The following is a 72,089-nucleotide window of genomic DNA, read 5'->3' on the forward strand; positions in this document are numbered from 1 at the left end:
ATCGCATACCCATTCCAGAGAAACATAGCTCCATATTTTCATTAGCCACTCTTGTTCTGTGGGGGGAACAGATTGTTTCTATTTTTGGGCTATCGGGGCTACTGCCGCCATTGATAGTATCATATATGCTTTCTTTTGTTTCTTTTCGGTTAACACCTTCAGAACATCGTCCAAACCCAACATCGCTTCCCCTATTCCCCTAGATACTTGGGAACCGAATATTTGTCTCATTGCTTCATTTCCCTTTCCCTAGAAGCCCTTGATTTTTGGACATTGCCCCCAAATATGAACCCATGTTCCGTTTGCTGACATCCCCACCAACATTTATCGGACCCTGATTTATAGTACTTAAGGAGTTTCTCTGGTGTTAGGTGCCTTTGTACTAATACCTTTACCCACATTTTCTGTATTTGAATTGCCCGCATCAGTTTAGGGATTCTCTCCTACACCATCAACCACTGAGTCTCATTCATATAGGCACCCATATAGATCACCCCATAATTTCACATAGTTCCATTTTATCTGGATCAAGCTCTCGTTAATTAACTTGTATATATTCCCTTCAATATGTTTGTCTCTTGGTTTGATGATATATATTTCTCAAAAGTGGTTAGGTCCCTCAATATATGATGCTTGTTGATCATTCATCAGTGGTGTAATTGCACATATCTTAATATTTCCTTTTCATTGTTTTTAAATAGTTGTTTGCATTGTTGGAATGATCTGATCTCTTGGCATTCAAACACATAACCCATCTTCAGACATCCCGCTGCGTCCCAGTTCTTAAATGCTCTTGGTTCTAATCCCAATGTAAATTGGGGATTGTGGAATAGGGGGGGTGAAAAGAGATGGGAACATAATAATCTCTGAGCGCTTCACCACACTGTCCCATACCTGCGCCACTAGAACCGTTATTTTGGTCTTATACATATTGATAGGTCGACCCTGTTTTGGATACCATAGAATGTCCTGTAATGGCTTCGCTGCTATTGCTCTATCCATTCATGCCCAAATCTTTTCAAGGTCACCTGTAAACCATTCCTTAATGAACCTCAATTGGGCAGCCTGATAATATGATTGTATATTCAGTGTCCCCATACTGCCTTTGTTTACAGATGTCATCATGAGTTTCCATGCTACCCTAGATTTATGGCTCTACCAGATGTCTTTTTTCTGGATCTTATTTAGCGTCTTAAAGAATTTCAGGGGGACTTTTATTGGTAATGTCTGAAAGAAATACAAAACCTTTGGAAGAGTCATCATTTTTATAACATTTATTCCCCCCATCCACGATGTTGTCAAGGAATTACATGCCTTAAGCTACAGTTTGATTCTAAAAGAGGAGGATAATTTATTTGATACATTGATTCCAAGGAGTCCGATAGTTGTATCCCTAATATCAGCAATGATTTAATCAATCTCCTTACTTCCTGTTATCTCCCCCTCCATTCCCTGTCTGCTTGTTCCAATTTGTTTAACTGGCATTGATGTAGATAAGACAATTGAGTTTTAGAATCTGGATTATCCGAAGTGTGTACATTTGAATAATATTCTGTGAATGCCCCTATTATATCTTGAGAAGAGGAACCTATTTTCCCTTGAGCAGATGTTATGGTGCAGGTGGTCCTAGTTCCTTCTTTCGTTCTGACCTGACGTGCCAACGAGGAGTCAGCCTTGTTGGCATTAACATAGAATTGTTGTCTTAAATATAGCAGGGCTCTTTCTGCATGGCGTGTCTGTAGGAGATCTAATTGACCCCTTACTTGCCTCTATATTTTCCAAATTCAAGATCCCTGATTAGTTTCCATTTCCTTCATTACTACCTTTATTTTAGTCTCCAGGTACACTTGGGGTGCTATTAAAGGCATGGTCTAGTACAATTTTTTATTGTCCCTATGGGTCGGCCATGTTTTTTTAAGCCTAAGTGGCTCGATTTTAGAAAACTTTCCTATGGACCTTACCCGAGTTTTCGTCCATTAAACGCACGCGAAAACAGGCACCAGGGAGCCGCCATTTTGTAATAATCCTATCACTTGCCGCATCGCCCTGGCTGACCTGCTTCTGCGGCACTAAATCAATTCCCCCGCCCCTGAGCCTGACATTATCAAAACATTCATATTCCCCGCCTCTCTCCGTGACGTTACTGTGCTGCATAGGCAAACACGCCCAGTCGTCTTCTACGCGACTCCACACAGAACCCGGAAACCAACACAGACCATCTCACAACACAGCGCGCCACAATTCGGAATATGAAACTGTACTTTAAAATCAAACAGCAACACAGTACATTTGATAAAGTACATTTATTTGACATTAAATGTTTAGAGAATATTCAGCAATTGCCATATGAACTCCGAAAGCCATTTATTTTCTTTTATCTGTATCCGCAATGGTACACAGGGTGTAGCTTTTCGTTAAAAGAAGCACGGTGAACCGCAAGGCTGTTCCATCAACTAGGCACTAGTCCATCGTAAAGGTTGATATGTTGCTTCTAGCCACTAGTACAGTGTAAGGGTATGTGGGCCCTTGGCGATCGTCCCATAAAATTGTCAGTGTGCTCCAGTTGTTCACACAAAGCTGCAGGTGACTCACGAAGAATCCGTCTGCCGGTGTCTCAAACCGATGACAGTAGCAGAAGGGGAGCAAATACCTGTTATGAAAACAAAAAAATTATAATTAGTCTCGCCAGCCGATCTTCATTAATATTACTAATTTTATTTATTACGGCCGATCAGAAACTATTTGGTTGCAAGGATAGTTCAATGGAGTATGTTCGGCTCTAAAATCAATGCGAAAAGTAACGAAATAAATCAAGGCCAACACACAATGATAAACGACAGTTTGTCTACATGCGTGTGGAATGATATGATATATGATATGGCATTTGTAATGCGCCTATACACAAGTGTTTGAAGGCGCGACGAGGCAGGGGGGAACAAGGGCAGACAGACAACGATCCTACTAGGCCAGGTGTTTTTCAGATCGTGCATGGGGAAGGGGGGAGGGGGTTTAAAGTGATGTACATGGTTAGTCGAATACAAGATAAATAATAGGGCCAGCTGGTGGCAAGTGCAAGGTAAATGCCGGGAGAAGGGGCTGAAGGATACAGAGACAGTCCCGTAGTGCAGGGAAAAGTGGCTGGGCCAAGGACCGAGATCGGTGAGACCAGTGGACCTGCATGCCCATGTGCCCACTACGAACACATTTTCCTTGCTTTTCCTAGCTCTTCATTCATTCATTTATTCATGCATCCATTCATTAATTCTTCATTCCGGTATAAAAGCGTCTAAAGATTTACTCACATTATATTTGAAATTTCCATTGTGTCTCTTCGTAATGCAGTTTGTAAAACGGACCGTGCTCTTGACAACGATTTTTCGTATAATGAACTAAAATGAAACTCGGTCTAGTTTCTGAATTTTCTGCCTTATCGTCTCTTACATTATTGCGCACTCCCTTCAAATGTAGTTCTTTCGGCATGGTCCCTGTCTCAAGGTCAAAAAACAATAGACCCTTATACTTCCAGTGCGACTTGTGGGCCTCTTCTGGGCGCGAGCTGAAAATCAAAGCCGCTGTCCTTCGCATTCTTTATTTGCAACATCACGTAGTCAAGGCATCTGTGAGAACTTGAAGTTTAGAATCCCTCTATGTAGTGCACCTCAATGTGCAAATGCAAACTGGCTTCTCTCCCAAATGCCACGGCCTGCTTGGCGCGTTCTAAGGCCCCCAAGTTTGTCCCCGTTGTCTGCGAGCTTTGCAGCCCCAAAAAATCATAACTATGGAGACATTCAATTTTTTGCCGAAGGTCAGGGAAAGTATAAAGTACCACAGGAGTTGAGTTAAAAGTGAGATTTATTGTTTGTTTGTTTGTTTGTTTTATTATTTGCAATACGCAAGCCTCCCCTCCGTTAACAGTGCACAGCATTTACATTTACATGAGATGAGACATGAGAAAAATATATACATACACATATATGAGGTGAATAGAGAGAATTCAAAGATGACACCCAGCTTGTTCGCCACCCATGATGGTGAAGGTAGGTGTTAGGGTTACAGGTACACTGTACAATAACATTTATTTACAAAAAGACATCGTATTGCAATTATTTAAACCGGGATTTGTACTTCACTACCAGCTGTGCTTTGGGTGGACATGGCACAGTTGCAATGGATCACTGCTCTGCACAGAAACGTCCAAAATTCCATATCTTTGCTTTTCTAACACAGCAACAATAAGGCCTTTCACAAAGTCGAACTGCATTTCATCATAGACTGGTTTGATCACCCATTGCTTACTTCATTTTGAACACACCTTAGTGTAGCGAGGCATCCTTACTTTACCCCTAGTCCTAGACTGTTCACGTCCGACATTGCTGTTATGTTCCAAGACCGCTAGTAGAGTGCGATGTTTCATGCCCCGAAAGCTAAAATGCAAGCGCTTCGGCCTGTACTTTGGGCACATATTGTGGAACACCTCCAAATCTCCTGTGTGACAGAATTCTGTCAGTCCTCTCAAATCTCTTGATAGAGTTTTGTCGAAAACAATCTTCTCAATGGCTTTGTGTGTCGGTGAAGATGGAATCAACCACTTCTTCTTCCGTGCCTCCTCTGGGGACAAAGGGCCATGTTCACATTGGTGGAAATGTTGATTTTCTGTCCAGCGGTGAACGTTGGTACAGTGGTGCATCAGTGACCGCCATTTTTCAAGTAGTATTTCCACTGACCCGTCACAAGTTTTTGAGCTCCACCAAAGATGGTTGGTGATAGAATGGGACCACTGCAAAATACTTTCAAAACCTTTTTCTTGTTCCTGCAGCAGAGATGTTCTTACTGATTGATTTAGCAAGATGCCATACGTCAAATTGATGATTAATATGTGGGAACTGCTCTCTCATTGTCTTAGCAATTGAAACGTGTCTGTCCGTGGCTATGAGGTCGATGTGCATTCCCCTTGATTGTAGATATTCCACTGATTTTATTTATTTCTCCATGGCCACTGAGGATGTACATTGTGTTACCTGCACGACCACCGAACTCACAATTTTCTTACTATCCATGTCCTGAAAGTGGTAGGTGCAGTACTTGCCAGAAAATCCAGGGCTGTCGCACTGTCCATCGCCGGCTAGCCTGAAACGTTTCCCTTTGAATGTACTTACTAGAGACAATTGTTCAATTTTCCAAGCATCACTAATGGCCGGAAACAGATAATCACGTTGGTATATGTAGTACAGCGATTTAGAAATGAAATGGAGTCCCACAAACTGAAAGAAAGCCTCTAACTTTCTAAAACCGGAGCCACTAAAAAGTGATGCAGCTGCACACAGTAGATTGCCTGATGGCATTTTCCCCAGCATCGTTTGTGCAGACCATGAGAACCTATGATTTAATCTACAGGCGGCATTTATTTTGACGTTACTGCCTTTTATTTGACGAGTCACATTAATCAATGGCTTCCCACATACTTTCCCTCTAACGGAATGCACACATTTCAGCATACTTATAATTTCCATCAAACAACTGTCGAATACAATGTATTTGCTCTCTTTCATTAGACTGTCATCCTGCGTCAACGTTGTTTCGGCCTGTGACGTTGTGGAGATTTCAACACATTGGAAAGTAATATCGCTGATATCAAGTTCTGATGCGTCTATGGATGCTGCGGCTGGTTCATTGTCTGTCATTTCGACATCTATTACTTCAACATTGATGGGAGAACAAAAAAATGTCGACATGTTTTTGGGTGGCAAATTTTTGGCGGGTGTAGATTGTGTGAATTGATCTGCAACTACTTCAGAGCTATCTTCAATACATTCAATATCATCTTCTTGTGGTGGTGCGGTCGCACTGTAGCAATGGTCCAATGCAACTTTGCTGTATTCTCCAAACACAGTTAATTCATGTTCTGGCCATTGGACATGAGCATCTCGAGCCTGAACATGCCTCGCCTCAATTAATAGTTCCTCCATAGTGTACATGGTCTGGCAAGCAACATCTCTCATTCGCTTCACTGTCTTTGTATGTATAGTTCTGACACCCACGGGTAACTGGAGGAGAGATTGGAAAAGGGATGTTCAGTTTAAACACAAGATAAAGTGTAGTCCAATTGACTGGAAAAAAACATGAAATAGTCCCCAGCACAAACATTTTTTTAAAGTTATGAACTGTTTGTAACTAACCTTTTTTTGTTTTTTTTCTTTGCAACTTTTTTGATTCGACCTTCAACATCTGCACGCTGTAGCTCTGATTCGTTTCCGCATGTCCTCCCTTCCTCTTGCACTGCAGCAACTATATTTTCTGTATCCGCATAGACAGCACGGAATGAGGCTCCATCGTCTCCCTGAAACATAGTACTTTCATTACTATGTATCAAAATATTGTTAGCATAAAACACACGTGAGGACGAACACACAGGTACATCTCAATAGCCAAACACGATTTAAACATTGTGTGCAACAATCAAACAACAAGTATTCGAGCAGTGGTGATCTATTTCAATGGAGCTGTCAGTATCCATACCTCTGGCTCTGCATGGACTGCCATGAATGGTTTTATTGGAGTGGAAGCTCCGTCGTCTCCCTGAAACACAGTACTTGCATTAGTATGGTTTTCAATATTGGAAACATAACACACACTTGGGGTCGAACGCACAGGTACATATAAAGAGATAACCACAAATGATGCATTGTCTAAAAGAATCAAGGAAAATCTAAATATGATCACATTTCATCGACTTTTTTTCTCCGATTTATTTACATCTGCATCATCTAAATGGGATGTTGTGATTGTAGTGGAAGCTCCGTCGTCTCCCTGAAACACAGAACTTGCGTTAATAGGGAAGAATGTATAGCAAATGGAATCACGTTATATGATCACGCATGATGGAGCTGTAAGTATCCATACTTCGTGCTGCTGAAGAATATCTATGGATGTTGCAAATGTAATGCGCACTTCCGAAAGCTGTTGCGCCGATTTGTATACGCATGGTCCCGCTTCCACTTCCCCTGAAATTACTTGAATGTCAGGCTCTGCATCAAGTGCAGGGGTTGACGTCCATCAACTGCCTGAAACATAGTACTTGCATTAGTGAGGATTACAATAGTGAAAACATAACACACACCTGGGGTCGACAGCACAGGTACATATCAATGGCTAACCACAAATGAAACATTGTGTAGAACAATCAAACGACAAGAATTCCAGCTCTGATGATGAAGCTCGATGGAGCTGTCAGTATCCATACCTCCTGCTGGTGAAGAACATCTAGAAATGTTGTAGATGCGGCGGACGCTTCAGCATCTCCCTGAAAGACAGTACTTGCATTAGTATGGATAACACTAATTATAACTGACAACAAACACCAGCGGACGATAACTAAGGTGTATATCAATTGGAAAGCACTAACCAAACATTCGGTAAAATAATTACACGATAGAATAAAACTATTACTTGACATGCATAAAACAAGTCTGTAGCGGATTAGCCTAGTAAGATTACCTGATACGCGCTAGAAGTGGTTGATAACTGCGACCACGTCAAGGATGTAGAATGTTCTTGCTTCAGATTCAAGGGATAGTCACGAAGTTGTAAAGGTAAATTAATGATTGATAATGAAATGCCAATATTAAAAATAGCCATGTAAGGCGACAGAATACTTGAAAAATGCTCAATACAGCACAGTTCCCTGTTCCCATATATATACATTGCGTTTGTGGGTTATGAAATCGAAAAAGAATATATTGATAAATGTCATTATTCAAAAAACTTTACACTCATATCAATATCGAAATTATTACAAGGGATAGAACACCTACAATATCAATTAATCCATTCGGCTACCTACACACTACCGCAAGGCCTAAAGCTAAATCCGGACACTTGACTCACCGGTGGCGGAATGTGGACGAATAGAGTGGGAATAGCGTTTTCGAGCAATTTCCGTGTCGTTCGCCGTTTATTCTTCTTTGTTACCCAAGATGTTGTGTACATGTCCAAGGAAAAGTGCCGGCTGCAGATGCGGTATCGATCACCCCTCTTGTCCTGTAAGACTTGTTGGACTCTACTTTCCAGCTCATCCAGTGGATATCCACAATGGCTGACCCATTCTCTTATTCGATCAACAGTTTTCAGGAATACATGAATTGTAGTGCCTTCAGATTTCGCATGGGTCTTCGAAGGGCAACGCTAATCGAACAGGCAGGCATTGTTGATAAATCTGAAAAGTAAATATCGACATTATTATACAATCTTCAAGAATAAAGATTTGATACAAAAGTAAATGAATCATACAATGATCAATGCAAGGTTTGTTTTGGTCGCAGGAACTATACCAGTTCATTATGTGCGGCTTAGTATTTGCATAAATTGCAGAAATGTATAAATGATGTGACTAAAATCTGAACATGTGACTCGTCCCTTGGATGTTCTGTCTTGCACGAGAAGGACACATGCTTACATTATAGACTGGATGCAATTTGATGACAATAGACACATGAAAATAAATAGATCTATTGATAGCATAGCAATGGAAACTCAAGTCAATAGCAATGAGACCAATGAACATAGCACTATTGTGTGCTCTACTCGCAAATAGATAGAAATTTAAAAATGTGCGAAATATGACTAGGATACATGGCCTTACCTTGACCAACAAACAGTTGGATTCAGCAAGCAGAGCAGTATGTTGCAGGAGAATAGGTGGGTGGCCACAGGTAGCACACTGATGGGTTTGCTCTAAGCGGTCACAGAAGTTCACGGATAGCACGACGACAAGCAGATTAGCGTAGATCTCAGTGGTTGCCAGGTAGCACCTTCAGGAGTTGACCTGCAAAGCACAAAGATGTTCTCATGAGACATATCAAGTGGTTTATAAAGTATTAGAAACAGGGGTGTGTTTGTGAATGAATGACGTATGTATGTCGTGGTATTAGGGGGGCGGCCTGCTTCAAGGGGAGGCCTGGCTGGAGACACAGGGTCTGAGGAGACCATGTGACCGATGGCCCCCTGGCGTGGGATACCTTTTGAAGTGTACATGCAGTTTGGCACCTTGGCCTTTCGCGCCCCTGACAGCGCGCATCCCCGGGTGCGAACCGCCTTTGAGAGAGGGGGTGGGATGGATGGGCCAGGGGCGTGCAGATAAGGTACAGGAAGAATGCTGAATGGAGACACACTTATGTGGATTGCAGGGGGGCGGCCTGCTTCAAGGGGAGGCATGGCTGGAGACACGGGGTCTGAGGAGACCATGTGACCGATGGCCCCTTGGCGTGGGATACCTTTTGAAGTGTACATGCAGTTTGGCACCTTGGCCTTTCACGCCCCTGACAGCCCCCCAAATGCCACATACCGGAGATTCTTGTGAGCACAGATTCACACCTCAACCGGTGTATTATAGGGGTCAAGACCCTAAGGCCTGTACTGAAAGACTTTGAACAAGTGTTATTTAGTGCATGCATTATCGAGAATATGTTATGTTAGCTTAGATAGATAGTGTCCACCCTGCTTAACAGCGACCAGACCTTCACCCATTCGGAGCACAGATGTCTGACATCCATCCTTGAATGGAGACACACTTGATTCATTTAAAAAATCGAAACAACCTTTGTTAAAATATATGTGGTGTTTTATTTTGTATCTTATTTTCATGACACAAAAATACAAGACTTTAAAGATTATACAGGTCTGGTTGCAGCACAGCGAGCGAAAATCCCCTGTACTGACCGCTGTCACTCGGGAATGTTTCTCTTATGGCACGAACGGCACAGGCGGGTATCACTCTTTGAACGTGGTGTCCAATCCTCCCGTGGAGCCACCATGTAAAAGAACGATAGGCCACCAGCCTGTACCACCTGTGAAAAGGAATGAAACAAACTGTTTTTAAATGACCAAGATAAGTTTAATAAACGTTTGTTGTCAATGACAGTTCTTGTAACTAATGGCATTCTGCACGGAGAAATGCTATCTAGACAATGCACACTATTGAACGACTTACATGCGTTTAATTGATATGTAGATGTAATTTTGGATATAGTACAAGAACATTAAATAGGAGTGGCATGACCAGCACAGTATACTTACTCGTTACTCGGATTACGAGGACGAAGAGTTGCGCGAAGTTCGTGCATAAGCACCATCATTATTCTCAACACGGCCCGTGTGAGGCAGGCTGCTCTGAAGTCTGGCAGCTCGGTGATGCTTTGCGGTCGTGGCTCGTCTTCCGAAATGTAGACCAGGCATCCCGAGTTTTCTCGGCAGCAGCAGTTCTCCTCCTAGGTTGGCATTAGCTCGCACCGATTGCATGTGTACCAGGTGGAGACGCCGTCCATGAGACTAGACCCAGGCTCTTCATCTGTTGATTCGTCCTGCCAACTGCCGTCAGAATCCCCATCGTTTTCGCGTGCTTCCCTTTCCAGTAGTTCCTCCTCGGTATACTCGGGCTCGTACATGTAGGGCATTATTGTAGCCATTGAGTGGTAAACAGAGTAAAATAATTTACCGAGATGGTACAGGTGTTCACACGGGGGCTACAAGCGGCGAAGGTAGCTGACCAGAGCACAGAAACGAGTCACAAAATACTCTAAGTAACACAGAGAGAGGAACGGAATCGAAAATCTGCTGCTGTGTGTTGTGAAACGGTCTGTTTATACTTATTGAGGAAAGAGGCGTCCTGCCATTTCCATGGTGATACGTCATTAGCTGAAGCGCAGCGAATGTTGACACAAGACGTGCTTTGGCGTTGGGAAATGGGCGGTACGAGTCTGCTGATGACAGGCTCAGGGGCGGGGGAATTGATTTAGTGCCGCAGAAGCAGGTCAGCCAGGGCGATGCAGCAAGTGATAGGATTATCACAAAATGGCGGCTCCCTGGTGCCTGTTTTCGCGTGCGTTTAATGGATGAAAACTCAGGTAAGGTCCATAGGAAAGTTTTCTAAAATCGAGCCACTTAGGCTTAAAAAAACATGGCCGACCCGTAGGGACAATAACATTTTTTACTAGATCATGCCTTTAACACTTTTTCCCTTTTGGGCTTTTCTTTTAATTAGTTCTCCCCTTACGATTGCTGTAAACGCATCCCAAACCCATCTTTCGGAAGTATCATGAGCCCCATTGAGATCAAAATATTATATAATCTTATCTTAAATTTCTTTACCCTTCACCTGGTCCTTTTATAATTTGATCAGGAAACTTCAATCGCCATAACCTTGATCCTTCCCTGTTGGTAGATATTGCTACTTGTAATGGTGCATGATCTAACAGAGCCATTGGACCTTTTTTAATTTGATGTATATTCCCCAGTAACGATACAGAGACCCACACATAATCTATCCTTGAAGGTGTGATAGACTGACGAATAAAATGTGAAACCCTCTTCCCCCTGCTAAAGTTCTCTCCAGGCATCTATTAGTGAGATATCCGACATACTTTTTTTCTGTGTGTTCGTTGGGAGTCGTTGGTACCCCTGACTCACCCTACTCCTATCTATCTGTGGGTTCCAAGCCATATTAAAATCCCCCGTCAAAATAATTTGTCCTTCAGCAAACTTCTCTAGTTTACCTAATGTTTGTTGTAAGAATACATCCTTTCCTGAGTTCGAAGCGTAAAGTGTGGCTATGGTATACATTTTTCTTACTAGTTGTATTTTAATAAGTGCATATCTACCCTGTTTATCAAATTTGTGACCCAGGATGGGGATGGTCTGAATCAGCCACCCTTTCAAGGCTATCAGCACCCCTCCCTTTTTTCACTTGTCATTGGATTGTATGATAGGTGGATAGCCATGCATTTTCAACTGCTTCGCATCTTTTCTTGATACACGTGCCTCTTGTATAGTTACTACATCCGGCTTTTCGCGTCTCAAGTATGCCTCCACCTTGCGTTTTTTAACTGGGGAATTTAGCCTCCTAACGTTCAGGGATAGGACTAATAATGTTTGTTCTCCTTGCATCTGTTTAGATTAATTTAATCTGTATCATCAGGAGCTGACAACCTCCCTACCCCAATTCTAAAGGCCAAGACGTCTGCTCCCTTCCCTCCCACTGCACGGTCTTAAACTTCCACTTTGGTGCCCCTCTAAATACTCTACCAGTTCATCTATCACTTTTTAACTATCATTTAAAATTAATTACACACCATACCTTAGTTTTCGCAGATGTCCTCTCATCAGCTACATGTCTTCTCGACAGTCTTCAATGTCAAACTTAATCATCTGACCTTTCTGCAGGATCTTGCCTTGATTTGTGACGTGAGGGTCTTCTCCATTCCCATCTTCTGAATTTCCCTTTGTCTTGAATTGTACAGGTTCCCTTTTGATAGTTCCCTTCATCATCTTCTGTTATCTTCAGTAATTTCAAACCCTCTTTGCACAAAGTAACGCAATGTTGACCTTCCCATGTGAGGAGTCGGAATGGAAATGTCCACATATAGCGTACATGCTTTTATTTTTTTAATATATTTTTATTGTGCTCAACACGAGTATTACATAATAATTACTGCATCTTATGACATTACAGTTCTGCATGTGATCAACAAGGTGAGATTCTGATGTTTCTTGAGAACCAAAACAGTTATAAGTAAAGACCCGAAGGAGCCCTCCCAAGTCAGAAATATCCCCTCCTATCCTCCCCAGGTCCAAACTGTTCGGGTAGGCAAGTTTTTCGTCCAGAGTGGTCAGTTCGCTAAGCTTGTCCATCTGGTTTGATTAGTTGGTAACAGTCTACCCTGTGGAATGGAAAAACGAGTAGTAACAGAAACGGATGTGTGGCTTCTGTGTCAGCATATGGTTCGGCAGGCCCCCAATAGGCATGCTCTTAAAGAGCATGGTTGGGTAGTGATCAGGCATTTGGGAGATTCAGCGGCTGCTTGGGGTGTCGGGGCCTAGAGTCTGCTTCTCTAAAGAACTCAAGAAAGGGGAGCCATTGCATGTCAATGTGCGTGTGAGATTCCATGAGTAATGCTGTAAGACTCTCCATCTCGTAGATCTCCTTAGCTTTGCGCAGCTAGTCATTTTTCGTAGGGAGCGTATTTGCTTTCCATTTTATGGCTATGCATGCGCGTGCAGCCAGGAGCAGGTTCCTCTGCATTTGAGGTAGAACTCGATATTTCTCTTCCACTAGTTTGATTACGAATAGCACGAAGAGAGGGGTGTGGTCCCTTTTGTATACCCTCTATCTGGTGGATCCACCCTAGAATTTCTTTCCAATATGTCTGTATGTGGGGACAGCTCCACCGCTGATGCCAGTAGGTGCATATCTGGGGGTATCCCCTGAAGCAATAGGGGGAAATGCCTGCGTACATCTTAGCTAAGTGTTGGGGGGGGGTTCCATTGTGTTAGGATTCTGCAATTGTGCCTTTTATATTGTACTGCTATGGTGGATTTCCACAATGCTCTATATATTGGTTCCTACCCCTCGTGGTTGTCCTCCCATCCTAGGGCCTCATCCCGTTTTGCTTTCGTGCTTGGTGTGGGTAGATGACCTCTAACTAAGTGGGTCCTATACATTTTAGTTATGAGGCCTTTCATACCTTGGTTGGTGTTCAGTATGTTTTTGAAAGCAGTGAGGGGGCGCTGCAGCTGCCCTTTCCATTTTGTGTCTGTCAGGACTCCTTTCAGCTGTAGGTATGGGAGTGGCCTTATTGCCAACCCTTGCTGTGCGGTCTCTAATTCCTCTCTGGTTAGGAAAGCTCTGTCTCACCACATTTGGCCAGCTCTTGTTAGGCCTTGCTCGTATTGCGGTTGAAGAGTATGGGGTCTATGATCGCGTCCTTGATAGGGGGATCCAAATGCAACTGAGAGGGGAAGGCCAGGAGGTGATTCCGACCATGCTCAAGTTTTTGTTCGAATTCCATATGGACCACAAAGCTGCTAAAACTGGTTGTTATCATGCTTTGCACGGGATGGATTGGGGGGTGGGGGCCCACAGCCATTCTCCCAACATTACCGGGGTGAAGAGACAGTTTTCTAGATAAACCCACTGTTTGTTTGTTGACTCTGTATATGGTCTACAAGGATTTGCATTTGTGAGGCTTTGTGGTATTCATGAATGTCGGGGTATGCTAGACCTCATTTCTCTTTTGGGAGGATCAATGTGCTGTAAGCAATTCTAGGTTTTTTCCTTTCCCATAGTAAGGCCAGGAGTGCGTTCTTGGCAGTGGCCAGGAACAGGTCTGGGACTGCGACAGGAAGAGAAGCCGGGGTAGAACATTCACTTTTATGGGCGTTAGCCTCCCTGCCCACGAGAGTTTTAATTTCTCCCAGCGTTCTAAGTGTTGTTGGATCGTGGCCCAGAGCAGTTTGTGGTTGGCTTGGTATAACACATTGAGCTGCCTAGTGATCATTACCCCCAGGTATCGTATGCTGTCCTGTGCGATTTGAACTTGTTGGGTTAGTGGCCTGCTGATGGGTCCTTCCTATCAGGGGAAGGGCTCTCGTCTTGCTGCCATTCATACGGAGCCCTGACTAGTCCCTGTATTCTCCTATCCTTTCCAGAAGCGCAGGAATTGTTCTGGATGGGTGATATAAACCAGCACAGCGTCTGCAAATAAAGCTAGTTTGAACTTTCTACCGTCTCTGACCAGACCTTTGATCCTATCGTCCTTTCTGATGTTCTGGGCTAGGGGTTCCATGACTAAAAACAGAGACTAATGGCGACAGGGGGCACCCTTGTCGGGTTCCTCTAGATAATGCGAACTGGGGCGAAACTACTCTGTTGACTACAACCCTGGCAAGCGTGTTGTTGTACAGTGCCTGTGCCCACCTACACCCAGTTTGGACCGAGGCCTGCTTTCTGTAGGATCTGTGTCATAAAGTGCCATTCGACCAAGTCGAAAGCCTTTTTTGGCATCAACTGAGATCAATTTGGGTTACATGTCGTGTTCGTCCATCGAGGCCATTAAGTCCAGTGTTTTGCGGATATTATCGGCCATCTGTCTTTCTTTCAAATATCCTGCCTGGTCACTGTGAACCAAATGAGGGAGGACATGACTACATCTATTGGCTAGGATGCCATATTTTTGCATCTACATTCAGTAGAGAAATTGGCCTATAAGAGCCACAGTTCAGCTTATCTCTGCCCTCCTTTGGTATAACGATGATCCTGGCTTCCGTGAATGAGGGTGGAGCAATCCCTGTGGCTACAGTGTCGTTATACAGTAGGGTCCGAAAGGTGGCTTGGGCTCCTCTCAATCTTTTATAAAATGTTGGGGTGAACCCGTCTGAGCCCGGTGCTTATCCTGCTTTCAGGTGTGAAATGGCGTGGTCAACTTCTTCTAATGTTATGGGGGTGTTCATCTTCTCTACATCTGAGGGATGAATGTAACCCCAGCCAAGAATTCAGCAGTGGTTTCTAATGAGGGGTTGTAATCTGAGGAGTATAGCTGTTGGTAAAACTGGGCAAAGCAGTCAGTGAGGGAAATCTTTAAGATTTTAAAGGAACAGGAAACTACTCCGGTCTCGCCTGATTCTCTAGTTAAAACTGACGCAGAATGGTGTCAACAGATACAAAAAGGTTTACATAATAAACTTCATAACATCAGGGCAACCATGCTCGAAAAAAGGGAATCAACCACTGATGTTGGTGGGGCTGTAACTGAAGGTTTCACGCGTGACCCGACAGTCCCCCAGTTCAACTTTCACTCTATCACAGAAAGTGAGCTGTTAAAAATCATAGAGCATTTGTCACAATGTAGGGGTGATGCTTGCTCTTCCATGATTATAAAAACATGTCCACCGCAGCTTATTAAAGCAATCTGTAATTTTATAAATGCCTCTCTTAAAGCAAGTAGTGTACCAAATGAATTAAAAGCAACCATGGTTACCCCCATTCTAAAAAAACCGGGACTGTCAATGGATAATCCGCTAAATTTCTGACCCATTTCCAATACACCCTTCTTACTTAAGATTTTGGATAAAGTGGCCTACAGTCAACTTGCAGAGCACCTAGACCTTTATTACATCCTCCATCCAAATCAGTCAGGATTCAGGAAGAAATATGGGACGGAAACCTCGTTATTAGAATTGAAATCTAAATTAATGGGGGTAATGGATGGAAGTGGCCTCTCCGGGATAATCTCTCTAGATCAATCAGCGGCCTTTGATTTGGTCGAGCATTCGATCTTAATTGCAAGACTACAAGAGGTGGCTAACCTCTCAGACTCAGCAGCCCGGTGGATCGCCTCTTTCCTGGAGAATAGAACAAGTAGAGTTTGCTCGGCCTCCGCTGAAGCTAGTCCACTTTCTGTTCTTTATGGGGTCCCACAAGGGGCAAGTTTGTCCCCATGTCTGTATAACCTGTTCATGACCCCATTCTTCTTTATGTTACAGGAGGAGGGGGTTGTGTTCTCCAATTATGCAGACGACACTCAATGTGTTATCAAGTTATCAGGACATCACAAAAAGGATGAGGCGGAGGTGAATAGAGTTTTTGCCCTCATTGAAAAATGGATGTTGGATAATTTTCTAGCTCTTAATCGCAGTAAGACTGAGCTGCTAATAGTCGGCAGCTCTAAGGCGATTAGTAAATTGAGTCAAGAATATAGCTCCTTTAAATTGGGGGAGGGCATCATTATTCCCTTATCAAAAACAAAAATTTTAGGAGTAACTCTCGACTCGACTTTAAGCATGAAAGCTCATGTCTCATCAGTGGTGGCAGGGGTAGTCTATTATATCAGACTCTTGGCTCATTTGAGGCCAATGATCTTGCAGGAAAGCGCTGAGACCATAGCCAGGGCAATTATAGGTGCTAAATTGGACTATTGTTGTAGCCTCCTGCTGGGCATCAAAAAAAGAGAGCTGCAAAGATTGCAGGTGGCACAGAATTGGGCGGTCAGAGTTGTTCTCAGACTCCCAAGGCATAGCCATGTAACCGTGGCCAGACGCTCATTACACTGGCTACCTATTGAAGCCAGGATTAATTTTAGAGTACTGGTTATAGTTTTCAAATGCCGGCTACAAGTAATGCCTGAATATTTACAACAGCACATAATTTCAAAGAGTAATGTAAGATCTTTGAGATCCGACCTCACTAATCAAATCATACAGCCAAGATGTAAAACAATGAAGGGGGAAAAGGGAGCATTTATGTTGAAGGCCCCCGCGATGTGGAATAATCTTCCTATCAGCTTGAGGAGTCACTATTCCCTTGCATCTTTCAAGAAGGAACTGAAGACTTTCTTATTCGTTTGATCTACTGTACTCACGGATTTCTCCAATAGACTGCATCATACTACAGGGAATAGTGGAATAATTTACCGAGGATGCTTTGATCCTCACCTCTAAGCCTGTCCTCATTTGTGTTGTACGTCTTTTCGTTGTCTGCGCCTTTATGCCCTAGGGTCAATAGCGCGCATAACAAATGAAATGTAATGTAATGTGATGTCTAATGGGTCAACCAAGGATGTGCCTGTGGGAGAGGTTATTTTGAGGACCGCTCTCTCCGCTCTTTGTTTTCAGAGTCTGGATGCAAGCAGGGTGTGTACCTTATCCCCCTTCTCGAAGTACCTCTGCTTTACATACCTGAGGTGGGTTAAGGCCTTTTTCTGCCAAATGTCTTTTAATGTATGTCTAAGGTTTCTAACTTCTAATCTGCATTTGGGTGTGTCTCCCCCTTCTTCTCCCCTGCCTGTTTTCCTGTCTCTTATTTCTTGTTTGATTTTGACTTACTTGAGGAGTTTTGATCTTTTGACTGAGGGTCCTTGTGCGATTAGTAGACCTCTGATAGTTGCTTTTGCGGCTTCCCAAACCTTATCACATGAGATCACCCCCTGTATCATTTCTCTTAAAGAAGTCTTGTGCTTCTTCGCTGAGCGTTTCTTTAAAGAGCTCGTCTTTAAAAAGTGTGTAGTTGCGTGCTCATTGTCTTTCAGTGTGCTTCCCTGGGCGTAGGTCAAGATCTATGACAACCATATCATGCTTAGACCACCATATCACTTCTATCGTGGCATCTTTTATCAGGTATTCTAATCCTCCCTCTAGGAAGAAGTAGTCTATGCGCGAATAGGTTTGGTGGGGAGGGGGAATAGAAGGTGTACATTTTGTCTGCTGGGTGCACCACGCATCAATCAGCAAGTGATCTGAAATTAGGTTTTGGAAGTTTTTCCTATCTATTGGGGGGTGGGTACCTTGCCTGTAGGATCTCCAGTCTAGATCTGGGTTCATGATGAGGTTGAAGTCGCCTCCACAAATTAGGGAGCCTGTTCTTTCCCCATCTAAACATGCGAGAAGATCTTTACAAAAAGCTAGCAGTTGTGAGTTTGGGGCGTACGCGGCACATAGGGTTATTGCTCTGGACCTGATTGTTCCCTGAATCGTGAGAAATCGCCCCCCTCTGGGTCTTTATGTTTGTGATAATTGTAGCTCTCGAGTGAGGAACGGTACAGTGTTCCAAAACCCCCCCCTTTCTTTTCTGGGCCTGAAGCCCACACGACCCCTCCTAGGTTTCTACCTCTAAAGGTGAATTCCTCATTGCGCTTAAATTTGGTTTCCTTCACAAAGGTGTTGTCTAATTTGGACTGCTCAAAGGTTCTGACCAGCATGGATCTTTTCTGCAATGAATTGAGGCCTTTAACATTTAGGGTGCCTATGCGGACCTTGTCACCTGCCATCCAGGTTTTGTGTGTCATGCGTTATCTGAGGCCACATGCGTTGTGCATTCCACAATGGAAGGAGGGGTGCGTGCCTTAAAGCATGCTGCAACCTTTGAGTGGACGCCTCATCTGACTGTTTACTTGCTTTAATCTCCTCTTTGTGGTGTGGACTATGCCGTTCAGGCTCTGCATATTTTCCGGCTACCTTTGTTGCTTCCTTACCCTGGGTGGACCTTTGCGCAACCCCTCTCCCCCCCCCATCGCTGATAAACTGAAGCGAATAAAAAGAAAAAAGGATTTCTGTTGGAGACGCCCTAGGTGTAATCGTAGGGCCACACAACGGGTGTGCCCTGGGAACCTTTTAACCAAGTGTAACTTCTAGCAGCTTATGATGAGCGAGTGTGTGCCATGGCAGAGTCTGGGTTTGCCTAGCCCGGCTTGCTGTTCCTTGCATTGTTCTGAAGAGCAAGAGAAGACACCTCCGTGTCGACTGCGGGGAGCTCCTCCTCCCCACCTACATGTACGGGAGCTGCTTGTCCCGCCGGTCTATGTTATACCCCTCCAGGAAACTATTGTCATGCAAAGTTTGCTGTTTCTCATCGTCCTATCAGGGGGTGGTTAGTCTGGTAAATTCTCTTTTGCTCTTGGAGCGACCAAGGACCTGATGGTTTCCTGATTGGTTCCAATGAGGGCGGCATCTCTTCTCCGTCCGGTTGCCCCTCTGTGACCCTCAGGCTCCTCAACACATTGGTGGCTTCTTCTCCTGAGACCACTCTGTATTCTTCTTTGCAAGTGAACGTGAACGCAAGGGGAAAATGTCATCTATAGCTGGTGTTGCACTCTCTGAGCCATGAGGTTAGTGCTCTACAGGCTCTTCTCCGGGCCAGTGTCTCTGCTGAGAGATCTTGACATTTTTTGACACTCGAGCCCTCGAAGTCGATTAACTCTTTTTCCGTGGCTTGTTTGACTATCTCCGTTTTGTGTTTGTAGTGGTGACCTTTTGAAATTTCGCCAAGACCAATCGTGGGCCGTCTGAGGGGCCTCCCGCTCAGTGCACCCTCTCAAATTCTAGTCCCGTGGTTAAGGGCGAGGGTAGGGGGTTAGCTATCAAAGCTTTGACTCTTCTTTCTAGGGTGGCTGGGTTCTCGTTCGGGGGCTTCTTTGAGGCCTTGAATTCTGATGTTCGCTCGTCTCTCCCGATTTTCCAAATCATCGATCGAATCCCTCGTTCTTGAGTTCCATTATGTCCGCCGATTGTTAGTAGTTTTCCAATGCCTCGACCTTGACCTCTATTTTGTGTACTTTCTCCTGGAGAGCTGCGACTGTAGTGGTCATGCTGGTTCTAAATGAGCGGATTTCCTCAAGTAAAAGACGCATGTCAGCCTTAGTAGACGCTTCTTGGTCTCCCCTGGGGATGGACAGGGCATCCTGTGATTGGGAGGCTTCACTGTCACGTGGGTGCGGCGGGATTCTTGCAGTCTCTGGACCGTGGTGAGGGCAGTCTCCCTATGCATGTGCCTTCCTCTTGCTGAATTCCCTCAAGGGTTTTTAGCTATGTTTCCCTTGGGCGCGTTGCAGTGGCTGTGTCGTCCTTTTTTGTTATGGTGCCCGCTTGTGCGCCTCTGATTGTTGCTTCCTTTTGTGAATATCTGCTCGGCACTTCTTGCAGGGGTGGGGGTCTGCCGTCAACAGTGTGTCTGGTCACAAAGGTCGCTTACTGGACAGAGTCTTGCTTGGGCTTGTCTGCTCTGTTCATCGGTGGCCTACTTGCAGGTCTGTCTGGGCTTGACAATAGTTTTGCTCTTGCAGCGAGTATGGCGTGCTGTTCTCTTTGCCTGTGGAGGCACCGCTGGTTAGTTTCTTATTTGCAGCTTTCTGGATCTATTCTGCCTATGTCTGAATTTTGTCCATTCCGAACTCCAGTTAACGGGGTACTGCGTTGTTATTTTTCACTTAGCTGTTGGGACACGGGCCTTTCTTACTCCGTGTTGCGCAAGGTTATTGTGCCTTCTCTTATCGTGGGAGTCTGGTGGTAGAGCGGAGGTTAATTCGGCATAAAAGGGAGGGAGAGAGGGACTGCCGCAGTGCTCGCGTTGTGTCCTGTGGACAGTGATTTATCGGGCATCCTACTCTTCTCCCCAAGCCCCTCCCGGCTGTGCAGTGCGTAGGTTTTTGCCTCGACCTCTACTTTTGCCCCCATGGGCTGGTTTCTGAAATGTTAGCGGCTGATCTGGTTTTGTGCCCGTTTTCTTTGCAGTGTTTTTGATGGCCAGGGTAAGGGCTCCGGATGCTAGCTAGTAGAGTGCCGCAGGTCGGTTATTAGCTCCCCCAAATGGACTTTGCAGGCTTTTGCGGGCTTATATGCAGATTTTCCTGCGGGCCTGAGGGGCCCGGCCGCACTGATGTGGGGTGACAATGGGAGAGGAGCGGGGGGGGCCCTGCGGGACGCCCATGGCTGCAGCCGCAATTGTATTATATCAAGTCCTCATGGCGAGCGATGGGGCTGGGGCTGCTTAGCCTGGCCGGCCTCCCCCCTCTCCTTACCTGCCTTGTGATGGCCCTCTGTGGCGTGATGGTCCCGCGGGAGGAGACGGAGAGCCTCAGGGAGGGTGCTCAATGTGCTGACATCTCCGTTATCGCACCCCAGGGGTGGTGGAGGCAGCAGCGGGCCACAAGCTGCGCAGAGAACATATCGTTCTTCTAGACTCTGTTATTCCGGGCTTCTTCGTGTTAGAGCTGCTGGCCAGTTGGCGGCGCCGGGGCTTTCCTCACGGCCTGTTCGCTAGCCATTTGTTCCACTCTGGGCACCTTGTTATCACGGGATATCGAGGTGTCCGCAAGTTTGTTTTCTCCGTTGTGTAAGGCTCCTTCAGTGTGGTGTCTGCACTGTCTTCTGTCCCCGGCTAGGCCATGTGTGTCTTCTGTCCCCGGCTAGGCCATGTGGTGCGTATTGGCGATGGTGCCGGCAGGCGAGTACGCTGCAGGAAGGGGCCTCAACTTAATTGGCTGCATTTGTAGCGATGCAAAGTCTGATTTTCTCTGAGAATTTGCCCAACTATTGCAGACTCCTTCCTCTCTGCTCTGATGATTTTGGGACAGCGTGCGGGCTGGTCAAGCGCTGGCACTCTGCAAATATTCGAGTGTTCAGACGGAGCCACTGACTCAGGCGGCCATTTTGCCTGCGCCCCCTCCAGGAGACCTGTTTAATGCAAAAATGTAAAGTGGATAGGTTTACAGTAATAGAACAGTTAGCTTCATCCCAAGGCAAAGGAAGACCTGCCGGGGGTTTATTAATGGCTTTGAGAAACTCTATTATTATTAGTGACCAAATGCCACAAAAAACAAGTTTATGGATAATAAAGTCTCTATGGCTTTATTGTTGATTAACATCTACTGGAACCCTGCCATTTCATCTCTCTCTAACTTTTTGGGTCAGTTAGCGCATGTTCTGTCCCAGATAGTAATATTTCACGGGTCAGGAAGTTTAATTCTTAAAGGGGACTTGAATGCCCAATGCATAAAAACACATTTAAAGAAAGATCTATGGAAGGAACCGACTGAGAATTGTTGGCTGTGGCTCTCGTTCTTAAAAGAATGGAACTTCTGTATGACTAATGGTAATATAAAGGGGGATGTTCCTCCAGGACAGACCTGGCCCAGGGGTACGCAGGGTTCAACCATTGACTACTTATTTTTAAGAAAAAATCTGGTCGACAATTACGCAAAATTTTACATCAAAAAGACGGCATTGGGTGATCACAATATGCTGTTGTTTTGTTTTTTGTTGAAATTGCGATTATGAATTCAGAAAGTTGCTACTTGCCGGCTATAAATATGAACAATGGGGGAAATAAGCTTGTAAAATTTGGGCGGGGTGGCCTGACACGAAGGTTACATTCAATGTCGGATCTAGAGTTCAGACAGCTCCACAACCATTCAACGTTTTTGGAATTTCTGTAGGATGTTCAAACGCCTACATTTCTAGGAGAGCGGCCAAAGAAGAATCATCTTCACTCCTTTAATGAGGAAACTTACATAAAAAGGAAGGAACTAAGGAAAGAAATACTTAGGTTAAATTACCAATCAGCAAGTAGCAAGATTTTAGAATCGGAGAAAAGAAGGCTGCGCCAAAAATATAGAAACTGGTCCAAGTCACAAAAGTTCATTCGTTTTCAAAATTACATAGAACAGATGCTAAGGCACTGGGTAAAACCAATTCTAGAAATGTCTGGTCCATAGTGGACATGAGAGAGCAGAGGCAAGTGAGCACCCAGAGTAATGTAATACAGGAATCGGTATGGATGGATCACTTCTATTCCCTCTATGATCCATTGGACATGGTATTGGTTCCCAGCTCTTACAAAGGTAGGTGGATTCTAAATCTTACTCTTGATTCTGTGAAAGAAGATATAAAGAACTCTTCAGGATCTGGTCCAAATAGGCTCACAAAGCAAATCATTAAATCTGATGTTAGCCTATGGTCTAATATACTATATAATCTTTTCCAGGAGGTAATTAGCTCTAAGACCTTCCTAGAGTCGTGAAGGGAAGATTTCATAATACCCACCTACAAAAGGGGGGACCAGGCTGATCTGATAAACTATCTCCCTTTTGGATGCTGACCGCAAAATATTTGCAGGGCTATTTTTGAAAGACTTGAAATGCTGGGTGAAAATCATGGAATCCTTCCAAAGAATCAAATAGGATTCCAAAGGAGCCTGTCTACCACACTGGATGGCCTGTTAATAAGTGCAGCCTCGAGTAAATCCTTTCAGAAAGGAGGGCTATGTCTGTTTGGGGCCTGGGTCGATCTGTCCCAGGCCTTCAGCGCCGTCAATAGAGTTCGAATATGGCAGAAACTAAGACAATGGGGGCTCTCGAAACCACTCGTAGCCATATTAATTGAACTTCATAGGCGATCTTGATTGAAGATAAGGCTGGATGCCCGAGGTAACTTATGAACCCGCATTTGAACACACAAGGGGGTGAGGCATGGGTGCATAGTTGCCCCCTGCCTCTTTTTTTTGTTGTATATGACAGACCTTGCTAAATGTTTGCGGGAGTGTGGCCTGTCAAGCCCAATAGTGGATTCAGAGAGGTTAAATTGGGTAGCATATGCAGATGACATTTTAAGGCTAGACCACATCCCCGTCGGCCTGCAGCGCATGCTGGATGCCCTGGGAGAGTATGCTTTGACTAATAACCTTATAATTAATCCTCTTAATACAAAAATAGTGGTCTTCAAGCACCCTTGAAAAAGGAACCCAACTTCACCTGGAGACTGTCCGACCAGGTTGTACCAATTGGCAAGCAGGTCCTATATCTGGGATTTAATGTTCCCTCCTATCCTTTACAGGGATACATACAGGGTATTATTGAAGACAAACTGATCCAATTGGGGAGCCAAAAGAAGTTGTTTAATCACAGCTTCTACAAGTTCTCGATACCACCTTTGCTAAAATTCTATACTTGTAAAGTGATTCCATCCTTATATACGGTGTGGAGGTTAATCCAGCTATAAAATCGATAAACTGCCATAGGTTAGAGGGGTTATTGTGGAAACATGTTCTTTCCCTCCCTCCCTCCCGATATCTGTATGGGAAGAACTGGGCCTCCAGTCTCTTCGTTTTGAGTGGAGAATACTGTCTGCATATAGATTGATTTGGATACCACGTATAAATACGCCTTACGAAGAATTGAATGTAGAACTCAGCAAGAATGACAACCTTTTTTTAAATGGTTTGGCTCAATACGCTCTCGAAATTCCAAGATCCTGTGAATATGAAGTAAGTGATCTCTCCGACAATCCAATGCATGTAAAAAAGCGCTTAAAAAGAAAGGACTGGATTCGTACCATCACTGAGATGAGATCAAAAAAGTTGCCACAGTCCTTATCATTGTTTGACAAGCTGCAGGGATTCCTACCTGGATATTTAAAGCACCTGCGGAGCTCCAGAGGTAGAGGTGACTTTTTGAGATTTTGGCTCAAAATACTACCTACGAGGGAACTTCTTTTCTCCAGACATAAGGATTCATACAGTATCAATTTGAGCTAACGGTGCAACTCTTTATATTTTCCGAATGAGACACATTTTGACGGACTGCGTAGGCACTCGCGCTGAGGTAGTGGACACATTTGTGAGATTTGTGGACAAGTATTGGTGGCTGGATACACAATCTTTCTGGAAATGAATGAGCTCAAGCCACGAAAACCTACTGACTTGGGAAGTACTCACATTTCTTCATTAATTTGGTCTTCTGGAGTGGCATGAGTGATTGTAGTGGCCTTCTGAATTAACTGCTCTCTTTTCCGTATTTCTTTTTATCTTTCTCTTACAGTATGTTGTTTTTTATTTTAATTTTATTAATTTGTGAAGTTATCTTCATGACTATAGTACAATAAATAAAAAAACATGTTTTTTTAAATGCACGTCCAGCCCTACCAAGGACACTGGGAGAGAAGGCCTAAGTCAGCTGAAAACATACAGCACCTAAAAGGACAAAAAGACCAAAATCCCCCATAGATTTTAGCAGAGAAAATCATTTTTATGGTCCCTGAAAGCGTGACCTGGAGCGGGTAACAAAGCCCATTCAGAAAGATAAGGTTGTTACCATCAAATTGAAGACCGAAGATGAAAAAATGCAATACAAGATGAAGATGGAGAATGGAGTGTATTTGCTCAAGGTCTGGGAAGTCAGAGGGGTGAAACAACAGTGGGAAGCAGGTGGTGCTCTGAGCTCACCTTCCCCATCCATCATTCTTTCTCAGATGCTGGTAAATTTCCTAAACTTACAAGGCTTGCACTGACCTGGTGGTGGTGCCGGATGGAGCTACCAGATCTAGCTAGACCAATCAAATTATGTGTCCCCTTTAGACTGTAATTATGCTTATACTGTTCACGCAATCCCATTTCGCCTAAGAGCGAGGAATGTATCTTTTGGTACTGAGGTCACTGCAGCTTAAAAACTCACTTCCTGCCTGTAATGAGCTGAGAGTGCATTTGGAGCTGTAGAATCTGTGTGCGTACCCTTGAATGGACTAAATAAAGTAGCGATTTGTCACATTTATGGACTCTGTTTTTGGGGATGAGTCTAACACTGATTTTTTCCAACTACAATTCATTATTAAGGGACGAATTGAGAGTGTGCAACAATCTATTCCCAAAACAGTTTTTTGCAACGTTTGGATGTAAAAAAAATAAAGTGAGGGGTGCATCTATTCTATTTGGCAACAAGGTTTATTTTCCTAAACAGTTTATATATGGGGATCCTCATGGATGATTTCTGGTTCTCAAACGGTCGTTTGAAGAACAGATGTTCACTTTAGTTGTCAGATACACCTAATGAAAGCAGGATTGCTACATTAAGGCCCTCCTGGGTAAACTCAGAGGCCTCTGTGAAGGACAAGTAATTGTTGGGGGGGAAACTTTGAAAGCGTTATGGATCCAGCTTTGGATAAGACTGCATTATGCTGTAATACTGCATACGTTGACTTTCGAGCTAGCCCTCTGAATACTATGGTCTAACCAGAAGAGCTATGTGTTTTGAACTGCCTTTTCTCTACCAGACAATGAGCAAGGCATAAAATAAGCAGTGTTGCATAGCAATTTGCTATGCAATTCTGTAGGTTTGCTACTCAAATTGACACTTGTGTAGCACAGCTAGCTATTTAAGTAACCCTGTTGAATGAAGGCATAACTCGCCCTGCATTCCTCTCTTGCCCTTTGTGCTCTCTTCGCCCCCTCTTTTCTCTGTTCACTTCAAGTACTAACAGAGAGAAAGTGCAGCAGCAGTCTTCTCCTCCACTCTTAAGTGCCAAAGGCCTGAATGGGAGGCAAGAATTTATTTTTCAAATAATTGCATACCAGAAGTAATCGGGATGATACTTTTATTAGGCTAACTGTATCCTGTCTGGCAACTACCAGTATGTGTTAACTTTGTATTTTTTTAAATAGAGCCATCCAATTCCATTCCTAAAAATGTAAGTTTTTACATAATACATAATTACAGTATTGATACTGTAAAACACAGAGCCATTTCCATGCATTACAGTAAAATGTAGGTTACTTTATACCAGCTACAGAGACAGTGAGATGGCTGCAAACTACAATATTCCACCTAGTTTCCCCTGTTCTCTGCTTCCTTTGTGACCCACTCTTGCTTATTTAGTCTTAGTTTTGTTCCTCTTACATAATGAATGCACAAGCTAACTGGATTTTTATGCAAAGTAGTGATAAATGGTTCCATCCAGTCAGTAGATCTACTGCACTACCATACACTGTAGATAGCCTCCAGATCTCACTTTGCTTTATGATTATGATTGCATTATATATTAGCACCTGCATGAGACAGTTAACCAAACTGGTTTCAGAGCCTTTTAGTCCTATCTATTGGTGTCCATTCATGCAGCCAACCTTCAACATTTTTAAGACAGTCATCCAGGGCTAGCAAAGTCTTTTCGCCCACTCACATAGTCAAATAGATTTTATGAACGGCAAGTACAATTTGCAAGGGATGTTTGAAGCGTTTATTTAACATTTACTTTGTTTGCAGTAAATGTCAAATAAGTGTTTCACTGGGCATGGCGGCCTCTGGGTAGCAGCAGTGTGCCAAACATAAAGCGGGTTTGTAGTTACATGCACCATTTTACAGAAATCACATTTAAATTGGGGTGGAGTGCATTTCCATTGGGTCGAATAAGTAAACTAAGTTACCTGACCTACAGGTCCAGCTGAATTTTAAAGAATTTGCAAGGCCTGACACTTCTCACTAATGTCTTATTTCAGCTGTATGCAAAAACTGCTATTTTTTCTGCTCATTTCAAGTCTTTGGTACAAATAACTTCCGGTGACATTATCAATATTAGCACAACATTGCTAATCAAATGTGTCTGTTTCCTAGTCAATAAAAACATTTTTGTGATATAGTTTATACATTTTAATTAGCAAACTCTGCTAATCAATTTTCTTTAATGAATTTATGCTACGAATGAGGGTTACTTACCTGTAACACACCTGGACACTGGATAGGATATGGCTCAACAAAGTGATTCTGGAAGTATTGTGGGTGTCTTGTGAAGTAGCCGATAAGAAGGGGTGGCCCATGTGACATCTCTTTGTGCACTGAAACAGCGCGTATGTCTATTTGTGTGAAAACTAAAGTAGTTTGGAATCCCATTACCTGTGTGGATGTCTTTATTTGGATGTACTCAGTGTGTATGATTTTCCTTTTTTTACCTTTACATTGTGATATAAGTCTGTGTAGACATTCTAATATTAACTATCGCTCTTCTTAACTGTACCTGTCACATACCGTCTGATGGCCTAATTCTAAGCCTTACTGCTCTGCCTTGTCACCAAGTGAATTTGGTTAGACCATGTATGAAAAGCCCTTGCAGATCCACTGGGTTTGCTTCCCAGTACCTCACACCGGCATTGGTTCTGGCAAACCTTATGATACCACCATATGTAAGTTACAGATAAAAGATTTGAATCTCGTATGTTTGAAGGCACGATTAAAAAAAAACTCTTTGAAATGACATTTGAGAGCTCCAGAAATTACCTTTCCCTATCAGCCAAGTATATGAATGAGGAATTACATCTTGACAATGTGATTAGGGGAATCTGAAAACTTTTAATAAAAGCTTTGTAACAAAATCAGTGGATATGGAGATGAAACGGGTAGCCGATTAGCGTGGTTGCTTGGGCTATAGGAGAATAGCAGACCTATTACTTCAATACGCTTGAATTCCGGGTCTGTGGGATATTTCCGCACGTAGGCCGAACACAAACTTTTGAAAAATGTATTTTTTTTGTATTGTTTTTTTGCTGATTTGTGTGCTCTTCAAATTTTCAAATATGCCATATTTGGGGGTTTTCACCCTCACCCTCTCCTGTGCTTACAGGATATTCTAGAGCTCCCCGGGTCACGCTTTCCTTCCCTGCTGTCCGCTTTCCTTCCCTGCTGCCTTCCTCTCTCACCCAGAACATCCTCCTTAATACCCAGCCCAAACACACACACTTACCGAGCCTCTGCCCACGTCCTTCCCCACCACAACCATTGCCCCTCCTTCCTCACACACACATATTAATACAGACGCACGCACACACACCACTTACCCCGGGCACCCACGACTTCTTCCACGCCCGTCAGCCCCGAGTGTGTCCAGGGTCCTGACGGTTGCATATAGAGAGACCGCCGTCGTGTTATGAGGAGTTGTGCACCACGTGTCCTGAGAGCTTGCTTTGTTTTCCTCCGTGTAGGCGGGGGGAGCGCAGCACCTTCCTTGTTTGGGCTGCCACACTCCTTGCCCGTGCAACAATAATCTTAATCGATTTTCTGCGGCACGCACGTCGCAGTTTGAACCCTGACAAGCCACATCAGTAACTGATAAGCACATGTGGGCGGCAGTGAATGAGGGGACTATAAATAAACGGGAACATTAAATGTGGGGTGGGGGACTGGAGTACTGAATTGCAGAACAAGTGGGGGAGCTTATACTACTGGAGTACTTCAGAAGGGAGACATACAAGAACACGATGGAGTACCTACCCTTTCACTGTTATTCAAAGTGTACCCCCTAGACTAACAGTGGTTTTTCATAAGTCAATTCACACTGATGAATTGCTAATATTAATGCAAGTGGCTACTATATTTGCCCGGTTAAATCCAGGGAAAGCTCCTACAGGCTGTTGGCACAATCAAAGTATATTCGAAGATTCTCAGAAAAATGTTGGTGTTGAGGGTCCAAATCCAGATGCCTGTTATTCGCTCTGGCCATTCTGTTTTTATACCTGAGAAGGCTTTTGATGCCATTGTGTGGTCCTTCGTGTTGATAATGATGGAGGCTATGAATGTCGGACCTGATTTTCTCAATGGTCGGATTTTCTATTAAAATCCTGTAACTAGAGGCAAGATGGGCACTTATATATTCGAAAGTTGGGGAATAGGAAGATACGTGACTAGGTGGTCCCTTGTCTCAAAAACTCTTCCGTGTCAGACCTGCTTAAAAGCCAAATATATGACGTCTCTGCTGGGGGTGATCCATTCCACAGCTAAATAATTAGTTTATATTGAATTAAATCAGACGTACTTCATTCTATATAGCAACGGCTCCTTTTTTGTTCTGGTTAACCATTAGGAGGAATGATAGTCAGTTCCTACAGGATGTTAACGGCCTCCGGATGGTTGGAAAAGAACACAAGTGGTTGAGTTAGGTGCACAAGACGTTTGGAGAGTTTGGGGTTTCAAGAGATATTTGAGAATGTTTCTTTGATAAAAACCGACACGAATGAAGTTTTGTTTTGAAAGTCTTTGGAAGTTGATGATGTTTTTTTGTATGTAAAGGTGCCTTTCAGATCTTATATTTCACTTACTAGTGTTGCTCTAATTGCACATTTATTTAATGTTCATGCTTGTAAGGCTAGGATTTTAATTACGAAAATGCTACCACTGTATGAGAATAGAAAGAAATGGGATTTTGAGCAGCCCTTGGCTGCGACCATAATTCCAGAGAAACCACAATGCACTTTCTTTTTTGTACTTGCCATGTTTTACCAAGATGTCATTTACGTCTTCCCCTTTTACGCATTTTAAATTTTACACAATGCTGACTACTTTTTTTCTCCATTAGATGACAACACATGATCCTGTGGCTTGTCAGTTGCTTGGAAGGTATCCAATTCAAGCCATGGATATTAGATGGGGTATGTATATTCTAATTGTATGTATTTTACTGTGCATGCACTTTGCGTCACTGTATTTAATATTGCTATGTGTGTTTTATGGATTTTTATCCAAAATAAACATTGAAGATGTAATTACTCTTCACTATAGATGTTAAGCGTCTACCCGTTGTATGAAGGATACATTTAAGTGAGCAAGAAATTGCTATTTCTTAGGGTTCTGAGAAATAGGGTTTCCATACTGCTAGACACCATAGAACGAATATGGTTCTTTTGGGGCTTAATGATGATTAGTTCCAAGTCGTGTTCTAATCCCCTAGACGGTATGAGCAATTCTGTCAACTTGTCTTGGGCAAGGTGTTATTTCACTTTCTTGGGGAGTAAACCTGGTTTCACAAAGACTCAAGACCTGTTTACACATGGGCAGAGTAGTGCGGTTAGCAAGGTCAATGGGTGTTTGGGCAAGGTTCCCTATGTGTGGACGAATTGCACTAAGTAAGATGGTAATACTTAGAAGATTATTATCGTTTTTTTTCCTCAGGGGACTCAGTGCACATAACAGTAACAGTGCACATAACAGTTGTTACTGTTAAGGAAATTGATGTCTTTTGGAACAGGTGCTGTAGGCTAGTAAGAGGGTTGTGTCGTAATGTGTATTACACGTTACGAATGATGTGCACGTGAGGGGGTTGCTGAGCTTGTGGAATCAGAACGTGCAGTGTACGAGTGCGGCGCTACGTTCCATGTTTGTCAGTTGAGGCAAACTGTTTTGCCGGGTGGGATGTTGCCGGTGTCGCTCATACCATTTTATGGTAATACCGCACTGTAAACAACAATAAAAGCTACCAATATTGACTTGCCCATCTGGTGGACATTTGTTGCTCACAAGCACACGTCACTGGCGACGAGGATGGGATTGCTGCTGCGGAGGGGGCAGCCGTCGGAGTGTGCTATCGCCCTCCAGTGCTGACATACCACCCTGCGGGGCGCTGATCATAGTGGGGGTCTGCCAATGCACAGATAAGTGTCCGGTGCGATGCAGCTGTCCTCTTCGTGGGTTGTTCCTCGTTCGTGCTGGTCCTGCTGCGTCCGGTGTTTTAGGTAGTGAAGGCGGAGAGTGTTGGCCGCTACAGCTTTTCGGTGTCCGCAGCGGGGTGTCCAGTGCCCCTGGTCCAGAGAGGGTGAACGCTGGGCTGGCGTTGCGCTCGGAGTGTCCGGTGCCCTGGGTCCTCGTAGGCTGTCTTGTGCGGCAGCAGCCGCGTGTGTTCAGAGGGACGCCTTGCCGCCCCTGTCTTGGATCCCCCACCTCCCTCCCCTTCCTGCCCTTCTCCTTCCGTGAAGACTTCCCCTTGGTGTTATTTAGTCACCGTTACCTGCCCCCCCATAGTCTCCTCTTGTCCCCCCCTGACTGACTTCCCTTGATGGCCTTGTTTGTGAGTTTGTTATTCGTCCCACCCCCCGCAATATTGGGCTTGGAATTGGCTCCCAAGTCCCCTACATCCCTCCCCTTTTTCCCAGGGCATCCCCTATTACTCTAGAGGCGTCGTACAACTAATCTGTTGGCTGATCATTCCCCTATGGGTCTGCCAGTGCTTTGTTCAGGGATTGGCCTGTGACACCTCCAAGACTCTCTGCTGGCTGCCGGCGGCAGAGAGTTCCCCCCAGCCGGCACAGGGCACTTCCCCTTTAGTATTTGTTTTGCCGTAGCATGGCCCCCCCATCTCCCCTTTTGTTCATTCGTGTGGCTGTTTGGGAGAGATGAGCAACAACAGATCATGCTCGGTAGTGTTATTTGTGCCCTAACGCCCTAACCCTTGCCCCCCCCACTTCGCTGTGTCAGGATCTGTACCCCTTAATATTATGGCCCCCTTACTCCCTGTTTCCCCGGACCGAGCGCCCCCATTTCCCAGCCACTTTCTGCTCGGGGTGAGGGGACTAGAAGCGAATGTGAGGTGCTCCGTGTGGTCTTGCCCCCGGCCACGGTGGCCTGTAGCCCCCCGGCACGTGCACACTATTATGTGCCCCCGGCTTGGCCCCCCGAGCACCCCACTCCCCAGCAACTCTCTGCTCAGGGTGAGGGGGCTCGTAGTGTGTGGTCTTTGCTTCGAACAGGGGCAAATCGTCCGCCAGCCGTGGTCTACACGGCGCTCGCCATTCCGTTAACATCCCTCCTCCTCGTTCCTTCCCACGGTTTGTTGCTAACATTGAGCGTTCCGTACCACGCAACCTGAACCATCGGCTTCCACACTAAACATACTGCCACTTGTGTATACGCGTGTTATAAATTCCCTATTGCATAGACTCATGTGGCGTGGGGCGTGGCCTGATGTTCATGGTGTGAGGACGCGGTTCCCTTGAGCTCCGGCCGAGCGGCGCAGTCCTATCCTGCTCTGGGTACCGAAAACCCAACAATACAACCCATCCTTCGGTGCAGCTGTACATCGGGCGATTAGCTGCACCCTACGACTTGTTCCGACGAAAATCGGAGACCAGGGAACATCTCCGACGCTTCGGCCCGGCCTCCCCCTGCCCCCTGAGGGAGGAGCGCGGGAGCTGACCGAGCCGTGCAGTTGCTTCCCGATTCAGGCGTTGTGGCTTCCCTGCAGCGCCCAGCCTTTGGTGCAGCCGTACATCAGGCGATTGGCTGCACCCGACTTTTTGCCCCGACAAAAAACGGAGGGCTGGGGCCCGTTGGGACGCTCCGGTCGGGCTCCCCCTGTCCCCCATGAGAGACATCCAAGATGGCGGCCGTGTCGATCTGGCGATCCCGGAGCGACCCCAGAGCGGACAAGGAGTGTGCACCCTGAAGGGGCCTGACCCCAGCCGCCAAGACGCCTCTCCCGTTGCCCCCCACTGCCCTGAGGTGCGGGGCGCTACTGGGCCTCGTTGATGCATAGACCACGGGCCGTCAACGAGGCCGGATTGCGACTGGGGGGGATCTCCGAGGCGAGACCACTGAACTCTCTGGGCCACCTACTGCGACCCTGACCCGAGGCGCCCAGGGCGGTTTTCCCACTCCCCGGGGAGCGGAGCTCCCTGCCCGCGCAGACCTGCACACCTCGACCTGGACCGGAGGCTGGCTTAGATCCACTTGAACCATAACGCTCACAGGTGAGACCTTCCCGGGTTGGGCCATAACTAGCGGGCTGGGCCCGGCGGCTCGCTCACGGGGTTGTGGGACCTCGCCTGATCACTCCAAGCAGCGCCGGGAGCCCACGCCGTGGCGCTCCCACTGAACTCCCTACTCCTGCATCCCCCCCCGGCCAACCATACTACACCAGGCAACGATGTCACCCTGAATGACCCGGACCTCACTCTCTCCTGTTCTATTAAAGCAGAGTGCTAGCATCCGCTGTGCGCCCAGATCACGAACCACACAGAGCCTAATATCCCCGCACTTCTACATACTGCCGAAAACAAGCCCGAAAAGACGAGAGAGGCTGTCTGCCCCGACAGGAATCCCCTGCGCTCCCAATTAGGATCGAGACAACCCAACATGGCAGCAGCAAGAAACAGAGCCAAAAATGCCACCATAGATCCTTTTGTCACGACGAAATCTTACCCCACCACCCAGACCACATCAGACGACCCAGCAGCACGGGATAGCCCGGACACCAGACACAATCAGCTACTAGGGGCGATTGAGGCCCTAAAATCATTTATAGACACGAAGATCGGTGAAGTAAAAGCCGACATCCAGCTGATAAGGCAAGTCGCTCGCAATCTAACTGAACGTGTCACCATTGTGGAGTCCTCTCAAGAGAACATGGCAACCGAATCGGCAGCCATGAAATCAGAACTCGCAGATCTTAAACATAAGGTAGCCCTGCTGGAGGCGAGGTCTGAGGAGGCGGAGGGCCGCGCTAGACACAGTAACATTAGGATACTGGGCGTACCGGAGGGGACAGAGACTGCTGACCCGACGGCCTTCGTGGAATCCCTAATCCAACAAGAGATCGGGGTGGCAAACCTCTCACAGGGCTTCGCCATAGAGAGAGCTCACAGATCGCTCCAGAAGAAACCACCCCCAGGCTCCTACCCTCGCCCGATCATAGCGAAGGTCCTCAATTTCCGAGACCGGGAGGCGATCCTGAAGTTCTCAAGGGAGGGCGGAGAGATAGAACGAGGCAACTCAAGAATCACGATATACCCTGATTACACTCAGGCGGTACAGAGAGCGAGGAACTCCTTTGTCCCAGTTAAGGCCAGGCTGAGGAAACTAAACCTAAAGTATATGCTGCTATATCCCTCCAGGTTGAAGGTAATTTATAAAGGTAAAGCAATATTTCTCGAGACACCAGCCGCGGCTAACATGTGGATGGAACACAATAACCTGGCTGAGGTTCCTGTCGAATCCCCACATGGGAAACTTAACGAAGGTACCCAAAGATGAGGGCCGCACGGCCCGACACAGGTGCTTGCACCCTTCCACAAATACCTGAGAGGCCAAGAAACTCCAATCTCAGAAGCAAAACTACAATGTGAGAAGCTAGATGACTGCGGGGCTCACCCGATCTCCCACGCATGGACACAGACCTCGACCCCACGAAAGACCAGTGCAGGCCAGTTGCCAGCACACACCTACTCGCGCCAGACACCCGGATTGGGACAGGCAGCGCGGGAGCACCTGAGCACTCCACCGTTGTGTCAGTTGCTGGGTGCACCAGTTTTAATTGTTTCACACAAGTTGTTACCGTTCCGACTGCCCTGACTCTGAGGACCTTTGACCAAATGGAACCGAACCCAAAACTAACCACTGGAACTAACCACTCCGCACAACAAGAACAGACCATGACTCACAATAACAAGCGAAAAAGCCCCAAAGAGGACATAAACCTCTCCTCGACAATTAATGCAACCAAGCAATGGCGCCAAAACTTAGGGTAATCACATGGAACGTCAGGGGTATGGGGTCCTACAACCAGAGAAATCGAATACACTCTTACCTAAAGAGGAAGAAGATATCAGTTGCCCTCCTACAAGAAACACACCTCTCTGCCGATTCTGCAGATAAGTTATCAAATTACTGGGGGGGCCAAGGCAACGGATCATCATACTCGAAGTACGCAAGAGGAGTGTACACATGGGTGAGCCCAGACACACCATTTCAACAGCTGGGGGTGGAGCCGGACAATGAAGGCAGGTACTTGCTGGTGTGGGGCATGCTGGAGGGCACTCGTATATGCATAATGAACTCGTACTTCCCCCAACATGGCATACCTTCTTACCTCAAGAAGCTACGCGCTAAAGTCATGCTCCACAGGGACCACACCCTGCTGTGGGGAGGCAACTTCAATTGCGTCATTAATGTGGAAATGGATAGATCCTCCACACCAAGATCGAACAATAACCTCTCCGCTCTGGCCCTCCACAGAACAATTGAGGACTTGCACTTGGTCAACACCTGGAGAGACCTCCACCCCACTGACAGGTCATATTCATTCTACTCGGCCCCTCACAACCTGCACACCAGGATAGATTACCTCTTTATAAACGACGAGCTGACCCCTCAGGTCGAGTCCGCAGAGTACCTGGGCAGATCAATTTCGGATCACTCCCCACTAATAGTGCAGCTCTGCCTGCGACCCCCCCTACCTCCTATCCCAACGTGGCGTATGCCAGTGGAGACATTAACTGACCCCGCATTCAGGGACTACCTGGCCGAGAAACTGGAAGAGTACATAGAGATCAATAAGGGATCAGTGGAAAAATGGAGCACTCTCTGGGAAGCAATGAAGGTGGTGACAAGGGGAGAGGTGATTGCTGAGGCGGGTGGCATCAGGAAGCAACTGAGACGGGAACTTGAGGCAGAGGAGGAAAGGATCAGGCACCTCGAAAACAATTCCCCTCCCACAATTGAGACAGAGATCAAGTTGAGGGAGATCAGGGAGGAATGCAGAACAGCATGGGAAAGGCTCTCGAAATTTGACTTCTCTACTCGCACCATGAAAGCTCATAAAGAGGCCGATAAACCAGGCAGGATACTAGCCTGGCTATGCCGGAAGGAACACCCGAAGCAGGCCCTTACAGCGATCAGAGACGATAATGGCACAATCCACAAAACACAACAAGCAATAAATGGGGTCTTCACTGACTTCTACGCAGATCTGTATGCTCATGGTGACCAAATTCCCGAGGCAGACATAAGAGACACCTTGGAAGAAGTCGGCCTACCCAAACTGAACCAGGAGCAAAGAAATATGCTGGGAGAGGACATCAAGATAGAAGACATCACCGAGGCGATTAGATCCCTCTCCACGAGCAAGACCCCTGGAACCGACGGCCTTGCCCCCGAGTTTTACAAGGCATACGAGGAGATCCTGTCTCCCATACTGCATGAAGTCTATGCGGAAGCATTCGAGACAGGCACGCTACCAGGCACTATGAGAGAAACCCTCATAGTGCCGATGCTCAAGCCAGGCAAACCACCTGAAAAATGTGACTCATATCGTCCACTTGCGCTTCTAAACTATGATAGCAAAATACTTACGACCATATTGGCTAAGAGGCTCTCAAAGGTGATAGGTTCCCTGGTACACGTAGACCAATGCGGCTTTGTTCCCGGACGCAACACTACAGCCAACCTAAGAAGGCTCCAGCACATAGTGGCACAAACAGAGGGATGCAGAGAAGACCTAGCGGTACTCTCGCTTGATGCCATTAAGGCCTTTGACTCGATCTACTGGGAGTGGCTAATTGAAACCCTGAGAGAGTTTGGAATGGGCGAATACTTCATCCGATGGGTCAATGTACTTTATAACAACCCATTAGCAAGAGTTAAGAAAGGGGGCTTGGTGTCGGGGGCCTGGGCTATTCAGAGGGGGACCAGACAGGGATGCCCGCTCTCGCCAATGCTATATATTCTAGGCCTGGAACCAGTAGCAATTTATTTCAGGAAACAGCTGTTTGATGCGGGCATAAGTACTGGTGGTACAGATAACATCATCTCCCTGTATGCAGATGATGTTCTTTTATATCTTCGTGACCCCCAGATGAATGCCCCGATAGCTCTAGACATCTTAGATAACTTTTCGAGATACTCAGGCATAAAGTTCAGTCGACAGAAATCATCCGCCTTCCCTCTGGCTGGCCTCAGGGGGAGGAGCACAGAAGAGCTACCCGAGATTGGGATTCAGTGGCAAACTGAGTCCTTCCGCTACCTGGGCATCACCATCAAGCACACACCAATCTCCACTCACGAATGCAACACTGAAGCCGCATTATCGGGGGTACGGAGATCCGTCAAATTTTGGTCAAAACTACCACTTTCAGTGATGGGCAGAGCTGCAATATCTAAAATGATAATATTACCTAGATTCCTCTATTACTTCACCAATATATCATTCTACATTCCCCCACCCTTTTTCAGGAAATTGGAATCCCTGATCAGAGATTTTCTTTGGGGACGAACCAGGCACAGGATTACACTGAACATCCTCACACTTCCCTACTCCACAGGAGGTATCCAGCTACCCGACTTCCAAAGATATTACTTTGTGGCACAACTAACACATGTCGCCAAATGGCTGAGTGATGAGCCCTCGGCCGAGACGAACCTTCTCTGCCAACTGACCTCACCCCTGCCTCCTAAAGAACTAATATGGAACAACAAAATGGGGCCTCCTGACCCGCCCATAATAGTGCAGGTGGGTCGACAGGTATGGAAAAAGGTTAGCTCTATGCTAGGACTGCAGCACCCGTACTCACCCGAGATCCCCATTCTAGCTGACGTATGTAAAGTCCCCGGTGACCTTCCAATAATGAGGAGATGGGAGAACTGTGGCATCTACACGTGGGGAGACATGTTCAATGAAGGGCAATTCAGAGACTTTGAATCACTGCAAGGAAACGACGGGCTCACCCCGAGCCACTACTTATGGTACCAAAAGGTGAAATTTATCGCCAAGGAGAAATGGAATGTGTGGCCCGAGGAGCCTGAAACACACGCCCTGATCCAGGAGATGCACGGAGTTAGCGACGGTTGGAAACCAACATCAAGGCTATACACCCAAATAAATGACAGGCCTAACCCAAGAAGCACACGTTTGAAAGAGAAATGGGAATCCGACTTGGGGACCGAAATCACGGAGGGAGAATGGTCTAGAGCCCTAGCATACCCGAAGGAGATATCTAGGAACGCTAGATTCAGGCTAATACAACTCAATGTCCTCTATAGGACATACATGTCCCCACATAGAGTATCCACCTTCAATGACAGAGTCAGCCCGACATGCCCATGGTGCCCCTCTGACCATGCTGACATGATCCACATGTTTTGGACCTGCCCTAAATCTCAGAAACTATGGTTTGCCGCTGAACAGACCTGCAGGAGAGCTGGCCTAGAGATATATGAATGGACACCGAAAGAGTGCCTCCTAGGCACCTACCCGAGGCTGAGCAAAATCAAGCACTTGGTGAAACTGATGGACATAGCATGTGTGCTGATAAAAAGAACGATCGCAATGGCCTGGAAATCCTCAGCAGGCCCCAGGTACGAACCTTGGATCAGGGAGATGGAAAGGCATAGGCACGATCTGCTGCATTTCTGCATGAATTGAAGGCATGTTAACCTACTGTTCTCCATGATGCGAACACACCAGACGCGGCATGCACGGTGCGGTGGGTGCCAAGCTTGCCCATTGCAACAACTTATGTAACAGTGCCCGACCATGCGCTGCCCATACAAAGCTGGCCTCTTTCAACCACGCGTTCCCACCCACTTTCGCGTTCTAAAATATTAATATTGGGCCTCACCGCAGCAAGAGTGAGCGAAAGGAATCCCGAATTTCTAACATATTAACCTTTCTCACCGTTCCCGTGACCTGTCCTTCTCTGCCGCCCTTTTTATTCCAGCAATAGGAAGTAGCCACTAGGAAACTACGGCTCCCATAATGCCGTTCAACCAGTTTCCGCTCTAAAGATTAGTATTATATCTTAATACACAACACACATTGACTTTATACTGTGAACACCGGTGGACTTGGAACCAAAAGAGGCCCTGGAACTAATGTTCAAAGTGGCCCATATTACACATTTTCAGCAAGCCCCAACCTTATCCAATGAGAAAATGTGAAATTAAAATAAGTGACCACACAAAAGCCCGGGGCGCAGAGGCCTCCCCATAGGCCAGTTCACCCGACTGTGAAAAGACCAATCAATTGACTATGTCATGGCATGTTCAGGGGCATTCCCTGCAAGCCATCTTCACCATGCCATGAGTTTATGGGAACACCCTACTGTCTTCCAGCGCAATTCTCAGTTGCGCGGCGGCCCCAACCATCACGTTCCCCCCGAACCACAGCCAGCATTGTGACCAATAAACCGTACTTCCCTAAAACGGCGCGACGACCACCAACATCACGACCCACACCTCCCTGCACCTGGCACGGCGGCCTCCTAACCCTTCACCCTATGTCTGTGCCACAAAACCACATTACTGCAACGCAAAATTATACCGGTTTGCCCAACTCTCCCTGTGCTATGTCACCAGCATCCATTCACCCATTCTTTTCATTGGCCCCTCTGCTGGGTTATTTCAATTTCGTAACTTTTACACCGCAACCTTCCCTCTCCAATGGTCGAAAGCAACCCAACATCAACTGTCGCCCCCATGGCGCCACCCCCATCCCACCTTTGCAACCCCTACATGACACTAGACGCCCGCACCTGCCGATTTAAGTGTGTGATCCCCACTACGCCCTTCTCCTTCCAACGCGCCAAATGAAGGCCCCCTGGCCGCACATAACAGAAACTTTCCATGCAATGCATACTGTGCCCTGCCAACGGCACCCATTCCCCCATATATTCATTAGGTGGGGGGTGTGGGGGGTTACCAGCGGGGGCGCCCGGGAATGTAGCGGCAGGGGGGAGGGGTGGCCTCCCGACCCCACGTGGTTAATGGCGGAGGGGGTGAGGGAGATGGACTGAAAACGGCAAGGCCGGAGTTTGGGTCAATGGCTTAAAGTCTGAACTGTTTTTAGTTTCCTGATTTTTTTTTTTTTTTTTTAGATCGCCAGCAGCTTCTCTCTACCAGAATACAAGACTATCGGAAAAGCTTCATTGAAAGTAACAGACTGAACATTTTGCTTGCCGACAGCTGAGCGCCATTTTTGCGTCATCGACAAGTGTTGCCAATGCTGATGCCCAAACTACGCCGTATTGTTGCTGTACTTTGCAAATTATTCCCTACAATGCATAGAACTCATGTGGTAATTAAGGAAACCTCACCGGCACGCATTCTTTATCCCATGAAAAGTGTTGCAAAAAAAAAAAATCCACACTTACATAACATAAAATCGGCCGAAGTACCATTGGAAAAGTGGTTCGCAACACACCATGACAAAAGGCAGGTCATTACAATTCATCCCAGATTGTTAAGGTAATAGGCAAGGGGGCTGCTGGTAGAATAAGTTCCAAATAGTGTACTTTAAACCATATTCGGTCGTTAACCTTGGTCACATCTACAACACTACACCTCAAACGCGCCTAACATGACCCAAACAAATTGGCCCACACTAACACGTTGGGGGAGGGGGCATTTTGTCCATTGCCCTAGCTCCATTTTGTATTAGTCGGTGATGCCGGGCCCAATGTAGCAAAGACCATGGCATTCCCTGCCGTCCAATGTCAGGTCCACGCGGGCCGTTTCTCGTGCACAGACATTTTTTATTCTTAAAAGTGCGGAAAACTTAGGCAGGGAGCAACACAGTAACCTTTAAATATCTGAATAACACCTCGGGGAACAGGTGGCGCACGCCACAGACATGGCCCCTTTTTCAGGTGGACTCTTCTACGAGCGTGGGCCGGCGTCTGCCCCATTAGCTGCTGCTTTTGAAGCCACCTGTCTGTGGCGATTGACTGAAGCCAGCAGTATGGAAGTTACACGAGGAGACGGCTGACAAGGTGGGAGGGAGGGTTTTTCAAACAAGGCTTTATTTTAATGGATACACTGTAATGTATCTGCCTCACGCCCAGAGTCCTCGTGGGCCCCCTTTTGACCCCACTGTGCCAGTTGTCACCTGCTCTTGACTTACTCCGCCGTGTGCACACCTGTTAAGTGGTTCCAGCTTTTGCCCAGTAAATCAGGGACTTTTGTAGCTTGACAGAATTTCATTTTCATTAACATAAAAAAGTAGCTGCATTCAAATGTATTTCAGGGCAGTGGACTGCGTCTTAAGGGCGATCATGCTATCCCTGCGCGATCAAAATTACATTCGAACACAGTTTGTTGCTAGGGAAAATGTTACCCCCCTAAGATTACCGCGCTCGTTAGTAACCCCCCCACCCACCCCTTTCCCTAATTCTAACCAATGCTGTGGCCTTCCTGTGCCACATTCCTTGCTTCCGAGCCCACCACCCCTCAACCCACCCCCCACGCTGCCAGTGAAGTGCAGTTAAACCTCGGTAGCCTGCTAGGTTTTGCTCCGCCACACCGCGCCCGCACACTAATGGCCCTCCTTCTCTTTGTTCATTCAGCTGCCCTCCCCGTCATAAACCCTTACATACCGAGTCCGACGCCAACGACGCTCCTTCTCCCGACGCTACCGACGCTCTCCCTGAACAAACGAAACACGATCCCTTCAACTCCCGAGATCACAATCCCTCCTTTCTGCACGTTCCTCACAAACCCTGCTACTCCTGCCACAGGAACCCCAGACGACTTCTCCTTCCTGGAACTGCATTCCACCAAACAAAAACAATAATCCGACGAGGCAGGAAACCGAGGGAGACTGTGCTGTGTCTTGTACAGCCTGTGTCTTTGTGGGGCATGTTTCTCCCTTGGTTTCCTGGCCTGCCCCTTGCCTTTGGCGCGCTCCCGTTCCTCACTTCCGGGGGAGGGCTATCTGTTCCTCCCCCCTCCCTGCCCCCTGGCCTGTTGGAGTCGTGGGGGGAGGAGGTCGACTGGGCAGCCCCCTCTAAGGGGAGGCGCACGCCATGCCCCTTTCGCTGGCGCGTTCGCCCGCCAGATTGCGAGGCACTTACGCCTCCAGCATTCCATGTGAGCGTGGATGTCTGTCGTGTGGAGCTGAGGGATGCAGCAAGGAGGATTTTTGCGACGGATGTTGTTCCTTGCTGGCCAGCCTCAAGGGTTTTGATCCAGATTTATGATTTTTACATGGGTCTAAAACGTCTCACTTTGAGTGAGAATTGAATGTTTTCGTGTTGTCGAGGCAAGTGTGAGTGCATGTGAGTGGGTAGCGTTCGTGGCCTTCGTTGCGTCTTTGTCTGGGCCGTGTGGTGTGGATGGTGTGGATGGATATGTATGGAATAGTTTGTGTAGTGGCCCTGTCTTGTGTGCCTTTTGTTTTCTGAATTGTGACAATTAACATTATAATTTTACCTTGCAGGGTGGGATTCGTCTAATGAGATGTTGGAAATGTGGGGCTTTCCTTGTACATTGAGTTCACAGGTTGTAGTACAGTGGGGGAGGCGTGGTGTTAATGTGACTTTTGGGGCATGGACTATTGAATATTTAATATTTTTTACAGGAAGGACTTTATTGTGAATGGACTTTTGGGGGAATGTTTTCGGGACTTTAGGGGTGGGTTTAACTGTTTGACGGGCATTGTCTATTCATAATGACATATTACCTTTTACTATGGGCATGACAAAAGGGTTATGTTCATTGGGAACTTCTCCTTGCAATGTGCTTAGTTTTCCCAATCCCTTGGAAGTTCCTACGGTTGGGGGTGTTTTGGGTTGATGTTCAATACATGTTCAAAGGTATGTGACCATGAATTTGTGGTTAATATGCGCATGCTTGTGGAAGAGCGGTGTGTATCACCTCTGATAGGTTGTAAGCAATAATTGTCCTAAGAGTTTAGGAGTAGGTGACTCTGATTTGGGGGCCAAATCGAGTTGTGTCCTTATCAGTTGCTTGAGGAGGATGACAGTGGCTGCCATTTGTGGTGTGCTCGTGGAATTTTGGCGATGGCTTGGAGGCCATGTGGTGTTCGTGGAATTTTTGGCAATGGCTTGGGGCCAAGGGACTTATTGGGAGTTGGTGGTTGTTGGCATATGGTTGTTTCTGGTGTTGAACTTTGTGGGAGTTGTTCCGGTTTAGAGCTATGTAGGAATTTAGCGTGAGGGTGGCCGGGCTCTTCAGTAGGTAGCGGGTAGTTGCTCTAGGTTGAGCGGGTATGTACTCGGACGTGGCAGGTCCTTTGTCCTGAGGGGCAGCGCGGGACGGGAGGCGTTGGTGCTTGAAGGGGTTAGAATGTTAGTGTGTTCATTTTGCTATGTTATGGGTGTGGCAGGCCCATGTCCCAAGGGGCAGCTTGGGACCGGTGGATGCTCTGTTTTGTTATTTTTTAGCTCTCGTAGGTTGGGCTTCCGGGACATGTATTGTGTTGGTGATGGTTCTTCAGGGTGAGGAGTTCTTTTTGGATGTTTTGGTTGAACCTTACAGGTAGAGGTTTTGTCCAATAAAACCTTTTTTTAGTTGGTGGCATGTATTCTGGGGCCTGCACATTTCAGTGATGTGAGGGGAGCACATGGTTGGGGTAAGGTGATTTGGTGTTTTGTGGAAATGGGTACATTCCGTGCTGGCCACACGTTATGTAGGGTTGATGCATTATAAGGAAAGTTTTTCTTGTGATAGTGAACGGGAGAGGATGTGTCGTAATGTGTATTACGCGTTACGAATGATGTGCACGTGAAGGTGTTGCTGAGCTTGTGGAATCGGAACGTGCAGTGTACGAGTGTGGCGCTACGTTCCATGTTTGTCAGTTGAGGCGAACTGCTTTGCTGGGTGGGATGTTGCCGGTGACGCTCATACCATCTTATGGTATTACCGCACAGTAACCAACAATAAAAGATACTAATATTTACTTACCCGTCTGACGGACATTTGTTGCTCACGAGCACACATCAGGTTGCTTTGACAATGTTCGGCAGAAACTGAGGACTAGATGTTGGGCTCCAAACTTTGATAGGCATTATCTCGCTACTCATTTACAATTTGTGAATGGATGGTTTGGTAACTAAGAGAGTGGCAAAGTTGAATTGGTAGGAGAGTTCATGTCCTTAAATGCGCAGGATTATTTGTTACATGGCAGGGTTAAATAGGAGATACCCTATATAGCAGAGCTGTGAAGGATATCTCAGGTTAACACAGACGTGACAATTAGATATGTTAAAAGCTGCCTCTCACGAATATTGTCAGTTGGTATGGGCAGAGGGCACACATTCAAGTTGCAAGCTAGCAGCAAGCCATAAATAAATCACTTACCAGCTCAATTTTATTCATACTGAGCACACCATTTCTTACTTGCCAATGAAGGGAGCACATTCTGCACCCTGCTAAGGGGGTGACTAAATTAGATCAAAATATATGAAGAGGGGCTGTACCACCTCGGGAGAACAAATTGTAATTGGTTATTTATAATGCGCTTAAAACCAGAGGTTTCTAAGCGCAGACCCGGCGATCGAAACTGTGTTGCTCTGCCCAAGACGAGCGCGTTGCCCTTGAGCTATCCTCCCGAGACTCAAAGAAGGGTCTGGCGTATTTGAAAATGAGAACACTATGGAACGATCAACATTCTTGTCAAATCTGTGCCAGGCTGACAGGAACGTTGATTGTTCATTGTGGCGGGTTTCATAGGGAGACAAAAAATAATTTATTTTCGGCAGTATTGGAGTTTGGTAGAGGTACATGAGCAATATCAGATCTACAAGAGAATTTATGCGGATAAAAATAATATGCAATTGTTCAACAAAGCTCATTGGGAGGCAGCTGTTTTGAAAGCCTTTGTGGATTTAGAATGGTGAGGAGCAGAGGCACACATCAAGACTCGTGCAGATACCATGTTTCTCCACATGTGTATTACCCCAGTTATAAAACGAACTGTTCTGTACGCTCTGACTGCCCGAAATGTAAAGCAAATGGAGCCACTTTCTACTACATGATATAGATATGTCCCATGGTAGCAGATTTGTTGGTCAGAATTATTGACTCCCTGGAGAAAATGAACAAGAGAACGGATTTGGCATTCCTTATGGTGTCGTCTAGGATCCACCCCACATCGAAGAGACACAGGGTAACCTATTGCACTTTGACGCATTGTATCCAACTGGTTAATCGCTATGAAGTTTTTGTCATCAAGGGCTCCCGCTGATCAAGCAAGATTGAGGGTGGTGGGGTGCTTATTGAACAGACCATGAGCAAGGCGAGAGGAGGTGATGAAATGCTAGATGAATCCCTTGAATTGGGCAATGTAGGTGAATGAATCCTTCTAGATTTCCATCATCCTTAAACTGGTTAGGTCTAGGGGAGTAACAACAACTGAACTGCGGCTAAGTGTTAGTTTTGTTGAATGGAGACTGAAGCGATATACAATAGGAATTGATATAAACATTGGTTGTACTGTTGAGTGTTTTAATATTGGCTCACGGAGTGACTTACTAATCTCATGCTCCCATCTATACATCCCACCCCCGCGCTTCAGAGCCAAAGAACAGACCGTGAAGTAGTCAAAAATCAAGTTATTAAAAAAAAAAATGGAAGCAACTGAAACCTGTGCGGCCTCCAGCTTTACACCGGCGATAACTACAATATACATTTAACCTCTTTTCCCTCCAACATTACACCCGACTCAGCCTATGCTTCGAAACACAAGGGACTGCAGAGTATTTGCACTTCACAGTTCTTCATTAATAGAATTAATTATTTCAGCATACATTTATGTTGTACGCACGTTCAGTCTCCACCGGTGGCATTAACTGCATTATGTCTCTTCGGCTATAGTGGGTCATGATTCCACTATGACCAAAATTACTCCACGCTGGCAGCCATCTTGGATTCAGTGGGAGCCAAAATTGTGGCTCTTCACAATTGTTAGCCCAAACTGCACCCATGATGGCCTAGTGTACTGTGCTCTACTTCGTTAATCTGGTGTTCCTGTTTCTTTGGCCTGCATAGGGTCTGTTGTCTTCCAACTCATCCTCCTGGATCTGCCTGCCCTCTGGTATGTGCCACAGTGTTTTTATGTGGGGGAGTACAAAATCCTGCAACGGATTACAGAATTTAGGAACTGGAGTCGCATTGCTCCAACCCACGGGCATGCTATGTTGAGACGGCCTTTTGGGTGTTCGATATTTCAATGGATTGCTTTTCTCCTGCAGATTACTCATCGGATAGATATCCCCTTCCAGGAAAAACTTTGAGAGGCGGCATAGTGGACATCGACTCTGTGCTCGATTGTTGGCTCTGGAAGTGACGTCGAGCGTCATATATACGCACTTCAGCCCTATACCTCTGTTCCTTTTTTTCCGCACGCTGCTCTTGAGGAACGCTTGCGATCTTTGATCGTTCGTACTTCACTCAATGTTTTTTCAACCATTTTCTGTCACTGCGAGCTGCCATGTCCATGCCTCGGATCTCGGGCATCAAGCGCTGCTCCGATTGCTGCTCTAAGATGTCATTGGCCAACCTGCATAACATCTGCATGTGGTGCCTCGGCACAGGCCACGATACCAAGGGCTGCGCATCCTGCAGCAAAATGAACCTGAAGTCCCTTCGAGAGCGGGCAGCCAAATTCGCGTTGGGGCGACTGTTCATCATCGGAGGACCCCACGCCTGAAAAAGAGAATAGGAACCAGCGCAAGGTGAAGAAGAGATCCCACTCTCACAGCTAGTCATCGTCTTCTTCACATAAAAAGAAGAGGCATCATTGACGCAACTTCGGACCCTCGTCGGAACGTGGTAAATTGGCGGCAGGGCCAATGTCCAGGCAGGAATGGGAGGACTTAAGTCCCAGATGTTGGCCATTCTGAAGGCCGCGATGGGTGAAGGCAAGCCCCCGAAACAGCAGGCCCCGGTACCTCCTGTAGTGCTTGGTGATTCCGGCACTGGAGTAGCACCAATTCCGCCATCAGGGGAGCCCTTTAGCGCCCAGAGCGCTATCTGTGCCGATTGTCATTGATTGCTAGACCCTCCACGCCGACCATCTTTTATACCGTTGTCCCAATCTGACTATTTCAGGTCATTGGCACACATTTTTGGCGCCAACGGCTGAGACAAGTGTGACGCCAACCACATTTATACAGGGGCTTGCGGTGCAGATTATTTTACTGACCAGGCAAACTTCATTGCTTTGGCTTTGGGATTGCATGATGCCAGTCAGCTGGACACTTCTCCAGATGTTGAATTACAGCAGGCTTACCCCTATGCCTATACTCATGCGAAGTTTAGGGATCTTGTGGACAGGGTAATTGACCCCTTGGGGCTGAATACCCCTGCTGTAGTTGTCCAGCGTTATGAGCTCAGACATTCTTGACGAAGGTCCTACTACAGAAAGGAATATGCCATTCAACCTGGCTATAGCCAACCCAGTTGTTTCCTTATGGCAATGCCCCTGTACCATTCCTCCGGTCAATTCAAACTTGATAAGCAAGTATAGTCCGGGAAGAGGAGACTTGCTTTTTCTTTCCTCACCCCACGCAAGAAGGTTTGGTTGTTCAGACGGCCAGTGTCTACAAGGGCGGCTTCATCCACATCCAGTTTGCCAACTGACAAGAAGGGCATGAAAGTGGATGCCCTAACAAAGAAAATGGTCTCCTCCTGGAGCATGGCTTTAAAGGCTACTAATGTCTCCTGTGGCTTTGCAAAATATTCATTTTGACTATGGAAAGCAATTGAGCATGCATCCCAGTACATCCCTGAAGGGGAATTGTGGCACGGGTTCATGCAGTTGGTGGATGGGAAGGAGGTGGCCGGATAGTCCTTGCAAATAGGCTGGGACGTGGCGGACTGTGTATGTCGGTCGATGGGTTCGGCCATGGTACTTAGGAGAATATGCGCTCCTCTCGGTTCTCCTCCAATGTCCAGGGTACATTTTTGGACATGCCCTTTGATGGGGATAATCTCTTCGGCCCAAAGGCCGATGAATCCTTGGAGAAATTCAAGGTGTCTAAGCTTGCCGCAAAATGTCTAGAACTAGCTGCACAACAGCTGGCCAAACCTGCCTTAAGTTTCATTTCTTAACATCTTTTTATTAGATTTCCAACAAAAAAATAATTCCATCACATAGAGTTCAATGAATTACAACGATAAAATCTAATTCAATAACAATAACCATTCAATAACACCAGTAATAGATATCCAAAATTTCCAGTATACCCTCACCAAAATATATTGTACTATCACCCTATGTAAATAGCAAAAAAGGAAAAAATTATAAAATCCACACCAACACACACAAAATCCCCACAAAAGACAACAGGAAAAGGAAAAAACGACAACAACAAAAAAACAAATGTTTGTTTCTAAGGGCAGAGGCTACAGGCTCTACATCCCCTATGGCAGAAAGGCTCAGCTCCCGCAAGCCAGGCAGGGGCAAACTTGCCTCTAGAGTCCAACAGACGGCCGCGGCTGGGACAGCGTCATTCTCAAAGCCGCTTTTTTCACCCATTTCTTTTCAATCAGCGGTTGGAGGACGACTAGCCAAACATTGGACCCAGTGGTAGGACATTACCTCTGATGCCTGGGCCCTGGAGCTCATATGCTTAAGAGGGCCTCCAGGCAGATCCCACTGCCTCCTTGCCATCCGGAAAAGGGGCTCCAGGAATAACTGTGATCCCTGTTGAAGGGTGCTGTGGAAGAAGTACCACCCAAGCAGAGCGAGTCAGGCTGGTATTTTCTGATTGGCAAAAAAAGGTGGGGGTGGGGGTTATCGTCCCATCTTGGATTTGAGGGCCTTGAACAAGTTCCTGAGGAAAGACCAATTCAGGATGCTGGCATTGAGAGAGATTCTTCATGCTCTCAAGTTACAGGACTGGCTGGTGTCCATAGATCTTCAGGACGCTTACTTTCAAAAAGCCGATACATCAAAAGCACTGGAAGTTCCTGAGATTCCCCATAAGGGAAAAGCACTATCAGTTCAAGGTGCTCCCTTTGGGTTGACCTCCGCACCGAGGGTCTACACCAAGCTCATGGCGATAGTGCAGCTCACCGCAGGAGATCGGGCGTCCTTGTGTTCCCATACCTCCACGACTGGCTGATCGGAAGTCGGCAGAGCAGGTCTTGTCTCATCTGAGGGACACCTGTTCACTACTCCACAGACTGGGCTTGTCCCTGAACTTACAGAAGTCCAACATAACACCAGCCCAGTGGCTCCAGTCCATCAGAGCAGCCCTAGGCCCTCGCGCAGGAAAGGCTTTCCCACCCAGGGAGAGAGTTGCCAACATTGCACAGGTGTCACAACTGTTCCAGTACTAAGCTACATTACCAGCAGCTTCCTTCCTATGCTTCTTGGGACTCATGGCCGTATGTATTTTTCTGGTGCCCGAGGCCAGGCTGTGGATGCGTGCCGTCCTGTGGCGTTGGAAGCCGACTAAGCACTGACACCTGTCTCAGAGCTAGCAGGGTTTTTGGGTTGGTTCCCTGCTCCACCTCAACTTCTTGACACCTCCATTGGCAGTCTGGCTTCAAGATCTATGCAAGAGCCCCAGCGAACAGGTACGCAGCGCCAGTGCAATGCTCAGTATAACAGATTGACACGCCCCTCACTGGATCCTGGCATGGAACGGATTCAAGTCCTTTGGGACAAGCTACAGGCCTTCCACCTCGCCTAGAAGTTACTACATTACACCAAGAAATGTCAACCTTATGACAGATGCTACCAGGATTAGGACCCACTCCCCAGGCTGAGAGCGCCATGCACACACTGCGCCCTTGCGGTTTGATGGTGACACAAGACATCTGGCCGAATTCTGCAATCCTTGTAAGATCCACTTTCTTTTTCGGCCCACGCACTTCAATCTGGATAAAGCTAAGATCTGTTGGGGATCCTAACTGAAGCAGATTTAGCCTGTCTGGAGCCCTTGGTGTCCTCCAAATAACCCCAATATTAAATGACTTCACTGCTTTTGAAAAAGCTTTTCTGAACATGTTTCAATCACCCAATCAGGCCTCTGTGGCTCAAAGCCAGCTGATGGACATCAGGCAGGGCAACAGTGATATCATTGCGTATATAAGTTGCTTTCGGCAACTAGCCACAGATTCCCTTCAGCCAGAAGTGACCTATAAAACCTTGTTTCAACGTGGACTATGAGATGAACATAAGGACGAATTGCTGCACATTCCAGAGCCTGATTCGGTTCAGGCTTTAATGGATCAGGTACTAGGAATCGATCACCGGTTAAGGGAGAGAAGAAACGAAAGACGGAGAGGAGACAGAGTGAGCTTCTGACATCGGTATCCCCAGCGGTGATCCAAACACCACCCAACATAGCTCCAGAACCCATGCAACTGGGAGCTATCCGAGGACCACTGTTTGATACAGAAGGGAATCGTAAAAGGGCTCTCAGTTTGTGTTTATGTTGTGGAACACCAGCGCAGGAAAGGACTGAAGAAATCTGGCGCTACTAGATTATGGGGCTTCTGGAAATTATATTGATACAGAATTCACTGCCACAGTTGGCTTATCCTTGTATGAAAAGGACAGCGCGACCCAGAGCTGATACACCAATAGATGGGAGTGGTGTCCTTATGGGTGAATGACCATCAGGCAAGGATTTCCTTGGACGCTTTGAAATCCCTGTCTTATCCAGTGGTGTTGGGACCGTCCTGGTTGTTGTTTCACAATCTGTATATCAATTGGGAGACGCGAACAGTCATTTTTGCCTCTTCACGTTGCACTATGGCTTGTTGCCCACCTAAGACTGACTGTCCTTGCTGTGAGAAACCTGAAGGTGTCTCACTCACTAGTCCCCGAGGTTCTGTCATCCAGGTGGCCAGGATACAGACATCGCTATTGGATCCATTTCCTTGGGATGGACCAGTGCGGGAGGATCACCTGGATGAGGGGTCTTCAAGGAGTGGAAGTGGGACACCGAAGGGTGAGGCGTGCTATCCCCTTTCCTGTAACACCTTTTACCCATCCTACCAGGTAGGATACCTGGAAGCTCAACCCCTCCCCTTTCCCAACACAAACACTTTTTCTACGGACAGTTCATCGTGAACGACAACGGACTAACACCTGAGCCGTATACCTGACATATCCCAACACAAGGGTCTGGCAGAGTCAGGCAATTACTGATAATTACACACACATGACTTCCATCACACTTCTCCACTCGGGTAAAAGGCGGAACACGAAAGCATGCTCTGAACGAGGCAAAACACACAAGGAAGCAGTAGTTCGGAGATGGCAGTGTAACACGAGGAGAAAGGCAGCAATAACAGAAAGGTTTGCAAAGAAGGAATTGCCGTTGGCCTTTTCAGAGGAAGAAAAACGCTACTTTCACGAGCCCTCTAAAATAAGAAACATAAGACTGGGAATTAAAGCTTCAGAAAGGTGCATTGTGTGTCAAACATACCCAGGGCTGTCTCACATCGATAGACGAAGCGGGGAGGAGTGATTGCCGCTGTGGTACTGTCCTTGGCTTCGACAACAAAGCCTATCGAGTAAAGTCAGCACAACCGGTGAGTCGGGGGGACTGATAGCAGAATGGTCTGTGTTAAAACCAAGGTTGTAAGTGGCAACATTGTATGAAGAAATCTGCAAAGAACAGAATGTAAGGCGTATGTGATGAGCGACGCAAATATAATTGAATATCCAAGGAGGGATTGAACTTTTGAAACCAAGGTAGATGCCATTTAGAGAGTTGGGTGCTCATTCGAAGGACTCTGTTAGCATCCAACAGTGTGTAAAATTTGGAACTGTGAAACTGAGTCCTGCAACGGGTCTAGCCAAAACCCTGTGCACATTCGAAAGTCTTGGATTGCTAGTACGAACTGTAATTGGTCTGAGTCCGATTGAGGGAGACTAATTGTAAAAAAGGGATCTGAGCCCGGCTTAGGTGGATCTGGGGTGAACCGTGAGTCACCCGAGAAAATATATTCTATAAGCATTGGAGAAGAGGATCTGAGCCTGGAGGAGGGGGATCATAACTAAAGATTGTGGTAGAAAAGGGATCTGAGCCTGGCTGAGGGGGATCCAGGGTGAAGTGTGAATCGGCCAACTTGAATACTTAGAAGGGAACTTTTTTGTTTGGTTTCTACATAAGGCCCTCTGGACCAAGAGACTTTTGATAACTTAAAAGACTTGGGCATAGAAGGCCCTGATGTGTGTAATAGAACTGTGTACTTGTGCTGAATAAGCCCAGGAGTGTGCTATGCTCGAGTGCCACCTTGTCCCATGCTGAAAACGTGGGGAAGGGAGGCAAATGGCCTGAACACCCTGACCTATCATTTTGTGAACACTTCTTTCTTTTTCATGAACATTACCCCACACTATTTGTAACTTAGCGGTAAGGATTTGCATTAGGATTTTTAGTACATGCCCTTTTATTTTGACACGTCTACTAGGACTGCATTATATTATTGTGATTGTCGTAGCTTGCTCCCATCTTAGATTTAGGTTTAGATAGGCATTATCACATCCTTGATAACGTTCAATAAACAACCTTTAACTGTGGTCTTTTGTGTCGGTCTTACTTTGATACCATGCCTTCCTTACATATGGTGTCAATAGTGGGATGTGACTCAATTGAAACAAATTGGGGAACCCTTCAATTTCAGAAGCTTAGTCATAGAACCTTCAACCCATCTGTTTCCACAAAAGAATCAATAGGCTTCAATATCTGTAGCAGTAGTGAGGCTGCTACCCCTCCTGGGGAAAAGGGGAATAATTCCCACAGACTTGATTTTAATACCCCCTCCTGGGAGTTACATAAGATTGGCCCCAAAATCTGGCCTGACTTGGAAGTTCAGTATAGACGTTCTAGCAGCCGTCATCAATCCCGACTTCTGGGAAGACATAAAGGTTCTCTTACAGAATCATGGTGTAATCCCATTTGAAGTACATCCTGGGGACCAAATTTCCCAAGGAATGCTAGAAAAGGCTCTATTTCCTCATTTTGGAGAGAGTGAACCAGACAAAACAGAAAGAGGTACCTTAGGCTTTTGGGGAGCTGATAAACCTTCTAACATTGAAGGGAGAAAGGGAGAAGAGCCTTCTATCTATCCAGACATAACCTTCGTCCAGTGAAACGATCCAGCCCTCGCTGAAGATTTTATACGAGCTATTCCAGAAGAAGAAGGTATAGAAAAGGGGAGCCCTTCTTAAAGCAGGGGTTGCTATATAGAAAAGAAACATCTATAGAAGGCTTAGGTAAAACACAATTAGTGATCCCCAAAATGTATAGAAAGATCGTATTGGAGATGTTGCATTCCCATCTGACCGGGGGGCACTTAGGAAAATCCAAAGCCCAGGCACATATCAGTGGGATGTATTACTGGCCAGGTATCCACGCTGATATTAAAACTTTATTCACACATGTGAAATATGTCCAAAAACCAGCACTCACATCCCATTGCCTGCCCCTCTGAATTCTTTACCAATCATAGAAGTCTCTTTTTCAAGAATCGGGATGGACATCATTTGACCTCTAGAAACATCCAGACTGGGCAATAAATATGACCCTGTGATTGTTGAGTATGCAACCAGATACCCGAGGCATTCCCTATGTGGAACAATACTACTCAGCAAATTCTAATGCACCCCTACCGTATTTTCCAGGGTTGGCCTTCCTAAGGAAATCCTGGTGGATCAAGGTTCAAATTTCATGAGCAAACTCATGGCTGAACTCAAAGAGCTAGTCCATATTACCACCTTGCGAACTTCCATGTAGCGTCCCCAAAAAGATGGTTTGGTAGAGAGATTCAATAAAACGCTTAAAACGATCCTAAGAAAGTTTGTAGATAAAGACGGGAAGGACTGGGACCAAATGATCCCCTGGGCACGATTTGCAGTAACCCCTCAGGCATCTACTGGATTTTCTCCTTTCGAACTACTCTATGGTAGAGAACCTAGAGATGTCCCGGACATGCTGCGGGAGACCTGTGAAGAGCGAGAAGAGGCACCCATTCCCCTCTGGCAAACCGCTAGCAGATTGCGAGAGCATATGAGACTTGTTCGAGATCTAGTCTGTACTCGTATGGAAAAAGCCCAAATCCAACAATAATCTACTTATGACAAAAAGGTAAGCTTAAGATCATTTTCCATAGGACAAAAATGACTAGTCCGCTTAACCACCTCGGAAAACAAGCTTTTCTGTAAGTGGCACGGGCCATATGAAATACTGGAACGAATGAGAACCTGTATTTATAAGGTAGCCCAACCTGACAGGAAACAGAAGGTCCATCTATATGATATAAATCTCTTAAAAGACTGGAAGAAAGGATTCCAAGATGGCTGCTGTGGGGCGAGTACAGTGATCGATGCTCTCCTAAACCTCGGGGCCTCTAAGCGTACATTTGCAGGCTGAGGCATCCCCAGGCAGTGAAAGGGGAGTGTGGAGCGCCTATGCAGAAGGGTGCTACTCATTTCTGTCAACCCTACAACAACTCAATAGATGCCTACAAAGAGAGCGAAGCCGACGCCTAGCCCGGGGCACACCCCCGCAGCTCTCTGGAGTGAAGCCTTGCCGTTGCAGGGACATCTGCGTAGACAGACGTAGTGGGAAAAGTCCGGCAAAGAAAGGGCAGCAGGCCAGAAGCAGGACCGTCCAAGATTGTAGAGTCTGGGCTTTGGGAGCCCCCAGCGAGTGGCAGGAGGAAGTAGAGCCTCCAGCAACGCGGGATGTGCTGAGCCAGCCAAGGCAGCGGCTGGACAGGCGCCCTCTGAAGACTGCCCGAACCCGCCCCATTCAAGACTAAAATGGTGAGCGGCATTGGGGGAGGAGGAGGAGCCTCCAAGTGATCAGAGCGCACGGAGGGGAGCAATGTTGTGCTATCGTAGGGCAGGGAGAGGTTGAAATCCCTCGAGGCTTAAAGGGGAAAAGATACGTATCACTTCCCAACTGCAATTAAGGGGACACTTAGGAGGGGGGCAGTGAAGAAGAAGTCCAAGCCCACAATCAGACACAATTTATAAATTAAGCTCCAAGGGGGCTCGGAGAGATTGTGCTTGGCTGGAAGGCAAGAAAGGGGGTGAGTTGGCTTTAGGTCCCAAACCTACTGGGGAGACTACAAACTTCTAGTGGGGGATATCCAGAGGGGAGAAGACAAGGATAGCCCCTGAGGCTAGACAAATAGCAATAACCCGCCCCCCCTAAGAGTAGGACCAACAACTGTAGGTGGGTCAAAACGGCCAGCCATCCAACAATCAACCAGGGATAGGAAGGTCCTTCCTTCCAGCCGGTGCAGGGGTACTCAAGCTAAAAGAATACACAGGGGTTTCTGTTGTGATGTCTTATGGAGAGAAGGGAGCCTTCAATGCTTTTCATATGATGATGCTTCAGCCCTGTATGATGGCATGGAATGTTATGATAGCATCTTTTGTATAATGTTCTAAGGTTGGTCAGTTGGAGGAAAGTGCTGAAGGAGAGGAGCCTCTGAGTGTTGGGGGTCTTCTTCCTTTATATATAACTTAAATAAATACTGTTATACATCTTACCTGCCTGCGCCAGCCTCTTCATAACAGTTTCCTCCTCAATCAACGTTCTGCCAATTAGCCAACAGGTGGACTTAAAATAGCCTACACATACTGCCAGCCATACAGGAAATGAGGGAATCAGCGTAGGGCCAAACCACCTCTCCCAAGCAGTGAGCGGGACCTGGGGAAAACCCACCAGCTGTCAGTTTTCAGGCTATCAAGAAGAGACCTGGTCCCCAGGGAGGTGTGAAAAAGACGACAATGTCCAAAACCAGGGGACAAGAACTGCCGATGTCCTCGAAGGGCCCCAAGAAACCTGCTGAGGGCAACCTTCACAGAGTGCGGGGCAAGGAAGTGCCCCACCCCCCCAGAGTGCACAATGAGGACAAAACCATACGGATCAGAACAAGCCCCAAACTGCCAGGATCAGAATGTGACGCAGTCACTCCACAAGCAATACTTTACAGACTTTGGTTAATGTTAAAGGACATTTGTACCACGCACTATCACCACCGGAGTGGTCCCCTGGTGCTCTGAAAGAGGAAGGGAGGGTGAGTTAGTGGGAGGAAGCTGGAAAAGTGCAAGATAGCAGTGATGTGCTGTTGGCGGCCTCAGCCCGGTGGGTCCGTTGGCTGGGCCTGGGGTGTTTGCGGCCAGTAGTCATGTACTGTTGTGCTAGTCTGTGTGTTTTGTTGTTGCAGTGTAGTGAAGTTTGTGCGGTTTGTTGTGCTGTAGGTTTGTGGTTGTGTTTGGTTGGAGTTTGAGAGGTGTATGCAGAGGAGGAAATTGTTAGTTTAGTTGATTAGTTGGCATCTCTATCCTGGGTTGGCGTGTTGGGCTAGTGTAATCTCTCCAGGTGGGACGGGCACCCTGCGCCTTTGTCCTGATCTGGGCCTGTCCGGCATTCAATGTCCCTTTCGGATCTCGGTCCCACCTCCACCAGCCTCCCTCACAACACCACCTATCCTCCCTACCCACTTAAAAGGACAGTGCACCTGCCAGTGTCCATAACTCGGTTAGTGTGGTGATTGGCAATAACCCGATAATTCCGAAACCCTGTGGTACCTATTAGCAACTAAGGGTGAGTGAAGATGTTGGATGGGATTGGCTGGGGTTGTTAACTCCGTCTCTTATAGGTGTCGCCTGTGTTCCATTCTACCGGACATCACCCGTCCAGGTGCCGTGGGTGCTTCTCAGTCGGTTCTGGGAGCTTGTCACTGTCCTTTTCGGTTTAGTCATTCTTTTTTCCTTTCTGTTTCGGTTTTCAGTTTTAGTCTGTGGTGTTGAAGAGTCAGGTTTTTAGGAGTTTTCTGAATTTTAGGTGATCTTTGGTGTTTCTTATTTCTTTTGGGATGTTGTTCCAGGTTTTTGCGGCTAAGTGGTAGAAGGAGGTGCCTCCATGTTTTTTCTTGGTGACAAAATATCGGAAACGGTTCAGAACCAAGTGACCATCTTGAGAGAGGATCTGGCTGCTGCCCTTCAGGAGATAAAATAAGACGTTAATAAAATGGAGGAAAGGCTGGATACCAACGAGAATGCGATACAGGAATTAACAGAGGACTCAAGAAAACCAGAGATCTGGGTAGAGCAATTGTCTACTGCAACACACAACTTAGAGCTTCAGACAGAAGACTTAGAGAACAGGTAGATGAGTTCTAATATACGAATCAAAAACTTGCCCAAGGAGGTTCCAGATAAAGAGCTTGAAGCAGCAGTGAGTGGTATCTTTGAGGATTTAATGGACTCTGAGGAAAAGTTAGAGGTGAAGACAGAATTCAGAGTTGGCCCCCATAGAGTGGAACCATGGGCCCGACCAAGAGATGTCCTAGCTGCATTACAAGACTATAAAATCAAGGAACAGATATTGTACCTATTGAGGAGGGCCAAACAGATTACATACAATGGAAATGATGTGTTGCTTTTCCAAGACCTGTCCCAGACAACCCTGGCCAAGAGGAGGAAGATGGCCCCAGTAGCCCAGGCACTTAGAGACAAGGACATTAGATATAGGTGGACGTTTCTGTCTGGTCTGGTATTTGAAAGGAAGCGTGAGCAAAATTGGATGACCTCCCATGAGAAAGGCCTGAGGCTTTTAGGGATTGAGGAAGACGAACCGGACACAAGGCCCCCCCCAACCAAAGGGACAAACAGGGCTCAAGAGCTGGGAATGGTCAACGGTGGCACAACTGAGGCAGAACAAGAAGGGGGGTATCTACCCCAATTGAAATGCCCTACAACCGGAAGAGAATGAGCGAGCCGGCGAACTACAGTGATGGACTGAATGATATGGAAAGGACAGAGAAGTCAAAAGAGTGAACTAAAAGTAAGCCTGGAGAGGGCGACCAATAGGATGGACACAAGGTCCTCCGAGAAGAGGGGGCCAGGGTTGGAATCTAGAATGGGTTGGGGAGTACCTGCTGGTGTGCCGGCTGAGAGGTGTAGGGGGCTCAATTCCTGAGGAGTAGATTCGGGGGGGGCTAGAGGCCGAGTGAACCCACTCAGCCAGGGGGATTGGAGGGGGTGGGTAGGTGGGGCGGAGCTAGAGGGAGAGGTAGGGGGCAGGGTCGTCCGACCACGAAAGAGAGATGAGGGGCAGGGAAGCAAACCACGCTTTTGATAATGAATAGCCTCAACAATCTGGGTTTCATCTACCTGAATATAAGGGGCCTAAAATCCCGATTGAAGAGGAGAAAACTGGAAAGGCACCTAGATAGGGAGTGACCAGACATAGTAACCCTGCAGGAACCCCATGTACAGACCCGAGACAGGGATCAAATGAGATTACAAGGCTTCCCCGCAAATATAAAATTCCACTGAAAAAAACCAAGAAAGCAGGAATGCTGATAACCTTACGGAAATATTTAGACCTTATAGTGACCGAGATGGACAGGGATGCCCAGGAGAGAAACATAGCATTAAACCTAAAAGGGAGTGAGGAGGGCTACATGATAACAACTCTGTATTCCCCCAACACAGGCCAGGATACCTTCATTAAACGCACCTTGAACAGACTGGAGAAGTTTGCAAAGGGCCCCATAGTTCTAACAGGAGATCTTAACTCGGGCCCAGAAAGGGATAGGTCCACGAAAACCAGAGAGACCCAGGGAAACCATCGAAAGGGTTAATTGCGAGAGTGGAGTGGCTAGCCCTAGTGGACTCATGGAGGGAAAAGGAAGGGGATAGGGAGGGGTTCACATTCTTCTCCCATGTTCACCGATCCTCATCACGTCTAGATTATGTGTGGGTATCTCTGAAGCTCTTGGGATGGGGAGGGTAATAGAGGTGGTGCCAATGGCCCTTTCAGATAATGCCCTCCTATCTTTAAAACTAGGGAGGCAGCCAGGGCACTCGGGACTCTTGAAATGGAGGTACCCAGGATTCCTGTTTAGGGATGAGGTTCTAAGGAATGAGTTGGGGGAGGGGATCAAATCCTTCTTAGAAGACAATAACAAAGAGGATACAACGGAGAAAACAAGATGGGATGCCTTCAATCACCATAATAAAAGCCAGCAGAGATAGGGATCTAAGTCTGGTAGAAAAAGATTTGGAGGAAAAATTAAAGGGTGTAATGTCCAAGATGGGAACGGGAATGAATGGGAAAACTCAAAGAGTACAGAGCCATAAAAAGTCAACTGGAATGTACACCGACGAAAGCAGCAGAGAAGTTGCTAATGTTCTTAAAACAGAAATACTATATCAAGGCCAACAAATATGAGAGACTCATGGCCAGAATGTTCAAAGGAAGAGAAGGCTAAAACCATACTAAAAATAAAGGTGGAGGGGGGGGCGGACCAGCTCGGACACCAAGGACATAATTCAGGAATTCTCGAGATTTTATAGGGAGCTATGTAGCTCTGCTAATCCCAGAGAACACTCCCAACAAACCTACATAAGGGCACGAGAAATGGCCCAAATCTCTGACCCGGAGAGAGAAGCTTTAGTAGGGATAATCTCATCTGAGGAGGTGCGAAAGGGTATTATGACCCTGCCCACCAATAAATCCCCTGGCCAGGATGGGTTTAGTACTGAATTTTACAGGTCTTCCAGGAAAACTCTGATTCCATATTTGGTTCCTCTCCTCAATGACATGGGTAAAAAGGGAAAGGTAACAGCAACTATGGAGGAGCCCAAAGTGGTCCTACTCCCAAAAGCGGGTAAAGACCCAACTGCATGCGGATCTTGTAGGCTGATACCTCTTATCAATGTGGATGTGAAGATTTTCACAAAGATCTTGGCGAATCGCCGTGACCAGCTCCTAAAATACAAATGAGCGATAATACAAGGAGAATAGCCCATTTTATAGAGAAGGTCAATAAAAAGAGAATCGCAGCAATTTTAGTAGCTTTAGATGCAGAAAAGGCCTTCGATATGGTGGAGTGGAGGTTCCTCTTCATGGTAATCAAACACATGGGCTTTGGGGATATATTTCGTACAATGGTCAAAGCCAGCTATCAGAATCAATCCTTGAAACTGTCAATAAACAGCCAACTATCCAAGCCCATCAGCGTCCAGTGGGGTACTAAACAGGGCTGCCTTGTTTCCCCCCTGCTCTAAGCTATCTACTTGGAACCACTTTTGGCAGGAATAAGACCAAATGAGGAGATAGAAGGGATACCATTTGGGAGAAAGGTTCACAAGATCGTAGGCTTCGCCGATGACATACTGCTGAAATTGACAAACCCGTAGGGCTCACTTAAGGCTATGGAGAGCGAGATATTATGGTTCGGGAGGGTGGCCAGCCTGAAAGTAAACCCCCAAAAGACAGAAATTTTAAATCTCACAGTCTTGAGAGAGATAGTGGAAGGGCTTAAGGCTTCGTCCCAGTATAAATAGGAGGAGAAGCCATAACATATGTTAGGGAGAATTCTCTTATAAGGCTAATTTCCCAAACCTAGTGAGTCCCCCAGCAGCTTTGCTGGCTTTTTGGGGTTTATTTTTTTCTCCTGCTAAGAGTGAGACTCTTTTCCTCCCACTCTTAGGCATGATTTCAGTGTCTTTGACTGTGTGTGCTTATGTGCTATGGGGTTTTCTTTCTACTCCATAGGATAGGGTATCATCTATTTTTTATGTGTGTGTGTTACACAGCACCCTCGGTGCAGTAACACAGGGGTGTCATAGTGATCCCCAAACATAGACTCCATACCCTGGGACTGACTACTGTCTCCTAGGGCATGTAAAGTCACCATTGACTTTACTAGTCCTAAATTGTGAACAGAACCAGTACAAACCATCATGTTGTGGAATTACTGGAAGGGGCTAATTATATTGCCCCTGGGGCAGTTTTCAAGGTGGCACTGTCCAGTCCCCCGTGTCAAGTTTCTGGCTGGTGGCAGTGGTAACCACGCAAAATATTCCAGCGGAATATTCTCTATGGGATTTTCCCATTGATTTTAAACGCACCACTTTTTGGTGCAATGTTAAAGATACCGCCGGTTTATTTATTTAATATTAAATCCCGGATAGGTCTTTTTGCCAGAACTCTTTTCTAAAATGGCGTTTGTGTCCATCTCTGTAACTCTGACCAAGGTCGAGCCCTTTGTTCCACTATTTTGGCGGGCTTCTCCATAGAAGCCCTCCAAATGGTGCCACTCAGTCTGGGTTCCACAGGAGGGGCGGAGGGGGGAATTGGCACCCTGGACTGCGTTGCCTCGGCAACCCAAGTCGCACTCTACTCTGATTAGTCCAGTGGCGAGCCGCCCAGCTCACCACTTAGCATGTGTGATTGACAGCTAGGCTGATGAATGGGGGTTTTTCTGCATAAAAGCAGGGCCTTTGGGACTGGAACTTCAGAAGTCGCCACAGGACCTAAGAATCCAAAGAGGGAAGAAGCTGAGCCATCTGCAATGACAACACCACCGGTGAAGCCCTGCTGCAACTACCTCACCACTTTCCCGACAACAAGAAAAGATCTTCTGCTGGACGAGTCTTCTTCCTCTGACCTGGTGGGACCAACCAGTTTGCTCTTTTCTCCTTCCAAAGACGTCTGTTTGTCGAATCGCCCGTGCCAAGCACCCCGTCGGCCGGATAGCCAAGCTTCACCACTTTGACGTGAATAAAAGGAACGCTCCTTTTATTGACGAACTCTGCAGCTGGTTTCATCCCTGTGCAGTGCAACGACTCCACGTTTCCTCCTCAACGAGATCCTCTCTGCCCCCTGGTCGAAACAACGAACTGCAACCACTGCCAGGAACAACTGCCACTGCTGGAGCCTCCTCTCTGTTTAAGGTACCGTGTCCTGCCTGGCTTCCCTTTCTTCGGTTTGCCCAAGGTGACCCTTAAATCCTTGGCTTGCCAACTGGGTTGGCCTCAGACATTCTAACTTTACCTTCTTGAATCGCCCCAACCTCTTTAGACCTTTAGTACATTTTTAAACCGTGTGATCCTGGGCATATTTCGCTTTGCTCCCTCTTAAGTGGGCCTGGCCTATGAACTTTGGCTCTACAGTCTATACTGCCTTTATTCCCTTGCTGAGAACTCCTAAAAGTGTTGGGACCTTTTTTACTTCTATGCTCTGCCTTTTTCTCTCCCTTTAAATGAAATATTGGAGTGCCATCAGGTTATGCGCTCACATCTGTTTAACAAATCGTGGTGTTTTAATCCTGACTTGTCTAATAGTTATTAAGGGAGGTGTGTATACTTTACCTGACTGTGTTTTAACTTGCTTTTGATTTAGAGTGCGAGTATATTGCCTAAATTGTGTTTTAAATAAATAATGATATACTTTTTATACAACGCTCTGGTCAGTGTTTGTTTGCTCTGTGTTTTTAGCCCTATTGTGTATACTCTATATACTGCCCTACTCTTCTTGAGAGAAGTCTGACTGCTCAGCCATAGCTACCAGGTAAATCTGGGTGGTGCAGACTGCTACCAATTGGGTTTACTGCTTACTCCTGTAGTCTTAATCTCTTTGCAGTGTTCCCTAAGGGAACTGCACAGGATTCTGCCTAACAACATACTTAGGAATAAAGCTAACCAGAACCCTAAATGAGATTTACAGGGCCTGTGCACCAGGACCCCCCAACCGGCTCATAGAACTGGGGTTTGCCCAATAGCACTTTAAGATGGAATAGCCGCACCCGTGAGATGGATGTGGATACAGATTAATACTCAAGCATCAAATCAATGACAACTCAACGGTTTGGCAAAGGGAGTCAGTTTAATGACAAGTACAAAGACGGGGAGTCTCATGAAGATAAGCGGATGCGCGATCTTCCCTCTCGCTTCACAACTCCAACGAAGTTCATAAAAAACACAACATTTATACTAAAAACTCGTCATCACTGACGTTTAACGCTTAAAAGTTGGCATGCAATTCTATTGGTTCTAGGAAGGTAACTTTAATATAGGTACTATATCTGTATATGGTAACGGAGTAAGGGGATTGGGTAAACACTGTCAGTTGGGGCATCTAAGCCCTTCCTTCAAAATGACTACTGTAGACATCACTAAAAGTACGACGTCCTATTGCTTCTACTTAGTCCATTATAATTGCGTTGGCACCAATCCCACTCATACTTTTCAACTTTGCCTAGCAGCATGCAGAATGGTCGGCCAGGTGCTGGGTGTCAATTTGTTCACTGTGATTGGCTTCGAGACTGCATCTCCTGTCTGGAAAAGTTCTGATATCTTCGCCTGGCCCACTGCCATGCGTAGGTGTGAAAGTCTTACTTCTTCTCGCTCGGCTGGTCACGTGATTCAGACACCGTGAATATGCCTCTTCTTCATGTAATTTGTGTATTTGATTTTTGTTTTACCCACCACCTGCCTTCGGTTTCTTGTCTTGACCTTTCTGAGCAGGATATTCTGTTCTTCGCTTTATTAATTGTAGTTACTGTTCGTCTATTTTAGCTGATACGACCTTGGCTTTTTGGCACGATTTGTCTGTCTGAGTTTCGCTTCTGCTGTTTATTCTCGATTTGTTAAATATGAAGCCCTTCTCATGTGGCCTCTAGTAACCTTTGGTTGATCCTGCTTCTTGTGCATAGTGGAAGTATACTTGTATAACGTGCTTCTTTTGAGGTAGATATGTATAGGTGGCGCTTGCCGCAATCTATCTTGCTACTAAGCATAGCAAGCCGCACGATTTTCTTAGTTTTCTTGTGGTTCCAAGCATATGTACATGCATAAACTGGTCGAATATCTTCATCATGCTCACAGCATACGTTTCTTACATTTGACATTGTCCTTTCACTTTAGGTTCACAATGTCCCTTGTCCATGGTATTTCGTCTCTTTACGTCCTTCTCAGGTCATCATATCTTCTACATGTGAGTCAGTCTGGGTTCTTGTGACATCACCATTCGTCTTGCATTAAGTTAAGACCTTTTTGGCTTCTTCAGGGACTGTACTCAGACGATCTTCATTTTGTTTCATTTGTTGATATGGCTTTCTCAATGGGTACCTTACTGTCCTTGTTTTCTTTGGTGTCGGTACTTCAATAGCTGCTGTTCTTCTGATAGATACTGGACAGAGCCCCACTGCGGCTCTCTGCTGGTTTATTTGCCCATCATACGTCACATACTTCGGCGTGAAAGTTCCTGGTACTTCAAAATGGACGGTTGGAGTGCGGGCTGTACTTGGGACCTCCTCTACACTCCCCCCTCTGGGCGATTCATCGACCACTTTAATCTCTTCCTTTGGATCCATCCTCTTTGGTTCCTCTGTATTGACTTTCACTTCCTCGTCTGGGTCCATTCTTTCTTCATCTTCTGGGTCTATACATGATGGTATGAAGAAATATCTCTTTGGGGTCCATATCTTTATGACTCCTTTTAGACTTCCTGCTGTTCTCACGTGTTCATCCTTGTTCCAGGTCATTAGTTGACATTGTGTAACGCTCACCTGGTATCCACGGGGACGTCACTCAGCCTGTTCTGACCTCTTACGACCTCCAACCCTTCCCTGGAGGCTATTCGACTGGAGACTGGGCCTGAAACACAGGATTGGTAGAGTTTAACTCCCTATTGCCTCTGTGTGCTTGAACCCCTTCTTTCCCGGGGTCCAACCCTTCCCTTTGATCCAAAGCTCACCTTGTTTTCTTGGATAGTGTGCTCTCCGTCCTGCTTTCAGCGCAGGGGCGCGTTGATTGATGCAGGCTCGTTGCTGCCTAGTTACTTCACTGGCAAGAGTCTGACAGGTAAGTATAATGAGTCTTTTGAATAGTTCTCTAACTTCGTTCCTTTCCTTCCTTAGATGATGGCCGGCGTCCGGGGATGGCGGCGTGCTGCTGAGATGAGTAGCGCTGAAGGTGAGTGAGAGCGCGATGCACCCCTTTCGTATTTTTATTGAACTGAGTTCTTTTTCTGTGTCTTTTAGGTGCCGCGACATTTTCAGCGTGGATGCCGGTTATGAAGAACAAATGCGGTGACTAAGCGCGGTATGCGGCGCCTCTAGATGTTTCCACGCTAACCTGGAGTGCCCTTTCCCTCTTGCAGATGGATGAGACGTTCCGGAGAGAGGGTTCCCCCAGAGTGGCTGGGATTCAGGTAAGCGTTTGAAGCTCGTACAGTATTTAAAAATAAGCGAAGATTTGCAGAATGCTTACTAATGTCTTTTTTCTGTTCTTTTCCCTTTTCCTTAGGAAGCGGCGTGCCGGGATGGGAATGACACCGCCGAAGATGCCCGCAGAACAGAAGGAGCGATGAATGATAGGCAGAAGCGCCGCAAGTTAAGACTGTTCCTAACAGTGTTCTTGTTCTTGCAGGAGCTGAGCGCAGAAGAAAGATGCAGGCCTACTGGAGACCGATCCAAACACAGTGAGTGTCACGGTGCAGGTGCAGAAAACACAAAGCATGTTTCTCATCCTGGGCGTGGCTTAAATAGTCTCTGGGTATCCCAGGTGTCTCGTGGCGGAACCACACCCAAAAGACTAGACTGCACATGCAGTTCTGGGAACCAAAATATGTGGGGGCATCCATCTTGTCCCCATCAATGCACTACAAGTCCAATCCCCAATGTTATCCTATGGGAGCGAGTGAGTCTGGTGCCACAAGCACCAAGTCTGACTCCAAGTGGGTCTAGGGAGGGATGGAGAGGCCCTTGAGGGCCATGTAGGTGATCGTGGCCTGGCTACAGCCTGACATCTTGGAGGGCTGGGGACATGAGGGGCAGGAATCATAACACAATGTCCATTTGGGCTGCAATAGATCCATCTTCCCACATAATTTCTATGTTTCTTGGGATATCGAAACTTTGTTCCTTCTGGTGCATGAATGCTGGCTTTCACAAAGTCTCATATTTCTTCATCAGTCAGGTCTCTGGGCTTCCATCCTGGTTCGACATCAATCATGATCTTCATCCCTATGGATTTTTTTCGCAGTTTTCTGACACTGAGAGATTATTATCTTGATAACACAAAATCCAAGCAATATCATCACTAACAGGGCTCCTAGGAATTTTAATGCATCTGCCGACCATTGTGGAACCCAGGAAAATAGTGATCCAAACCAACTGTCGTCGTCCACCTCATCATCGTCAGTTTCATCAATTTCTTTGTGTAGTTTTGTCAGCATACCTATGCCCTCCATCAGAGTTCCATTTTCTTCGTCGTGAGAAGGTATGAATGTGCAACATGATTCTCCGATTTTAGCACAAACATCTCCATCCATAGCTGTGATCATGTCAAGTATATATGTTATGGAGGGTCATAAGTCGGATCGCCCTCAACTCTTCTTTGATTGCATTGAATCCTTTTATGGTTGGGTTGATGGTCTGCAGTAACTCCCATCTGGTTATCTCAACCATTTAGTATTTACTCCGACCTGAATTTTTGGCATGAAGGTTGTCATGAACACTAATGAGGTCTGGCTCAACAGCCTGTGTTCATAAGGGATGGCATCAAACGCTTCTATAGATTTGGCGGAAAAGTAATTCTTCTCTTCATTTGGTTAATCAGTTCCACAGATCTCTTCTTCATCAGGTGAGCATCTGCTTTCGGGAAGCTGTCAATTTTCAGGTCACTTTTCGGAATCACCAACGTTGGAACGTGGACATTTACTATTGTGCATATACCTCCCCAGTCTCTCGGTAGTCTTATATATGCTTTGGATCCACATGCCCAATAATGATCCATAATTACTGTAGTTCCATGCACCATTCCTGGAGCATTAAATACTCGTCCACAGTTCTGATTTTCTGCCATTTTCCTTGTGCCATTATTCCTGAAGCTGAATTTTGGGCTTTGAAGTGGCACTATCTGCAATGGTCCTCCTCTGTCTTCGACCCATGTGAGCAGTTTTGCGAGCTTTGGCCACAATGGTTTACATCCGTTCTGTACTACGTCAATGGTACCTTGGTAACGACCTATGACCATCCATGCTCTGCAAATCACTACTCCCTTCTCCCATCCGTCTGGTGAAAGCACTGTTCCCCAAATTTGCATTTGGCCTCTGTTTTTTCCATTTTCTGGCCTCTTTTGGAGTTTTTCCTTGGACATTTAGCCTCTGGTCCGTTTCTCTTCTTATTTCTGCTCATTTAACTCCAGGCTTCTCATATCTGATCACAATGTGTTTCGTCTTTCCATTGTTTCTTGTCTTTATGTCATGGGCATAATCATCTTCATTTGGATTGGTTGCTACAGTTGCCCATTTCAGTGAGGCATCACTTCCCATGAACTGGCCCCTGGTCTTGCACATTGCCACGTGTGATAGACAGTGTGCTGTCTGGACATCAATTTATACAGCTACAAAGATATTTGACTTCCCCATGCTGTAAGGTAGGAGTGCACAAACAAAGCATTCCCCCTCTGAACTCAGTCTTCCAACTTCCTTCATATGTTGGTACCATATGTTATTTCCCAAATGTGCTGTCCTGTCCAAGTAGTCGTTTAGTTCGCTGTCATCTCCTTGTATGCTTCTCTTGATTCTTAAGGTCTTCATGTAGTTTGCTATAACTACATCCTTGAATGCATCGGTATGGCTTCTTCTTGCTGGAGGATTCTCAGTTATCCTGGTCCATGGTGCAGGCCTCTTCATCTGCAACAATTGAGTAGGCAAAAGTCTGGCAATTCTTTCATTTTCCTCTTGCCTTTTCCTGGCACTGGCTATTAACAGCCATAATGATTGTGCTATCATCTGTGCTTGTGCAAGGATCTTCTCCGGGCTTACTCTTGCCCTTTTTGGTGTTGGATCAAGAGTTCCCATCAAGGCTCTTTCCGTTGGCTTCCTCTCCAACTCTTTTTGTCTCTTCAAGAGTTCAGCTTCCTTCATGTGGCTCTTAACATTGCTGATCATAGAGCTTCTCATTGTTGGTAATCCAACCTTCCCCTCTTCTTTGGCCTGTGGTTCTGTAATTATTGACACTAGACATGCATAACCTTTTTACATTCATACTCTGCCGACCCTTTCTCCGGCTTTTCAATTTGCTTGTTGCCATAAATGTCTGTGTGTCATTGCTAATCACATCCATCTCAAGTTCACTCATTCCGCTATCAGACCACTTAGGGACTGGAATGACTATGTAAGGTCTGGGTGCCTTCTTAGGTTTCATGCATGCATCTTTAGGTGAATGAAGATTCCCCATGCTAATAGCGCAGGGAGCTCTTGATTCTATTAAAGACAAGGAGGCAAGCATTAAGCTTTCTCTTCTCTTTAATTCACTCTCCAGCAGTTTCAACAAATACATCATATTTCGTGAAAATATTAACTTTTTTTTTTTTAAATAAAACTTCAAGTCCCATCATTCCCTGTAGTTCTAGTCTCTAGTCTCTGTGCCTTAGCCCTTCCTGTTCCTGTGTCCTTCCTCTTCTTTGACTGCTTAACTGTAATCCTTTGTAGCCTTAACTTGCCAACGGGCTCAACAACTTTCCTTTTCTCCAGCTTTCAGCAGAGTTCGATCTCTTGCCTCGGAACTTGCAATCTGATCGGAACCATCCAACCTCTTCGAATAGAATCATCCGTTCTTTTGGTCATCTCCTAGCGTTGGAAAGTAAACAATAGAGATATGTTAGGGCTAGGAATACACACCCTATTTCGAGGAGAAAACGGTCATCATGATTATGCACAATTCATATTTCTTACATTACTATACTCTTCCCGTTTTCTGTGTATCTGGGTCGGGAATTTAATGCTCGCCTCCTTGTCTTTAATAGAATCAAGAGCTCCCTGCGCTATTAGCATGGGGAATCTTCATTCTATGTCAAGACAGAGGCGAGCATTAAGCTTGTTCAAAGCTTCTTGCTACTGCAGTTGCCATCGTGTTGATTGGTCTAAAATAAAACGTCCTAAATGTTTTATCACTAGTCCAATCTGCTGCCTTCATGATATCTTGTAACGATGCGCCTTGCCCTAATGCTTTCGACGCCATCGCTCCTCTGACAGAGTGTGCTCCAAATGCAGATACATCAATGCCCGCTAGACTCATGATACCTCTGACCCATCTCGCTATTATGGCTGATGCTACGCCTTTGTGTGGTTTTCTGCGTGCTATAAGTAGTTGGGTTGTACCTATCGGTCTCATTTCCGCTGTCCTACTCTCATATTCCTTAATACATGAGGCCACGCACCATTTGGGGTAGTCCTGCATGTATGGGTATGTGATTGTAGATGAGTCTGTTTTAGTTCTCTTCGCCAGGAAGAAAGTTACTCCTTCCGGTCCATATGTTTTCCTATCTATTTCCAGTGCTTTCACGTCTGCTACTCTCCTGCACGATACCATACACAGTAATATGGCTAGTTTCCCTGATAGTTGTTCTAACGATAGGTATCTGTTGCTAGGCCAGTCTGATAGTAGTTTCAGCACCACCGATACGTCCCATAGTACTTTGTACTTAGGTTGAGGTGGCTTCCTAAATCTTATGCCTTTCAGGAGTCTAATCACTGCTATGTTCTCCCCTACTGGAATATCATCCAGTGGCATGTGACCTGCTGAAATTGCAGATCTGTAGACTCCTATGGTTCTATATGCCTTGCCGTCCTGCAGAAGTTCTGCTAGGAAGTTCAGAATTTCGACTAAAGGTGCAGAAACGGGATGAAGATCTCTCCTTCTGCACCACGACGACCACTTATTCCAAGCTGCGTCGTAGCTCCTTCTGGTTGAGGGTGCCCAAGACTCGGCGATAAGACTTGCAGCCTGCGCCGAAATGCCTGGGATGTTCCGACGTCTCCTGCTATCCTGCATGCCATCAATGGCAACGTCCCCTTCACTCTCAGAGGGTGAAATGACCCAACTGGGTCCGTGAGCAGGTCCACTCCTTGTGGCAGCATTCACGGATAATCTACTAGCATTTCTATGAGAGTTGGGAACCAGACTTGTGATTTCCATATTGGCGCTATTAGTATCAGATTTGCCGCTTCTCTGCGAGCTTTCGCTAGTACTCTGCTCAACATTAAGAACGGCGGGAAGGCATATAGCGTCTGTTCCCTCCAGTCCTGAGGGAAGGCATCTACTCCAGCTGCTGCTGGGTCTAATCTCCAGCTGAAGAACCTCGTCATCTGTGCGTTCAGTCTGGATGCAAACAGATCTGTATGGACCGGCCCCCAACATTCTTCCAGCTGTTGAAAAACTACTCGGTCCAGCTTCCAGTCGCTGGAGTCCGAGAGGTACCTGGAGTTCCAGTCCGCTATCACGTTCTGTGATCCTGGCAGGTATTCCGCTACTACTGAAATCCCTGATGCCAGGCAGGAGTGCCAGAAATCCTTGGCTATCTCTGCCAGAAGTTTGGACCTCGTTCCACCTAGATGATTGATATATTTCACTGCTGAAATGTTGTCCATTTTCAACAGAATACAGGAGTTCACTTTCCCTTTCATAAACGCCTTGATCGCAAATGACCCTGCTAGTAATTCTAGACAGTTGATGTGAAGTTTGAGTTCTTCCGAGCTCCACTTCCCTCCTGTCTGAAGGTCTCCGCAACGGGCTCCCCAGCCTGCTCTGCTGGCGTCCGACTCTATGATCAGGTCTGGGTGATCGCCGAAAATGGCTCTCGCGTTCCATGCTTCCATATTTGCTAGCCACCACTCCAGCTCTGTTCTGGCCTCCTGGCCTATGTGGACCAGCTGATGATATTGCAGACCCTGCTGAAGGTGTCTTATCTTTAGTCTCTGGAGGGCCCGATAGTGCAGGGGCTCTGGGAATATTGCTTGTATGGAGGCTGCTAGGAGGCCCACCACTCGAGCTATTGCGCGTAGTGATATAACTGGTCTGCTGAGACATGTCTTTATCTCTCTTTTTATGTCTCAAATTTTTCTGTTCGGAAGCTCTAGTGTCGCTGATCTGGTGTCTATCACGAAACCTAGAAATTCTATTCTCTTGGCTGGTCTCATTTCCGATTTTTCTCGGTTCACTAAAAATCCCAGCGACTTCAGGAGGTTCACTACCCAGCCGTCTGATAGTGGAGCGTCTCCTTGCAGCTGGCCATCAGTAGGATGTCGTCCAGATATATAATCATACGAATCCCTTTCTCTCTGATCGCTGCCGCTACTGGTTTCATAATTGTTGTGAAGGCCCAAGGTGCTGATGCCAGGCCAAACGGCATGGCAGCAAACTGCCATAATTGCTCGCCCCAGTAAAATGCTAGGAATGGGCGGAACTCTTTTCAAACTGGTATTGTCAAATAAGCGTCTTTGATGTCTATCCTCACTAACCAATCATATTGTCGGAGTGTGTCTCTGAGGTGATGAGTACCTTCCATTTTGAAGTGGTTGTAAGTTACCCATCTGTTCATGTCCTTTAGATTTATTACGGGTCTCACTTTGTCCTTTCGATGGACTAAGAACATGTTGCTCACAAATTTTGGAGATGTCACGCAAGGCTCTATCGCTTGTTTCTCCGCTAACTGCAGCAGTTCTGCGTGCAGAAGATCTATCTCCTTTCGTGTTTTCGCTAGCGGGCGTGGTGCCTGACCCTGGTAGGGAGTCTCTATAAAATCTATGAGCATGCCTTTTGCTGTCTGTAACACCCATGCATCGCCAGAAAGCGCTTGCCAGTTCTCCCAGAATATTGCTGTTCTCCCCCAACTGGTGGATAATTTGAGACTCTCACCTGCGGGAGAATTGTGTCCTCTCCCTTGTCCTCTGCTACGTCTTCCTCTCGGCAAGCGACCTCTTGGAGGGAAGAAGGCGTCTGGCTGTCTGTTTTCCCAGTAATTACTCCTGTTTCCTTGAGGCCTCCTGAATGTTTGGTAGCGACCGGCCGCTCGGCCTCTAGACGGACCGGTCCCTCCAAAAATTTGTGTCGGGAAAATCTTTTTCATGGATGCCTGGGCCTTTTCTAGGGATGTGTATGTTCCAACAAACCTCTCCATTTCATTTTCCGAAGGTTTCTCCGAATAGAAGGCCTTGTGCGGCTTCGCCCGCTTCATAGGATGACAGGTCTCCTAACTTCTGATCAATTTTTAGCAGGAGCCCTTTCCTGCGTTCAGAAGATATTGCGCAGTTCGCATTGCCTAGCAGACATACTGCTCTCTGGGCCCAGTTTGCCAGAACTCCTGGGTCCTCTTCTTCCCCCGTGTCCTTCGCA

Source organism: Ambystoma mexicanum, chromosome 6q (assembly GCF_040938575.1).
Source record: "Ambystoma mexicanum isolate Mex_15411 chromosome 6q, UKY_AmexF1_1, whole genome shotgun sequence".
Classification (NCBI taxonomy): Eukaryota; Metazoa; Chordata; class Amphibia; order Caudata; family Ambystomatidae; genus Ambystoma; species Ambystoma mexicanum.